The 72,089-nt window shown below is 37.3% G+C and overlaps 2 protein-coding genes and 1 pseudogene across 2 annotated transcripts; all 3 read left to right on the top strand.

Annotated features, from left to right (window-relative positions):
* Positions 1–7,077: 7,077 nt before the first annotated feature.
* Positions 7,078–7,946, top strand: LOC134662104 (uncharacterized). Its single transcript, XM_063518374.1, has 2 exons — positions 7,078–7,444; positions 7,678–7,946. Exons 1-2 carry the CDS (start codon positions 7,198–7,200, stop codon positions 7,929–7,931), a joined length of 501 nt encoding a protein of 166 aa, XP_063374444.1. The 5' UTR covers positions 7,078–7,197; the 3' UTR covers positions 7,932–7,946.
* Positions 7,947–34,706: 26,760 nt separating this feature from the next.
* LOC134655176 (kinesin light chain-like) lies at positions 34,707–37,840 on the top strand (annotated as a pseudogene).
* A 17,463-nt stretch (positions 37,841–55,303) lies between these two features.
* On the top strand, positions 55,304–62,894 carry LOC134655922 (uncharacterized). The gene is made up of 8 exons (XM_063511433.1): positions 55,304–55,836; positions 57,116–57,508; positions 58,243–58,337; positions 59,349–59,526; positions 61,039–61,211; positions 61,283–61,456; positions 61,510–61,672; positions 62,678–62,894. The coding sequence occupies exons 1-8, from the start codon at positions 55,770–55,772 to the stop codon at positions 62,878–62,880; spliced, it is 1,446 nt and encodes a 481-aa protein (XP_063367503.1). The 5' UTR covers positions 55,304–55,769; the 3' UTR covers positions 62,881–62,894.
* The last annotated feature ends 9,195 nt before the right edge of the window (positions 62,895–72,089 follow it).

Raw genomic sequence — 72,089 nt, 5'->3', positions numbered from 1 at the left:
ACATAAGTAACGCAAACGAGAACACTCGTCACGCTATTGAATGAAATGTACACTAAGGTTCTGTGTATTGACATTTTAGTAGTTACCTACTAAACTACTAACTACTACTATTTGCAAAGTTTTCAGACAAATAGTAAGTTACATTGTAGTTTGATTGTTAGTTGTTGATAAGGTTGTTTTCTAATTGAATCTGTATGGCAATTGCACCACATTGGAAATCGACAATAAGAGTGTCCTTTTGGTTGAAAACAATTTTATATCTTTATTGCTATATTTTATATTAATTTAGATTATATAATTTTTATATGCCCCACTCATGGATCTACCTCAAATGTATGAATAAAATGACTAAATGTTGTTGAATATAAGATTTAAAACAATAGAAGAAAATATGTTTTGAATACGAATAAAAATATAGAAAAAGAAAATAGTACATGCAATAAATAAGATCAGACTGATTTGTATTAATGTTTTTTCTTAAATATGATGACATAGTTTATGATTTTTATTAAATAAATTTAAACAATCGCGCTTTTTACTCCCTTTCCAATCACTAATCATCAATGAACTTCAAAATGAAAGGTACTTATTTTATTATCTGTGAAATAACTACATCCATTGTCGTACATATGATGTTTATATTAACGTTTTTAATCATTGACAGGTCAGGCAGTTCTCATCATGTCAAAAAAAAGTAAGCCGCTTCTGCTACACCGTCACTACAAATATTGGAAGCATCACGTAACGGTGAATAAGATTTGTTGGTATTGCTCGTCGACCAAATCCCAAATGTGCAAAGCTAGGGTGTATACTGACTTTTCTTATGCGTTTATGTACTCGAAATATCAACACACTCATCCACCCCGGAGATTTTGATACTAGAGCATTGTATTCTGTGACTATATAGCATTAATAATTTGTTCGTTGACTGAAAGTATTCATTTATTAATGTATACTTGCAGGTAAGTAGATCTCACGATGTAATTACAGGTATTAAATCGCTTAACTATAGGTAATTGACTTTTTCATTTGATATTTAGGAGGAATCGCAATTGCACTGATTTAAACTTTCACGATTTTTACACATTATTAAATTATACAACGGGACTTAATCGCGTTAAAACTTAGATAGACTTGTATAATTTAATAATGAATCGCAATTGATTTAATTTTAGTATTCATTTGAATGAACGTAACATGCAAATAAGGAAGGCTTCTGAGCCCCTAATTATTAAAGTGTGCCAAGGGTTTAAACTTAAGGGAATCAATCATCCACATACATCTTTGATGGGTGGGATGGTAATTTGACTCTATTGACGGTGATTTTCCTCTTCAGTTTACTCCTTTAATTAAATATGATCTGGATCAGCATATGTAATGGTTAAGTCTTCGCGCGTGGCATATCTCAAAATAATCGTGAATGCTTTTAATTTGTTCCATAGATAGATCTTGTACTTACTTGAGGGTACTTGCAACTTCCAGTGTCCGTGGTGACGGCGGTAGATGGCGCCACCCTCCTCATGCTGAACGGCTACTCGTTCTCCAACCCCTCCCCGTTGCCAGGAGGCGAACGCTGGTTCTGCTCAGGTAGGACTAAGTGGAAATGTTCTGTGTGTCTCCATGTCAACGACGATTATGAGTTGGTCAGGCTATCCAATGAACATACGCATTTGCCGCCGGTTTATGAAAAAACTAGTAAAGGACTTTTTGTTGCGACTGTGCATTAGAAATAGTACGCCAGAATTTTTTGACGACCAGTATATATGGTTGAAAACGACATCAGTAACGTGCCTATTTTGTAAGGTCAATGTGGAGACGACCGTCTACAAGTTCTTTCGTTGTTTCTAACTCTTGCGTTTGTACTGTACACTTACTCCACATACAGGAGGTCGGTACAGCAGAAGGAGCAAAGCTATTTTTTTGTAACTGGGTCTGAGCGAAGTACTTTTGAGTCCATGACGGTATTTCCCATCGAGAAACTGTATATCCGCTGGTCTTGTCCACATTGACCTTAATATTCAAAAGATCGATCTATGAATAGTTTTATAATAATAGCCTAAATTGATACGCTGGTAGAGTAACTAAAGAAAATCATTTTTTAAGATGATCTCTCTTTCTGTAGTCATTGTCTCTAAGCAATCTGTGGTTGTTCAAGGCAAGGTATATATTATTGCCTAGGTATATTTATTTAAAACTTATCTATTATGAACTAAATAAAAACAAGTTGGTTGTGTTGAAATAATGTGCAGGGTGTTCGTAAATTGGCCATTTATAGATTTAAGAAAATAAGTAGGTATTAATATAAGATATGTTTTAATTTTAAAGGTGCCACAAAGGTGCATAACTCTGTATCGTTCACAATATTTTGTTTCGTGTTTCATGTACATGGCATACAATTTACATACCAATAGAGGGCCTGCAGTATTTTTATTTTTGCTTTCATTTGAAATACTTTATCCCGACCTTGGACATGTTTTTAGCATTTTGTTTCTGTAAAGGTCACAGTTCTAACCTAACCCACTTTTCTGATAGCGGTTCGGTTTTGTGAGGATCGCAGTTCAAGGTTTGAACTTCAAACCTAACCTAACCCACCCAAATTACTATTATTATTTAAATTAAATTATTAATAAATAATTTAATTATTAATAAAATATTAGCCAATAAAAAACGTTTGCTAAATAAGTTTTTGTCCTAATAACATTTGACAAAGTAAAATCATGCCAAATGATAATTTGACCAAATAAATTATATGCGAAGTGTAACTTTGCTAAAGGTTCCTTTGGGAAATGAAACTATTGCGATAAGTTTGTTGGGAAGTGAAACTTGGCGAAAGGTATTTGGCCCAAACGAAAGTACACCGTCATCGTCATTTAGATTATTTGATAAGATTTTGATCTCGTTTAAGGAAGGAATAAAGTTAAAAAGTAATACATTCCATGTGTAAGAAAATATAGTTTTAGCAGTTACATTTATAGTTTGCACAATGGAATAAATTAAATTGTAAACGATTTTTTGCCTTCAGTATACAAAAGCAGCATTATTATTACATATTTCATATTATTGCCATGGATTATATCAATGTACATATGCGATACATGCAAAATAAATTATTAAAATTATTGGAGATTTACTATTAATTTAATGCACACATGCGTGGAATGCACTAGTAGGTTATATTATAACAAACAGAGGAAAGTGCTATTTTACCTAATACATGACTTAAAATTTCCGTACGTTACTATTCATATTATTATTAAAATAATGCAATCTTATAATATTGACAACATGAGATTGATAGTCTGTCGAATAATAATAATACATATTAAATAATATATTTTATCAAGGATTTACAATTCAGCACGTTGGTAATTATAAAAAAAAATCTAAACATTAAGATTTTTTTATTCTGATACATGTCCGTTATTTTAGGTCCAATAACATCAGCATGGAAGGTTGAAATAATGAGCGATGAACATGAATCTGAGCTCGACGCTTCAGATTATGAAGACCGAGACATCGAGCTTGATAGCGGCAGTGAAATGAGCTTAGTTGAGAGTGAAGATTGTAGCGCATTTAAATTTTCCGCGGGCGACCGCAGTCGGTCGCCTACTCGCCGCCGCAGTCGATTTTCTACCAGAAGCCACGGTAGCCGGGACCGATCGAGATCGGGAAGGCGAAGCCGTTCAGTTTACCCACAGCCATCTAATAAATTACGGAAATGGAGAATATCTTCCTATGATGATAAGGATCATTCCTGGTACCCATCTAATCCGGCTCTTGCTTGTCGCTCACCCTTTGAATATTTCCAAGAATACTTCGGTGATGAATTCTTTCAAACCTGCGCAGAATGTACCAATCTGCACTATAAACGCAAACACCGAGACAATGAGCTTAATACTACAGCGGCCGAAATCAAGAATCTCTTTGGAGTTCTACTTGTTATGGGGTGCATCAATTATCCCAGGACACATATGTATTGGCGCCAAAAGATGCAATTGCAGTTGATTTCCAATGTTATGTCCAGGGACCGCTTCTGTTTGCTGCGTGAGCATATTCAAATAGTACCCACTGAGAAGGCTCCATCGGGGAATAAAACTGCTCTTTGGAAAGTGCAACCGGCAATCGATGCCGTACGTAATGCTTGTAGGAAATTAGAAAGAATTCCATCATTTTATAGTGTGCATGAGCATATGATACGGTTGACTGGAAAACCCCACGATAATCCCTGCAGTAAATCCAAACCTATTTGTTTGAAAAATTACATTGTTACCACTGGTGAAGGGCTGATAGTTGATTTTGAAATAAATTGTTCAAAGAGCCTAGAATTGGACCGCTCTATAGGAGAAGGGCCAGGAGTAATTCTTTGCTTAGCTCAAGATATTCCGCGTGTAAGCTGTATATATTTCAACAAATATTTCAATACAATTCCGCTGTTGGATAGGTTAAGCGAGATGGGTCTACAGTCTACACGGTACTGGGACCATAGGTGCAAATAGAGTACCGAACGGCAAGGAATTGAACCTCTCCGAGAAGGAAGGTATGAAGAGTGGTGATATTCAGCAGTATGTTTCTGGAGAAATCGCGCTAGTTAAATGGGTCGATACTCGTAATAAAGCTGTTTTGATAGCGTCGAATTGCACAGGAGGTGATAACGTTAAAGCTATACAGAAATTAAACAAGAAAGGTAAAGAATGCATTCCAGTGAAAGTCCCTCATGTCGTTATGAACTATAATAAGAATATGGGCGGAGTGGATACTGTCCACCAGGCCTTTGAATATAACAAAACACTTCAAAGAACTAAGAAATGGACATTAAAAGTTTTGATTCATCTTTTGGATTTGGCGGTAGCAAATGCTTGGCGTCAGTATAGACTTGACCGTCAAGGACAAGGCCAGTCATCGAGAAAAGATAAAGACTTACTTTGATTTCGACTAGACGTGGCCGACTGTCTGACAAACTGCCCTGAAAGAGAAAGGCGAGAGGATGCCTCCGATACACCTGACAATGCATTATTAACTCTTGGCAAATACAAGCATACGGCACCGCCGTCCGTAGGAAAGCGGTATGATGGATATGACCACCTGCCGATTTTTGACGATTCGATACAATCGCCTCGTGGCTGTCGTCTTTAACAGTGCAATTCCAGGACAAAGATCATTTGCTCGAAGTGCGATGTCTACATATGCCTTTCAAGGGCCAATAATTGTTTTTTCGCATACCATAAGAAGTAAGTAAATAAAAGACTAATAAAAGATCTCGTATAACATGTACTTTTTTGTGTGATCCAAATAAAAACTTATTTTATTTATTTTTAAAAGCAGAAACGTCTGCGAACGATGCTACTTAGCTTAGAAAAGGATAAGGTCTCGGTGGCTCAGTTGGCAGAGCGCTGAAGTATCGATCCAAAGGCCGTGAGACGGCTCTCACCAAGGCAGTAATTTTTCCACTTATAATTCTTATTTTATTAACTGAAATTAATATACTAAGGTCAAAGTCAATGATAACGAGTGTCTTACCTCTTTTATTTTTTAATTTAGACATCTTGTGTTATAGCTGCAATTACATATTCTGTTCTAAATAATATAGGTAGGTACATGTATAATATGAATAAATTTCAAATATGACCGTTCGATTTTCCTTTCCAATGGGGAATATAATTGAGGCAAAAAATCTTACCAACATTTCATTCCAGCTCGAATAATTACATTCGGCAACGGCAAGACGGCGCTCATTTTCCAAGATTACACGTTCAGTAACCCAACAGCAGTCGCCCAGGGGACAAAATGGAGATGCTCTGGCCGAACCGCCTACTCTTGCAAGGCGTACATCCACGTCGACAAGAATCTGCAGCTCTGGAAATTTGCTAATGAACATACTCATTCAACCCCTCAATATGTCAGACACAAGACAGGAGTGTATACTAGGGTGTGTGCTGGAAAACAGTTGACGTAATTTTATGTATCTCCCAATACATGCTGGTAGTGACATGACAATGTATAAAGTACGAGTATACTGTCTCGATTACTAAGAACTAAATATTTATATTTTAAATGCTCGTGTCATGTGTTTGTATTGTTAATTTTTATCGCAAACGCTTACCTCTTTCATAAAGTCTAGTATGAACTTTTATGAGAATATGTGATGTTCTCAATCAAAAGGCACCACTTTGTCGCTTACCATTCTATTTCATTACCCTCGGACAGGTTATTCGTATAAAGATACAAGCAAATTTCATTTTTATGGTAAACGACCAAGTACATTTTTTAACCTTATATTAGCAATGGATTAAGGTGAAAAAATGTAATTGTATAAATATTTATGAACTCGACTGTACATAGCAAATCTGTAGAAATATACTATATAGTATTAGAAGTATAACATAAATAAAGTAGAGGTAGTTGTAGAAAGTAGTTAAGTAGAATGTAGAAAGTTGTTCAGTAGTCGGCTTAAAGCTCGAAACGCTTCGTAGATTTCAGTTCTTTTTTTTCTGTTGCGTGCAACGTGTTTTTTTTTTCTTCAGTTACAGTAGTTACATTGTCTACGGGTAGCACCCTACTTATCGTTAACGGGTACACTTTTAAGAAGGGGGTAAACTTCACTGGTGGATCGAGGTGGTGGTGTAACGAACCTAAACAACGTAATTGTGATGCATATGTTCACATCGACGACAAGTTTGAACTTATATTACACAATCAAAAGCACAATCATGATCCTGTACTTTGTAATGTGTTTCAAGAACGTATTATGTAAAAAAATCTCATGTTATAATTGAAATGTATGACTGTATCTTGATCAGGGTAGGAGAAGTTGTTATTTTGTTTTAGCGTTTCATTTTTTTAACTAGTTTTGTTCGTTGAAGAATTATTAAGTAAAAAGTTAATTATGTTTTTTACAATTTAGTCATCATTCAACAATGTGATCTCAAGTAATCTTAATTACCATTCGGAATGATTTTTACGTTTTATTAAATAAATGCATGATGTTATTTAGTTTCATTGGTATATTCTAAAATCCCATATTGTAAATATAATAAGTGCATGTTTTGTAGCATGAGTGTTACGATTACTTGAAAACTAACAATATTTTATTTGTTGACAGTTGAATTAGACTCCAATTTAGAACTGGAAGTACTTGCCCAATACGAAGAACATTTAGTGGAACAACTAGAAGAAGTGGAACCAGAAGAAATAGTAGAAATGGATGAAGAGGGCGAAGATGTCGCTCTATTCGTGCAATCTCGCAAAGGGCACACGATACTTCAATATGGCGGCCATAGATACAGAAAGGCGTATAGGTCCAAACATGGCATTAGATGGAACTGTTCCATAGACAAAGGATGCCCGGCGTTCCTGTATCTGAATGACAATGATGAAATCATCATGTCCAACAAGATTCACCGGCACAGTCTCCCGTTCAATGAGAATATTGACACGGATCAAACTGGTACGTATTATTCAACGTTATTTTAAGGTACATAATTTCAAATGTATCAAGATTTTGAAATTCCTTTTCAAAATATCTTTCTGATGAAACCTAGTTACTCAGTGAAAATATAAATTTCAATTCATACCAAAATCGATTAGAGTTTCTCCAATTAAATTTCATATAACATTATTGATTCTCAATATTGAAGAATTCACGGTATGAAAAGATGATTTCGAATACTTTATTCACAGACACTGCAGTCGTCATCACATCTCGTAAAGGCAAGGAGATGCTACTCTTCCGCCAATACACCTACCGTCGGCAATACACCAAACCCAACAGGACACGATGGGTCTGTTCCACGCTCAAGAACTGCAGGGCTTGTGTCTTCACAGATGACGATAACTTCATCACTTCAGCGTTTGAAGAGCACTGCCATAATCCCCCTAAATATTACCTTAAACCGGATCATGTTCTGGGAGCTATTAGGGAACTCCCTTGTTGATAGTTAGATTAGTAGTAATAGATCGTTGGCGCAGGATAGGGCAGAGTGGCGCTCTCTTGTGTCAGAGGCCAAGATCCTTTTTGGGTCACTGAGCCAGTGATGTATTTATGTGGATAGGTTAATTTTGTGAAATGTTTAATCTTTGGACGCCTGAAGTCATCGTGAGTAGTCGTGGTAATAGCGGAAAAAAAATCGATAAGCGTTATGACGTACCTACGCTGTTATTGTATGTAACCTTCATACCTTTAAGTAAAATTAATATTGACTCGCTTCATCCACTGCTGTGAGCGTGTGAGTAGCGGAGTAAGATGACGTAGGGCGTTTAAAGGACTAAGAACAATCTGTTTATTTACCGACTAAAAGAACTGTTGTATTTAATTCTCAACATATTCCCAAGGCGCGAATTATACTGAGACGGCGTACGGTAAAGGCGCGGAGCACCTGCACGGCACAGGCATGATGCGGCCTCAATACGTTTTCATACTAATTGTACGTCCGCTTGATTAACGTAAAATTGAATAAAACACGGCTCCTTCCTACATTTTGTATGTAAACGTTTTGAAGCGGCATCATGCCTGCGCCGCGCCTTCACCTTAGTACGTACGCGCCGTCCTTGTATAATTTTCGCCACATACCTATAATTCGAGGGCCGGGCGGTCAAACCCGATAAATCAAAATATTTTATTATTCAAATAAGAATGCGTAGAGCATGTCACATATAGTTCGAATTCCAAAAACCCTTTTAAATACAGGACTTATCGGGTTTTACCACCCACCCCTTAACATTTTGTCGAGTGGAGGTTACTCTACAAAATATAACTCTACGGCCCCATAGACTTACTTCAAAATGACATTGAGGTTTTAGTTTGTAGGTAAGAGACTCTATACAATTTGGTTACAAGTTCTATGGTGGCCTAGATTATTTGATAAATTTTACGTAACTTTATTTTATAGTTGTCTGCCGTGCTTGAAATGTTATATTCTTAATAATAATGTTATTTAAGTTGTTAATTTTATTTGTAATTTTTGTATGTTAGTTATTTTAAACTGTAAAATCTTATTACCTGATGTCATAGAGAAAAAAATACATAGATTGCTCACTCCATACATCAGTTTTAGTACCAAAAAGACTATTAGCATCTAGCTTAGAGTAGCGGAACTATCAGTACTGCTACTTGACAATAGATGTAGCACCAACCGGAAAGTCTTATGCTGTTGAGATAAGATTTTCCGGTCGGTGCTACATCTATTGTCAAGTAGCAGTACTGATAGTTCCGCTACTCGATGCTAGATGTAGACACTGAAATTAATAGTCTAACTGATGTATGGAGTGAGCACTTTTGTCTTACTATATTTCTCTATGCTGATGTGTAATATTTTACAATGTATGGATGGTGTTCGGTTTAATGTAAGGGGGCTTATGTATGAGGTTTACCTAAATGAATGTCTCTTTCGTGTAGTTTTTTACTAATGCAAAATTAAGTTATTTGTATCTTTTCTTTTTTAATAAAATGCAAAATGTTTACCGAATAGTTCTTAATTGTCTTAAATATCTTAATATAATTTACAACAGCCAAAAACGTCTTCTTTTCTTGTCTTGGCCTTTATTTTAAAGGGTGTAGCAGGATAAGCCTTCAAAAATTGCCCCCAAAGCTTTGAGTTCAAAACTACTACCAGTTGATGCCCCGTCAAATGAAAATAATCCACACCAATTTTTAACCCTCTACTGCCGCCTGGAACCCCGTGACATTCATTTAACCCTAAAAAGTTTTTATTTTTTTTCTCAAAAAGTATAAAACGGACAATTATGAAATTTTTCATAAATGTTGATGTCATCTATACAAACTATCAAAAAAAAACTAACTCTCTACTTACTTATTTTCCTAGAAAAAAACCTAAATAAAAAAATAAAACACCCTGTATATCAGTTCAAGCTCGTCGTACTATCACCATTTTTGTACTAATTATTAACCAACTACCTATCTACATAATATATAAGTTTCATGTAAATAACAAAGGTGGAACAGTGTGAAAATATAAGTATTGTTCAGTACGTACCATGTATGTAACACGCTTACCAAACGTTGACGACACTAGTAAAAGATATCGGCCCGCCAACCGGGAAGCCATCCGTAATCATTTTTTTTTTGTTAATTTGAAATGGAGGACAAATGAAACTCATTAATACTTATTCGAACAAGTGTTTCTGTTTATTTTACTTTATTGTTTTGTAAAAAGGTACTACGTAATTGAGTTACTTAGCATTTTATGTAAGTTCTTGAGTCCTGCAAGCGAAATAAATTAAAAAAAATGGCCCTCGGCCGTGTTCGATTTTCAAATATTTTTTTCGTAATTAACAAAAAAAAAATGATTACGGGTGGCTTCCCGGTTGGCGGGCCGATATCTTTTACTAGTGTCGTCAACGTTTGGTAAGCGTGTTACATACATGGTACGTACTGAACAATACTTATATTTTCACACTGTTCCACCTTTGTTATTTACATGAAACTTATATATTATGTAGATAGGTAGTTGGTTAATAATTAGTACAAAAATGGTGATAGTACGACGAGCTTGAACTGATATACAGGGTGTTTTATTTTTTTATTTAGGTTTTTTTCTAGGAAAATAAGTAAGTAGAGAGTTAGTTTTTTTTTTGATAGTTTGTATAGATGACATCAACATTTATGAAAAATTTCATAATTGTCCGTTTTATACTTTTTGAGAAAAAAAATAAAAACTTTTTAGGGTTAAATGAATGTCACGGGGTTCCAGGCGGCAGTAGAGGGTTAAAAATTGGTGTGGATTATTTTCATTTGACGGGGCATCAACTGGTAGTAGTTTTGAACTCAAAGCTTTGGGGGCAATTTTTGAAGGCTTATCCTGCTACACCCTTTGTACAATCAGCAAAACTATTAGCTTAGCAACCCTGTATACAAATGGTTGCAGGGATGACAAGCATTAGCTTTGCAAACTGTACGTAAAGTAAATATCAGTAAAGTTAAGGTAGGTTTATGACTTAAGGGGCCCACTGATGAACAATCCGCTGGACGATATCGGCCTGTCAGTTAAACGCAACAGCTGACAGCTCCGAACAACTGACAGGTCGATATCGTCTGGTGGACTGATCATCAGTGGGCCCCTTTATCCAGGCAATAAACAAAACTACGACTAAAATGTAATTTGGGAAACGGGATAACTTCGATTGGGTTTGACATTTATATTAACTGACATCCTTTTTTCAGGGCTAACTCAAGTAATGTCAAAACGTGGACGTCCGCTGCTGATCTACAAAGACTACACATATTCGAAGCATCCTTCCCCAATGAGGAATGGTTGGCGGTGGTACTGCTCCAAGGTCAAGGCCTGCCGGGCCTACATCTTCACGGATAAGGACAATAACTTGACGGCTGAGAAAGGGGTCCATCAGCATGAACCGTTTCCTCATAACCCGACGTGGCCAACGCCAGCGCAAGGATTAAAGAAAGAATGGCAGCCGGTATCGGAGCAATCTCAATACCGGGATTCAAATCCGATATAGCTCAGTCGAATAGTCTAATGAAAATGATCCGTTTGAAATATTTTTTACACATACCTAAGATACAATTTATTAACGTACCTAATCGTTACATTTTATGAATCAAAAGCTGTCTTCTATTTCACAGTTTTACTCATAATTTCATCATATAAAACAAAACGAAAGAAATCCAACATCGAAATTTCGATATTGAACTTTTTCAATTCCGGTATTGAAATATCGTCAAAATCGGTCTGATTTTCCGGTGGTTCGGGATTCCGGAATTCCGGTATTCATAATTTCATACCCAAACCAAGATCAAAACCGGCAAATAGCATATCGGGCTATGCTCAATATAGTGTTCCGTTAATTCCCATCCGTTTCAGTACGATGTACGTACTTAAAAGGGGGGTTTGTATAAAATATTATATGGACAAACCAAGCATTTTTGGCGGCATTTACTTATTAAGAAAGAAATACATTTTTACAAACATTCAAAAAACGGCTCAACAAATCATGTTGTTGAGCCGTCAAAATATATTTTAATGACAGTGCCTTTTCCTTAGTTTTAGTTAGTTTTTTTAGTTTTAATTTTTAGCTTAAATTTTTAAAATTTGTTTCATACTTTAGCACCATTGTTTTTTAGAATTAGTTGCTTATTGTTACGTGGGTAGGTATAATTCTTATTCTTGCATTTAAAAATAATTCTTGGCTATGATTAATTAAGTTCCTTAAAATTGTTTTAGTGTAGGTACAACAGATTCCGTCGAGTGGGGTTACAATAATTAATAATTATAGTAAGGTTAAGTTTAAGTATGTACTATGATATGATTCCTTGAAGTCAAAAACGCGAGGCCCCTTCGGCCTCGAGGCCTCCTGCCTCAAGGGGCTTGGTGCGCGAGTAGGGTTGCCAGATGGTCGGGATTCGGCGGGATTCTCCCGATTTTTAGCATGTGTTCCCGATTCCCGACAAAGTGAAGATTGTCCCGAAAAACAGCATCACGTTATAAAACAATAATTTCAAGTTCTGAACTGTCGTCGAGCGAACCAGCGACCCGCGTCGAGCCCGTCAGCGCGCGCGCGGGGCGCGCGTGGCGAGATTGGGCAGAGCAGCTGACGTAGTGCCAATACTGCCAATAATGTAAAATATCGTTGTTTTTAATACAATTAATTTAATTTGAATGGTTCATTTTCCCGACTTAAGGCCCAAAATCCCGAAAAATTTATATTTTTTCCCGATAACAGCGCCTTTCGATCTGGCAACCCTATGCGCGAGGCCGTGGGCGACGGCCCACTTCGCCCACGCTTAGCTACGCCATTGCAGGGGATACAGCGCTAACCTTATAGTTTTCCTGACTGTTCATAATAAAATTAAAACATGATGAATATGATGATGCAACATCTGTTGTTGTGTCCTGCCTTTCTAGTTTTAAAGGACTCTTAGTGTTTATTTTTAACTTACGTTCCTAATATTTCGCCATAGAGTTATAATTATATATATGTAGGTACCTACATAGACTACATACTATGAGGAAACAAACTATTATTAATGGAAATATATTAATAAGTGTTATTTCAAATAAAAACACTACTATAAAAACTGAAATAAATGTCATATACGAAAGAAAAAGTGACCAAGGCCTCCAGTGCCCAAGGCTTTCGTATATGACATTTATTAATATTACATATAAGTCAACGGTTTTAGCAATATCATAGAATTAGATAATTATAAATATGAATTCATTCTATTTTTATTACATTTATATTGATAACGATTATGTGTTTTATTTTCTTTAGTCCGTATATGATTCTCCTTCCGTGCGTTTTTTCTATAGGGACTGTGGTCAAGTTTAAAAAAAACAGATAAAAATAAACGCATCATGATATCCCATCAACTCCATCAAGCCTTGCTGTTTCGTTATTTTCAGATGTAAACATGGCTAGAAGAAAAACTCCTGCAGATAAGAGAGCTAAAGCAAGACTACGAAGAAGACAAAAATATGAAGAAATCAAAAATGATCCTCATAAATATGCTATAGAAAAAGAGAAGGAAAGATTAAGGTATTTAAGACGAAAAGGAGAAAAGAAACTCAAAAGTGTAGCTGATATGACTCCATGGGAGAAAAGGATTCAAAGGAAAAAATGGAGGGAGAGCTGCAAACGGCACAGAGAAAGACAGAAGATGCGAAAAAAGGAAGAAATACAGCAGATTATAATTGATAACACATATTCAAACAGTGACGACAACGATAATAAAGATGAAATCATTAAGATACTAACTGAATTGAATTGATATGAATTTAAACGCGAAAATTTTGCACTTATTTTTAAAATACACATACAATTGCTAGAACATACGTTCATATATCTAAACGAGATTAAAATTACATTAACGTGTAATGCATTTCAATTCAAAACCAACCACTGAACGTGTGAACGGAGCGGCATCCTTATTTCGTAAATCTGAATTTAATTAGATATTGAATTGACTCGCAGTGTATTCTTTTCGTTCAACAACTGTCTGCAGTATGGACCGCTCCACATTTGCAGCTTTCTTACGCTGCGTCTTCCATGCGAATTACTCTTGCTAACTATTTTGATAATCTTACCAACAATAGCCTTCTTATTACAAATTCAACATTTTCAATTTTCAGAAACAGCGATCAATGAAATTGTAATTCCAGTTACTCCATTCCACCAGGAAAGTACGAGTATACCTCCTGTTGTCGAGTCTGTCGGACCAAAAACTAAAAAGCCCAAACAACCTGCTACTAAAGTGTTGCCAGCTCGTCTTACAGACAGACATTTCCCATCAAAGATTCCATCTACTGGGCAGAAACGCATGCCTTGCAGAAGATGCCATGTCTGCAGTACTACTAAGACGTTTAATAAGACGAGAAGGCAAACTAGATACTGGTGTGACCAGTGCAACGTTGCTTTGTGTGTGGAACCTTGCTTTGAGATGTTTCACACTTGGGCTAAATATTGAGACGCGAAGATATATGTTTGAGGTACCTACGTGTCGCCTTTAACTCATACTTTTACGAGTAAGTCAGGTTCCTGCTGAAAACCAGCGCCACTGCTGCCGTATGGGGGATCCTATTGCGCGTCTTTTTTTTTTGTTTTTATGTCTAACTGAATTGACATGAATTTAAACGCGAAAATTTTGCACTTATCTTTAAAATACACATACAATTGCTAGAACATACGTTCATATATCTAAACGAGATTAAAATCACTTTAACATGTAATGCATTTTAATTCAAAACCAACCACTTACGGAGCGGCATCCTTATTTCGTAAATCTGAATTTAATTATATATTGAATTGACTCGCAGTGTATTCTTTTCGTTCAACAACTGTCTGCAATATTGACCGCTCCACATTTGCAGCTTTCTTACGCTGCGTCTTCCAGGCGAATTACTCTTGCTAACTATTTTGATAATCTTACCAACAATAGCCTTCTTATTACAAATTCAATGCCGTAATATTACATTTTCAATTTTCAGAAACAACTATCAATGAAATTGTAATTCCAGTTAATCCATTCCATCAGGAAAGTACGAGTATACCTCCTATTGTTGAGTCTGTCGAACCAATAACCAAAAAGCCCAAACAACGTGCTACTAAAGTGTTGCCAGCTCGTCTCACAGATAGACATTTCCCTTCAAGGATTCCAGCTACGGGGAAGAAACGCATGCCTTGCAGAAGATGCCATGTCTGCAGTACTACCAAGAAGTTCAATAAGACGAGAAGGGAAACTAGATACTGGTGTGACCAGTGCAACGTTGCTTTGTGTGTGGAACCTTGCTTTGAGATGTTTCACACTTGGGCTAAATATTGAGACGCAAAGGTATGTTCGAGGTACCTACGTGTCGCCTTTTAATTCATACTTTTACGAGTAAGTCAGGTTCCTGCTGAAAACCAGCGCCACTGCTGCCGTGGGGGGATACTATTGCGCGTCTTTTTTTTGTTTTTATGTCTAGTTCGACATAGAATTCAGTTGAATTAACATGCATTTAAACGCGTAAATTGTTCACTTATCTTTAAAATACACATACAATTAGTGATGAGTCGCTCACTCGTGAGGCACCTCATTTGTACCACTCATTTTGTTAATTTGTCGCAGTACTTCGTACCGCAAAAATGTCTTACTTCACTCCTCTATTCATTTTACTCATTTACTCGCGCGCATCACAAACACCTCTTGCCACACAAATCATTCACACACTTCAAATTTCAAAAAAACTCTTATCCGTTCAAATTCACTCGCGAGTCTCGCGACCCTCAAAACTCATACACTCCTCACAACTCGCAACAGAGTCCCTGGATCGCGCGAGGCGCTAGGTGTTCGCCTGCTCGCCGACACTCAAAACTCAAATGTCTCAAATGAAGAAACGAGTAATGATCCACACTGTCAACTGCCGAACTACAAATCTTATTGCAACGACAAAAGGTCCACCGAGAAATGCGTTGAGTTTGTACCACTCACCGCCTCTCTGTGACATGAACCCCTCAAAAATCCTTTCAAATGATGAAAAAATTAAACAATTAATTAGAAATACCCAAAGAGGGAGTGAGACCGACATGCGACGTACTTCAATATCGCTTCGCGTTACCACCGAAAATACGTTAACAATTAAACACGAAAGACAACAAGCGTAAGCGCTGCAAGCTTTCATACATCTTAAAAAAATTGTCGCTGTTGGAATTAATGGAATAGTTGACGCTGAAAATATCATAGTACCTTGTAACACCTCATTTTAGAAAATGAGGTACTCATACAAACTCATTTTAAATTGATGTCCTACCCATCACTACATACAATTGCTAGAACACACGTTCATATATCTGAAACGAGATTAAAATTACTTTAACATGTAATGCATTTTAATCCAAAACCAACAACTTACGGAGCGGCATCCTTATTTCAGTTATTTCGTAAATCTGACTTTAATTAGATATTGAATTGACTCGCAGTGTATTCTTTTCGTTCAACAACTGTCTGCAATATGGACCGCTCCACATTTGCAGCTTTCGTACGCTGCGTCTTCCAGGCGAATTACTCTTGCTAACTATTTTGATAATCTTACCAACAATAGCCTTCTTATTACAAATTCAATGCCGTAATATTACATTTTCCATTTTCAGAAACAACGATCAATGAAATTGTAATTCCAGTTACTCCATTCCACCATGAAAGTACGAGTATACCTCCTATTGTTGAGTCTGTCGAACCAAAAACCAAAAAGCCCAAACAATCTGCTACTAAAGTGTTGCCAGCTCGTCTCACAGACAGACATTTCCCATCAAAGATTCCATCTACTGGGCAGAAACGCATGCCTTGCAGAAGATGCCATGTCTGCAGTACTACTAAGACGTTTAATAAGACGAGAAGGCAAACTAGATACTGGTGTGACCAGTGCAACGTTGCTTTGTGTGTGGAACCTTGCTTTGAGATGTTTCACACTTGGGCTAAATATTGAGACGCGAAGATATGTTTGAGGTACCTACGTGTCGCCTTTAACTCATACTTTTACGAGTAAGTCAGGTTCCTGCTGAAAACCAGCGCCACTGCTGCCGTATGGGGGATCCTATTGCGCGTCTTTTTTGTTTTATGTCTGCATATAATTATTTCAATAGGTCACACTTGACGAATAAAACGCTATGATTGTATTTGTACAAATTATGTTTCATTAAGAAATATTATACATATAGTGCATAATTGTTTTCCTTCGTAATATTTTCTCGGAAACGTTCGTATTTGTCATTTTGGACGGAGACTGACTGAAATAGCAAGACACGTTCGTACGTTTCCGTGTAAATACGAAGGAAAACAATTACGAATATGCACACATCTGTATTTCGAAAAACGTATCTATAATGATTATTGAACTAGAAAAATGATAATAAATGTTCCATTTTAGGCTTCATCTTCGTTTCACCCACAAGTATGGAGTATAACCTGAGACTATTGCAAAGACAACGAAACACAGAAAAGGTGCGAAAATACAGAGAAGCTAGAAGAGCAGATCCCGAGAAGTATCAGGAATATCTCAGAAGACGTTCGGTTCGAGAAAAAGAGAATAGAAGAAGAGCTAAACTGGCCGCGTTGAAGCTCTGTAAGTTGCAGAAACTCTGAGCCCATGACGAAATTGGAATAAGGAGACAATCTGGGAATAATAGATGAAATGGTGTAAGGGGAGCCAGGACGCCCAGGAAAATTGTAATCATGGGCAGGCGTGGCTCACTCCGCGATTTCGACGCGTCGCTACATAATTCAAGAAGTCTAGAGCAAACTTTCGCCAGTCATAAAAAAGACTTCACCCATGGTGTAAGTGGCTCTAGGACCTCTAGGTCTAGAGTCTAGACACACTTCTTGTATTTTTAGAGTACCTATAGTTGAATATTTCTTTATATGTAGTTGCAATTGCCCTATTATTTGATAGTACCTAAGTAAAATGTACACAGAAGACAAAATAAGTAATAGTTAGGTAAATAAGATTTTTTTAATACAATTCTTTATTTTGTTATAAATGCGGACGCAGTTAGATTTGACGAAGCAAATTCTTGAGCTTAGAGTTAACAATTCACAAAATAATTCAAATAAAATTGGAATCAAACTTATTGCTTATATCTACATATACCCCAATCTGTTATAGGGAGGTACAGTCACGCTCCGTAATTGTTGAACCATTTAAGGTTCTAACTAAATTGGATATCCATAACGTAAGTATTGAACAGCCAATTTAGCTCACCACGGACCGTGACCGTACAATACATGTGTATTCTGTGGCCATTGAATCCAGTAGCCACTTAGTGCTTGTTCTTAGTCGATTATAAAACTATTTGTTTTTCTCCAGTGAAAATCATCCAATCAAAGCGAGGAAAACCTCTGTTAATGCTCCGAGAGTTCACCTACACGATGAGCGGTGGGACCAACTCGGGGTCCACCAGACGATGGGTCTGCTCTTCGAGTAGGTCTAAAAACTGCAAGGCCACGGTGTCCACCAGTCAGACAGGGGAAACTGTACATATTTTGAAGATGGCGGAGGAGCACAACCATCCACCGCCCGCGTTCTACGTCAGTTCCACCGGGCAGTACATTAGATTGTGATTTGTTGTATTACTTGTATTAACAGAGACTGTACCTTTTCTGAATATTTATCGTCTGACAGGCGCGGAGGAGCACAACCATCCACCGCCCGCGTTCTACGTCAGCTCCACCGGGCAGTACATTAGATTGTGATTTGTTGTATGACTTGTATTAACAGAGAATATACTTTTTCTGAATATTTATCGTCTTGACAGGCGGATTAAACAATCAGCTAGTATAATGGTCTATCACTTTTGAACCTTTTAGCGAAGTAATACTTCAAAATGTTGTCACAATTAAAAAAAAAACCCTATTTTGGTCGGTGAACTTGTAAGTAACCTTGAAATACGCTTGTGAACAAACTTTTACGTCGCTTGATTGTAATTTTATAATCGATTGCGTATAGGAGTGTCACATGCGCGTAACCAATTGTACTTACCTGCCTTTCTTAGTGTTCATTCCATAGCCGGAGCTCTCGTGACTTGAAATTCCACGCGCCGCTTTTACATATAAAATGCTCACGCCGCGCCCGGAAAACGCGCCTGTGTGACGAAGCCTTAATACACAGGCGCGTTTTCTGGGCGCGGCGTGAGCATTTTATATGTAAAAGCGGCGCGCCCCGCTCACGCCGCGCTCGGAAAACGCGCCTGTGTGACGAAGCCTTTATGGTTGCTTAGCGGACCCTGGGCTCCCGAATAGTCCGAAAGTGTCAATTTCTTGTTTTTTTTTACCTGAACCTGAAGTTATGTTAAATCAAAGAGGAAGTTAGTGAAATGTTGTTGGCGTCATCTATAAAAACTTCAGACTTGCCAACCCCATTGGATTTGCTTCCTGAGGCAATTTTATTTCCTATAATAGGCAAGCCTTTAAAAAATAACTCAATTAAGTAGGTCTATTCTAATAAGTTTATTCAAATCATAATCATAGCATAATTACCCAAAATAAGTACAAGTACAGACAACAATATCAGTCAAAATTAATTAAGGTCTACTATACGTTGGCAAGAACAGACAGACAGGCTGAGGGCCTACCACGAGCATCGAAATTGCCTCTCTATCGCTCTTGCATATTCGAGCGATAGTTAGGCAAATAGACGAACGAACGAAGTAGTTTCCGATACCCCTACTGCCGAGATTTTAACACAACATTTCGTCAATATCCTTAATCCTTATTTTCCATAATAAAATAATTTCATTGCTATTGAGCGTCAATAGATACACCTACTTACGGCTGCCATTCCACTGAGCGGAGATGAGAAGAATCAACCAACAGCATTGGTTTAGATCCACATCTTTTCTCTGTTCCGTTGGATTACAAGCAATGCGATGCTTTCTCTCATTTCCGCCTCAGTGGAAAGGCAGCCTAAAACTTAAAAATTAAAATTCAGATCTATTATTAACAACCTAATGATAACATACAATAAGAACTGGGCGCTTATCCTTACATTTGTGTAAATGTAAGGTAAGTAATATCTAAACATTATCTTTTATTAATTGGGTAATTCCGACTACTTTAAAATGTCCACTAATTCCATTATATTAGAGTCTATTTTTGGAATTATCCGACCTTCTGAACTTTTCGGTATCACCCGAAACTCCGAATACATCTTAACAAGGCTTTTGAGCAAGAAAAAGTACACAAGTCCATGTTATGACATAAATTGTTGTAAATCAAATACCTAGTAAAAATATGTAAATACCTATTATAAACTAAATTTACATAAACTAAAACTAAGCAGTGTTTGTAAAGGGTAAAATTATAGTTTTTATAACATTATTACAATGAAGGTATTAAGTAGGTACCTATTTATTGTTATTCCTATTTATTCAAATACATGACTGGGGGGGTGTGTATGTTACTATGTCAAAATTGACAAATACAATAAAATAAAGTAGTAACTGTGTTTTACAAAGCACTGCTAAATAAGAGGTATTAACTATTAAGTCTTAAAATCAGCCTTGTTATTTCATTTAGGTACATAAGTTAATTTACTTTACCTATATTAAAATGTCATAAAAACAATAAGTATTTTAAAGCTTTTATTAATATGCATATAAAATAAACTTTTCTTCTAATTCAAAAACATGAGGTAATAAGTTTCAAAATCAGTCTTTATATTTACATGAGCTCCTAGACTATAAAAATAAATACTGAATATAATCAAGTATAATAAGAGGTATATAGTCTTACATCAGTCTTTTTGTTACAAATACAGTCAAACAATTTTGAATGATCCATCATTCCGTCTGTAAAACCCAGGCGCAGGGTGGTTATGGCTGTTACGGACCCGCTGGATGGCATTACCGTTTCCGTGAACAATAGTGGTAACATCAACATGGCAGCCGGTCTTTGTGCGAGATATGCAGTACCACTGCTTCTTTCCGTACGCCAGTTTATTCTTCAGTCTGAATGCGTATCCTTGGTGGACCAAAAGTAAGCTTCCTTTCCTTGTGGGTACAAAGTTGGCCACTGAAATGGAGGTTGTGTATTAGTAAATGAGTCAAAAAATTTGTTACATGTACTGTCAGCAGAAGTTACTAAGCCGGTCAGGTGTTAGAAACAATCTTCACAAGACTTTATTGTTAAGAGAATATGAGTGAGTCAATGTAATTTTGAAAACCTCACCCGCTTAGCAACTTCTGCTGCTGACTGTACCTAATTATGAAAATAAATAGTAAAGTCTTGTGTCTCATTTATTTTGGGATCTGTTTGTAGCTATTTTGAAACGCCAAAATAAAAAAAAAAACCGTGATTCTCATTGAATGACAGTAAAATTGTATATGAAAAAAATTTTCCTATAGTTCGTTTTTTTTAGCATTAGAAAGAACTTGAAAGAAGGTAAGCGATTTTGACATGTCTTTTAATTGAAAAACACTTTTTAAAAATCAATAACTATTACTTATGAAAGCAGAAGACTATAAAAGATCGTATTAGATTCATAATTGTTACATATTTACAGTAACTTATTTTTAAAAATATGTTTTTCAATTAATAGACACATCAAGATTGTTTACTTTATTTCTAATGCTAAAAAAAACGAACTATAATCAATTTTACTGTCATAAAATAGGGTGTACATTTTAGACTTGTTCAATTTCCTGACGTTAAATTAGGGATTAACAGAAACAACATTCTTCTTCACAGGTTTATTTTTAAAACAAATACAACACCTCTCCGTTATTCTTTACAACACTGGCACAAAGTTTTCTTTTTATTTTACATTTTATTTCGAACTTTACTAGGTTTTATAAGCAAGTTTGAGCTCATCTAAAACTTTGTTTGATGTTCTAAATGGCATAACCTTGATTGGGGATATATTTAAACACCACAAATCACTCTATAAACAAAACACTACATTGACGTTACTACATTCTTATATTAATTTAGTTGTTGTAATAAAAATGAATAAATTTAAATACTTCAATAATCGATGTAACACTGAACTATTAACGCAACATTGTAACATCGCGTTGACAGTACTACGCGCAAGACGCGTCAAAAGGAATTTAAAAAAAAATATCGGTATATTTGAGACACATATAAAACCTAACGTATAGATCGCGATGATCTCAGTCAGTCAGAATTTTTAACCGACTTCCAAATCTAAAAAGAGGAGGTTACCAATTCGGTTGTATGTTTTATTAGGGAATGCTGCAGGGTCGCGTTTTGTAGAAGGGTTGTAACCTGTAATTGCTGTCTGTGTCTCTTTCTAATAAATCTGGTTGGAAAAAGAGGTAAACAGAGGCTACAGGCATTTTATAAAATGGACCATGGACGGTTCGATTAGTCTCCCTGGCAAACCTAGGTACTAAATATGTTTAATATTTAGTCAATAAAATCGTATAGGAAATTGGGATATATAATAAAATATGATTGTAGTGATTTTTAACCACATATATTGATATTAAAATCTATGTCGTAGTCGCGTAAAACGGAAATACATATCAGAATTGTCATTTCAAACAATGTAACATCATAATAATATTCATTGTTGTTTCTACGGAATCCCGATTATTAGGTACGTTTCACAAAGATAACATTATTACAATCTACGATATTAATACCATAATATAGATTACGCTAATGATAACGACTGATAAAAATGTTAGTGCAAAGTCCGTACCATAATCGAGTTTCAAAATCGAAACTTTGAAACTAGTCGAGTCGCGTTCCGTCAATCAGTACGGAGCTGTCAGTCTCAATTGTCAAACGTCAAAGCAAAGTGAATTGAATCTTGTTGACTTGTGTTTTGTAAGAAAGAAAGAATTCAATTCGAGAGATAATAATTTGGTTGCATATTTTTTTTAACTGAGCTTGTAAATATTTATTATAATGTCACGTACATATGACGATTTTTATGCCATTTTACAATGTCTAATAAAGAGGTGGTGTCCAAAAGGGATTACAGTGCTGTATGGAAGTGATATTAAGAACAATAATGAGTGAGAATAGTGTGACGGGTATGTAATGAAACCCGATTTAAGTGTCGATCAAGTCTATTAAGTGCAGTGCACGATTTCACGATAGTTTGCAGGTAAACAAATGTATGTAAAGTTGGAAGTGTACATGTAAATGTTGTGTTGCATTTTTTACAAGTTGCAATCATTTTATTAATTATAACTCTGTTTCGAAATATCTGTTATCGTTAAAATCACGGGTACTGTTTGGCAATTGAAGCTTTATCAATATAATTTACAGCTGTGTACCACATACCTAACCTTACTTTTATTATCTGCTATCATTACAAACAATAATCTGATACAACTACCACTAGTTTGTGGCTTTTTACTTTATATTGGATTTATTTCTAAGCTCTAGAAAGCCATATGTGGTTATATAAACACTTATAATGAAACAAAGTTCTTGAGTAATGTTAGATTTGCTTCATAAGAAAAGATATAACTTATAGCAATTACCACATGCATCCAGTATGCTACCCTTTTATGTCAAGTTCAGTAGCAAAAAGAAAGCCCTGGCCTTGTAAAGCCAGTGGAAGCATAGTCTAACTACAAGTTACATTTATTAATGGTAATTTAGTAAAACATCAACCAAAAATATCTAACTTTTGTTCTTGTAAACATTGACAATATGGTTGTGTAAATATATTGTTGCAACATTGGCTTGTAAAAATGTTGGTGAACTCGACCATACAATCTGTATAAAGAAAATGACTAGTTGCTAAGTAACATACAATGTGTAATTAAAAAAAAAAAAAAAAATGCATTTATTTCAGACTTATAAGTGTCCATAGTTTGTTAGTAACAACAAAACAAAACTAAAAAATACTTAAACAACTATATTAGTACCTAAACCTAAGTGAAGCGAGGACCAGTGCCTGATTAGGCCACTGTCCCACCTCTCCGCTACTACGCTCAGGAGGCTGTGGCGGCTGTCACGGACTCTGCGGAGCGTCGCGGCGCAACGCTTGCGCAGCGTCGCAGCGCTTGCGCAGCGTCGCATAAAAACCGTCAACGTGAGCGTCCGCGAACATGCCAGATGCGCTGCAATGCCGCGGCAGCCGCAACAGCACCCTGAACGCGTCATTATATTGCACCCGCAATTTATTGATCGAGCGCTGCGTATATCTAGCCCATGAGCTGCAGGTATACAGCGATGTACAGTACGCACGGAATAGTGTAATTTTAACTTGCGCTGTACACCGACTGAACCTGTGAGCTATCATGTTAGCTCTGATCGCCAGAGCTCTTCGCTCCCTCTCGATATCCGAATCGTCGCGCAAGTCATCGGTTACCAAGTGCCCAAGGTATTTAAACGAATTAACCCTCGTAAGCTGCTCGCCATTCAAGCGAATGGGTGGGACATGGGATGGGCACTTGGTTCCCGCCTTGAAAACCATATATTCGCTTTTCGACACATTATACTTAAAATTATGTTTTAAAGCATATGACTCACAAATATTGATGAGGGTTCGCAGTCCGCCAACCGATGGGCTCAACAGCACCATGTCATCTGCATGCTACTTCTGCTGTTGTTGAATGCTACCCTGTTCACGTGGCATCCGACATTTAATTATAAGCTTTTTGTGTAAGAATTTAAAAAAGGTTTTAATAATTTATTTGATTATGGAACAGAATCATGAATCAGTAATAAATTCATTTTACAATTACCAATTTCTAAAAGACAGTATTTATACCTAATTATTATTTTTGTTAATTTACAATATGTTAGGCAGAAATGTTAATGTATACCTTTAATTTTAAAAATAAAGTTTGGGGTCTACATTCAATAAAATTGACTTTAGTTTGGCCCTCATATCATGTGTGTACTTTGACCTTTGCTTGTTTTACAGAAATCATCTCTGAACTCATCCGCAGACTAATATAAAATTAAATCCTACAAAACATTATTTTGAATTATTTTCCTTCCTTCCCTATTATATGATTAAAATGAGAAATTAGTCATTTATTGCACAAGATTCTTAATAAATCCTAATTTGTTCCAGGTATATTCATAAATACGAGAGGAAATTCAAAGCTATTCATATACCAAAACCACACATTCAGGTTTATGTATAAGAAGGCGTATGGGAGTCAGCTGTGGTATTGCTGGTACTTCTTCAGCAGATGTTGTCCAGCAAAGCTCCGGATAAATGATGCGGGGAAGGTGACGGAGAGCATAGGCCGGCATAACCATGACCCTCCGACCTGCTGGATGACTCCCGATGGCAAGTCATACAACTTGCCACCGCTGCCCTGCAAGAACAACGACCGAAGAACGCCATAAGGCTTCTACAGACGTTGCTACAAATGGTATGCGATTTTAAATAATTGCTGGCTAAGTAGGAGCAACGATGCCGCAATGTATTTCAAATTGCATGTCGCAATCTGTGGCGTTTGCAGAGGCCTATTATATCATGTGATTAAAACATTTTTTTATTTGTTTCACTGCCCTGTAAATATGAGAACAAAGTTTATATTTAAGTAAATATAATTATGTTGAGATTCTATTTGCCTTTATATTTTTATTGTTATTATGAATTGTTTAACATTTTTAGATTAATTAGGCTTTAAGCATGGCATGTCCACAAATTATTCAAAGAATGAGATATTTGTTATTAATACATACAGATTATCTAAATTGATGTTTTATATGTACATGTTTTATTTTATTTGTCATAAAAAATATAAAAATGTCTGGTTTAATGCCCAGTGAGACTAATATCTCTGATAAATGTTTTTTTAAGTAAATTTATTAACTGGGTAATATTTGTGACGTTTTTAAACAAAAGGTATCATTTTTTTCTACTGCTACTATTAACGTTTTTTAACTGTAGGTAAACTGATATAGTGGTACCTTTTGGCTCAGAAAACCATGTTAGAATTAACTTCATGACAATTAAACAGTATTGTTTATATAAGTCATTAAACTCGTAGTTTTCTACTTTATAAAACGTACGTTTATAACCAAAGGAGTGCTTTTTGTATCAAGAAAGATCTAGTTTTCTCCAGTATCTTCCAACAATTCAATATCTAAACAAATTTAAAATGCAAAACATAGAGATTTTCGATGTATGTACGAGTGTTTGTAACCGCTGCTAAATTACTTCAAGTTTGTGATAAACGGATATTTTGATACATGGGCCGAATTTAATTTTTTTCGTTCGGTCCGGTATAGACGGACTGCAAGTTGTATGGGAACTGCAACTGAAGTCCGTCTGTATCGGCCATTAGTTTTTTATAAAATTTGGCCAATTTAAACTTAATTTTCCATTGAGTTACGAAAAACGTATGGTACCTACGTTTTCGTAACTCAGAGGAAGATTTTATTGGACATCTAAATAGGTACCTACTGAGAAATAGCGCATATATTGTACAGGAAGGGAGCTCTATCTATCCAACAAATTTTTGTTTTTTGTTGATCAAAATCGATAGGTAGCACGGCCCACATTTGAAGATGGATGGACACTGAAGATGATGATGAGTATCACATACACTTTATGATAGTTCTGCTAATAGAAAATCATAGATAAAAAAACTTTTCATCAAAGACCATGTGACAATCGACAATATTTGTCGATCTATATGGCTACCATGAGTTGACACTTGACGTTACGCTAGCGACTGCATAAACTCGATCGCAGTCCATCTCCCTCGCACTGATGTATTGTTACGATCGAGTTCACGCATTCGCTAGCGTAAATATCAAATGTCAACTCATGGTAGCCGTGCTGCGCATTTTTGTAAGATTTATTATTTGACAGATATAAAGTGATGTTAAAAGTCATGACAGCATTTGTTAAGACTCTAGTTCCTCAAACATGCATTATACATATATATTAAGAGCAAATGAATACTAATTTAAGTTTTAGTTAATTACATGCAATATTGTATATGTTATGTATATCCCGCAAAACTTCTATAGGTTTAGTTGGAATTGGAACCCGAACCGAACCAAGTAATTCGAAATGCAATCGTCACGGAAATCAACCTACAGGGTGTTTACACGTATGTTATGCCTGATTAAGTGATCATGAACTCTGAGGGGTGAATATGTAGATTATACTAAACAACTTTTATTATGGAACCAACACCGAAATCGCAAAAGAAAAATCAGCTGTCTCATACATATTGGCAAATCGTATGTCAGTAATTTCCCTGTGGGTCAGCGGTTTCTTTTTTTGCTATTTCGGAGTCGGCCCTATAGTAAACGATGTTCAGTATGATCTACTCGTACATATTTAATCCTCGAGCATGATCCGACATAACAAAAACACCCTGTATAACGAGAAACGCATTATTATATAATTGTACACTGGGTACGTTAAGTTTACAACTTGTTACTTAATAGGTAGTTTATATGATTGGAAATAATCCAAAATCTTTCATAGATAGTTAACCAATTTATAACGTACCTCTAATAGTAGAGAATTTAGGAAAATAAAAATTATATCGTGCCTTTCTAAATTGTTTATATCTATGTTTACCAAATATAAAAACTAAACTGTGATCACATTTGGTTTTTTTTTACCTTTACCTAACATATAAAGGAACTAAAGGAAAGCTATTAGCACATTATCCCAAAAATTGGCGTTTGAACTGTTTTTTACGAAAACTACTGCAATCTGAACTTCCATCCCAAAGTGGAAACTAGACTGGTAAGCCGGATTTTTGATAAAATGTAGAGGTGCGTAGGATCGCTCTCCTATACTAATTTTGAATTTTGCGACTTCTACTGATTACGTGTTGGCTTGCCAGAGTATACAGAGTGCTTCCTGTAACAGGAGCAATAAATTAAACTGTACGCTGTACTCCTCAAACTGACCAACATTTGTTCAGCAACTTTGGAATATAACTCATGGTTTGATTTTTATTACACTTTAAAGTTTATTCTAAGACGCAATGTATTGTAAATTTTGTTATGTTTAAAGCGTGACAAGCAACGTCAAACACACTGATGTCAGCGTACATTGAAGGCAATATTTATTTTGTATGAAAAAGAGGAAGTCTAAAGGATTCAAAATTTTTAAAAGTTACTGAACAAATATTGGTCAGTTTGAGGAGTACAGCCTTTAGTTTAATTTATTGCTCCTGTTACAGGAAGCACCCTGTATAGGACTTATTGGGGTTAGTCGGGTTTTCTCATGCTTTCCTCAATGGAAGAATAGTAGCACCTTTGCCCAGCAGTGCGACACAGGCTTATAAGAAATTCGTGACAGTTTATTAACGAATCTAACTCTTGATTGACTTAAGAACAATATTTAAAACAAGAGGCGTAGGTATACTATAAGTATACATAGTTATATACTCGTTAGTGTCCGACCGAAACATGTTTTTTTGCCGAAACCGAAACCGAATGTTCGGCTTTGGCTCTAGTTTCGGCCGAAACCGAAACCGAAACTTTTGAAGACTTGTTAAAATAGTTGAAAAAATGTCATAAAACCGCTTTTAAACTCATATTAAGGGGCTGTCAACACCCAATGTCCTTGAAATTGATATTACTTAAGGGGCTCCGCCACGCCAATGACCTTCGATCTGAATCCCTTAGTTTTCTTATGTTTTTTGTAGCATATCATATAACAGCAACGGATTTAAGCAATATAGTATTCCATATTTACTTAAAAGTTCATTAAATTGTCTTCGAGATATTTGGCATCAAAGTTGAACAATTTAAAGCCAAAAAACTGGTTTTCTGGCCATAACTTTTGTGTTAATTCGTTTAAAATTAAAACCCTAGACACTTTTTACGACACGTCAAAGATGAACCCAAATATGTAGATTTCGTATAAGTAATATCCTTCACAGTAATCGAAAAAAGTGTTCTTTTAGACAATGTTTAAAAAAATCATAAAATAGTATCAATTTCTTTCAAAATCCCGTAGACAATAATGGAGATAAAGATTGAAGAACCGATAGCCGTTTGTCTTATAAAAATCTATCTGTAGTGCAAAAGTAGGAGATACGATTCAAAACTTGTCAAAAATCGATGAAAACCGCAGGTAGCCCCTTTTAAGAAAAACTATTTGATTTAGTAAAGCAAAAAATATATTTATACCTATGTTAATATTTATTATATTTTAAGACCGTGGCCGGCGTGGCCGCACTCGATACATGATTGAACGACATCGGCTCGATAGAAAATAATTGTAAAGACTGGTCTTAAAATCACCATTAAACGGTTCTAATGTCTTTATTTCTTGACTTATGTGTCTGAAATTAAAATCAATTTGTCAAAACATTTACTTATACCTAAACCGCTAACGAGTAATATTACACAAATAATCCACATTTATTTTTATTTCAATAGTTTTCTTATTATTCCCTTGAGCGCTGGTGGCCTAGCGGTGAGTAAGAGCGTGCGACTTTCAATCCAAAGGTCGCATTAGTGGAACTGTGTTTAATAATAAACTGATTAATTTCTGTATACATAAATCAGTATATGTATTAATATTGTTGTCCTACTTGTTCCACAACGTTTGGTCTTTGTCACATAGTTTAGTTTCATAGAACGAAGTACCATTGCGTATGTTTCGACCCGGCCGAAAGATTCGGCCGTTTTTTGGCCGAAACCGAAACTACGGCCGAAACTGGCCGAAACCGAAACCGAACCTTCGGTCGGACACTAATACTTGTATGTACTTATATGGCAATACTTCCTATAAATATTTTATGCCAAATCCCACATACCAAAATATACCAAGCAAGAGAAAGGCAGTTGTGATGTGTCTGGAAATATGGAATGGACAAGTTATTTTTTTATTTAGTCCTCTGGGCGGCTAGGCTTCGTCCAGAAAGCAAAGGTTTTTTTTTAATTGTATGGCAACCACTTTGCCTATTAAATACGCTGCCATTTCATTCATATTTCGGAAAAGAACATTGAGTTATTTATTAGCCTAATATATATGGACGGTACCTATACTCCGTTTTTTAGGGTTCCGTAGTCAACTAGTTTCGCCTTATCCGTTTGTCTGTCCGTCCCAGTCTTTGCTCCCTGATCGTTAATGCTAGAAAGCTGTTTCAAGAATAAGTACCTACTGGGCTATAACCGCCAAAATCGAAGTTCACAAATTGCGGGCATTTTTAGGGTTCCGTAGCCAAATGGCAAAAAACGGAACCCTTATGGATTCGTCATGTCTGTCTGTCCGTCCGTATGTCACAGCCACTTTTTTCCGAAACTATAAGAACTATACTGTTGAAACTTGGTAAGTAGATGTATTCTGTGAACCGCATTAAGATTTTCACACAAAAATAGAAAAAAAAAACAATAAATTTTGGGGGTTCCCCATACTTAAAAGTTACAACTGAAACTCAAAAAATTTTTTTTCATCAAACCCATACGTGTGGAGTATCTATGGATAGGTCTTCAAAAATGATATTGAGGTTTCTAATATAATTTTTTTCTAAACTGAGTAAAAGAGAAAAATCCCCGCAATTTGCGAATTTTGGTTTTCGCGGTAGCCCGTCTATAGTCCCTCGAGAAAACCTGGGCAGCTCATTTCACAGCCAAAGCGTTCACGGGAGGAAATACCTCCTAAACTGTAAAATGCGAGATCGTTAAGGTTCCAAGATGTAAGGGTGAACGGGGCACTACGGTGCGGTGGTAATAAACAATTCTCCAACGGACTAAATCCATTCGGCTCTCAAAAGGAGTGTTATATGTCCCCAGGATAGCCCGCAGACCGCGGCGACGCGATCTATTGGCTTTGCCAGCGGGACGCCCCGTGTCACGACTGAACTCTCAGCTGATCCGTGCCCTCACAAAGTTGAATGCACTCTTGACATCAGCACCCGAGTGCGACCTGTTGCGTGGCATTGGGTGTCTGTGAGAAATGAATGCCTGAGATTCTGTGAGGTGATGGATGCGAGGCCTACATCCGCGAAAGTGTAATTCTATAATCACATCTATATGTGATGTTTTATTTAACTCAAAACGTAATACTTTTTTTAAGGTCGCTCAAGAAAGCAACGTCAAAGTCGCAAAGGAGCTACACCAAGGGCCTATAAATATGAACCCTATTCTTCTGAAACTCTAGCCAAAGCCGTACTAGCAGTGAAAACCAAGGAAATGTCCCCATATAAAGCTGAGAAAAAATATAAAGTTCCCAGGCGAACTATAGTAGACAAATTGCATCAAAAACACCTTAGACCAAATGGAGGGCCAACGAAAATGTCTGCTGAAATGGAAACCAAAATCGTGAACTACATTATGACCAGAGACTGCAAAATATCTTCTAAAGCGGACATTAGACGCAGAGTTGCTGAGTATGATCTGAATAACGGCAAACATATGTTTGGTGGAAAGCTTTCGGGTCATCGGTGGTTGCAAAACTTTCTGCGACGCCATAACGATAAGTTAGGTTTCTTCGAAAGAGTAAAGCGTGCAAAAAATGCCTGTTAGAATATTTTTAGACTTACACGTCTCAATGTAAGTAAATTATTTCTTTGGGTTATTCCCACTAGTTACCACCAAGTTGTTACCAGTTACCAATTTTTTCCCACCTTTTACCACTGGTAACTACTGGGAAAAATTATTCCCAGTAGTTACCACCAACTCGGTTTGGTGGTAACTACTGGGAATTTTTATTCCCAGTAGTTACCACCAAAACTTTGTTAAAGTTAAATACTAATAAAAACAGTATAAATAGTATAGTATAAATATCGAGTGATTTAATAAATAATTGTTAGTCGATTAGTGTTTCAGTAAAGCCTTAAAAGTGACCAAAAATATAGTTAAACAGTTTAACCGGTACTAGTACAAAAACTATAATATATGTAAGAATAAATTTAATAATCCATTTAGATTATTTTTTAAGTGATTTTATTAGGTAATTCAAAATCACTCTGTATTTATACTCTTACTATTTATACTGTTTTTATTAGTATTTAACTCTAACAAAATTTTGGTGGTAACTACTGGGAATAATTTTTCCCAGTAGTTACCAGTGGTAAAAGGTGGGGAAAAAATTCCCAGTAGTTACCACTGGTAACAACTTGGTGGTAACTAGTGGGAATAACCCATTTCTTTGTTAAGCGAATTCATGATAAGATAAGTATTGAAGAAGCGAGACATTAAGTACCTATTATTATTTTTCTTATAGGATTACATTTACTAGGTCATCATTGGCCACAGCATCTGTTGTAGATGTTTGTTGCGGCGCTTGTGGGTTTACGGGGTTACGCAACGCCGTCGATGGCTATAGAGTCCTATAGCCGCGCGGCATTTCTTGCCACATCGATCGCACACAAAACGCGAGTCCGCTGGAGGTGGTAGAGCACGACGAAGACTTTTCTGCTTCAGGCTTTCAAGCCAGTCGTCGTCATGTTTTGAAGTTCCGACTTTAATGTCGTGACGCCATTCGGGTCTCATCTCGGCGCGTTTCTCCCAACCGTCGGCTCGAATACCAAAACTGTTCATGTCCCGCTTACAGGAGTCCTTAAATCGTAGAGTTGGACGCCCAACTGGTCTCCTTATGCCCGCTATCTGACCCAGCAGTACCTTTCGTGGTAGTCTCTCAGGGTCCATGCGATATACGTGTCCGAGCCAGCGGAGCCTTCTCTGCTTTAACATAGCAGTTAAGCTGCAGCAATGCGTTCTTGAAAGTACCACCTCGTTACTAATCCTATCCTGCCAAGTGACTCCAAGTATAGTCCTCAGGCAGCGCATGTGGAAAGCGTTGAGCTTGCGTTCTTGTTTCGCGTATGTAGTCCATGTTTCCGATGCATACAGTAATACGCTTAGGACGCAGGACTGGTATACAAGGACTTTGGTGTATGTAGTGAGCATACGGTTTCTCCGTAGGTACATAGTAAATAGGTAGGTTTGTAGTTTATATAGTTTCATACATTGATTTAAATTACAAAATTAAAGACCAGATGCGTAAGCTGTTGTTGTATGGATCACTGATTACTGAACACGGTTCCTAGTTAAGGTGATTTAGAAATCTGATTAGAAATTGATTATTTTGTTATAGTGCGTAAAATAAACAAATTATGCCACAGCTGTTTAAAAAAAATACTATCATAAAAAAATCCCTATCAACCTGAATATATTTATATTTAATTTAGCCGTCCTTTTTTTATTTAGTCATAAATACAGATATATAAATGTCAATCATCAATAGGTACGTAGCAATAAACGTAACTATAACTAAAACTAGACCTAAACTAACCTACTAAAACAATTCGATCAACCCCGCATCGGTTCCGACGCAAAGGTGCCCATCTTGCTTACATTTAGCATTCGGTAAGTTGGATTCGGCTGATTTTCCTGTGTTTTCAGACATTACATTACAACCTGGCAGGCGGTCCCGAACGTATAGATCCTATTCGCCAGAAACTCTAGCTATAGCTTTAAAGGCTCTGAGATGCAAGGAGCTAACAGTGTCCGAAGCGGTGGCCCTTTATAAGATCCCAAGAAGAACTTTACTTGATAAATTGGCTCATAAACACACTAACATGCCTGGACGACCACCGAAACTATCCCCTAACGTAGAAACCAAAATAGTTAATTACATCATCATGGCGCAAGACTGTGGAGACATTACATCTACATCCGACTTACGTCAAAAAGTTGTCGACTATTGTATACGCATGTTTGATTGTGAAACATTTTTCGGCGGTAAACCGCCGGGAAAAAAATGGTTCAAACATTTTTTGACCCGCCACGAGGACAAGTTAAAGCAGTGTTTAGAAACCTTAAAAAATTATAGAGGCAGGAAAATGAAGGAAGAAAAACTACCGACATATAATATTAACTTAGATAACTTTGGGTAGTGTATGGATCAATTCCTGAACAGGATCCTAGTTAAGATTAGAGATACTTTGAATATATTTTGTGTGTTAAGTATATTGATAAAAATACTAACATAAATAAATGTGTTTAAAATTATGTTTATGTTAGGCAAAATGATTTCCAGAACCCGTAGCTGTTGTTTTCATAATTAAACAATAAATTAAGTAGGTGATTTATTTTCAGTCGGTACACATCGAGTTAGCACGCATTGCACAGTTAGGAATTACAGGGCATATTCTTCTGAAACATTAGCTAGAGCTTTAGCAGCAATAATAAATAAAGAGATGACCCAAAGAGACGCCGAGAAACGGTTTAAGATAGTGATGGGTAGGACATCAATTTAAAATGAGTTTGTATGAGTACCTCATTTACTAAAATGAGGTGTTACAATGTCTTACTTCAAATGAGGTGAGGTACTAGCATATTTTCAGCGTCGACTATTCCATTAATTCCAACGGCGACAAAAATATTTAATGTATATACATATTTATGTATTCATCACTTCCTTTATAAATAAATAAATAGTAACATTTAATTGGAGTGCAATTCTGGAGGTTAAGAATAGAACTTTTAGGAGAAAGATAATTTTAGAATCAAGTAAAATGAATAGAGGAGTGAAGTAAGACATTTTTGCGGTACGAAGTACTGCGACAAATTAACAAAATGAGTGGTACAAATGAGGTGCCTCACGAGTGAGCGACTCAACACTAGTTTAAGATTCCAAGAAGCACGTTAAAAAACAAACTATCGCAAAAGCAGCAGAATTCGCCTGGACGACCCACCACACTGTCTGCTGGCGTAGAAAACAGGATTGTTGACACCATCAACATGGCGTGGGATTCTGGTAAAATACGCTCGAAAGCAGAAATATACCGCAATGTTCTGGAGTATTTAAGCCTCCATGTTGACGAAAATGGCTTTGGAGACAAACCTCCCGGAAAAGACTGGCTGGATGGCTTTTTACATCGCCATAGAGACAAGTTAAGTCTGTGCTTGGAAGTCATAAAATATAATAGTAGTTTATGCAACAGTGATATAATAAGGGTTCTTAAAATTCAAGGGTCGAAGTTACAAAACGAGACGTAGTCGAGTTATTATTAAAAAAAAAGAGTTATTATTTAAAAAAAATTGAGTTATTATTTTAAAAAAAAGAGTTATTATTTAAAAAAAAAGAGTTATTATTTAAAAAAAAAAGAGTTATTATTGTAAATGAAAACATACCTCTTTCAATCAAGATGATCGGAACTTGTATCTTTAAAAAAAATAAAGCAGTTGTATTATACTCATAAGATGACTGCTAGCAGTCATCTTATGAGCCTATAGACAAAGCATTCAAATGACATTGCTTTAGATATCACTGTCAGTCATTTAATTGACACATTTAAGTGCTGGCGTAGAAAAACTAATAATAAGTGTATCCTCAGTTTTTCATTATATCAGGGTTCTAATTAAGTAATATATTTTCAGGCCTTAAAATTACTCGTTGTCGCAAGGGACGTCCAGCTAGAACTTACAAAGCCTATTCTCCTGAAACATTATCCAGAGCTCTAGCAGCAATAAAAAGCAATGAGATGACGCAAATAGAAGCCGTGAAGCTATTTAAGATACCACGAAGAACTTTATCCAGGGCCGGATCTAGGGTAGAGCGAGTGGAGCGCCGCTCTAGGCGCCAAATGGTAGGGGGGCGCCAAAATGGCAAATACTGTGAGAACAAAGATCTTGAAAAAACGGACGGGTAATTACGGAACCTATAATACTGAGCATGGAGCGCCAAAACTTAATCTCGCTCTACCCTGATCGAGTACTCGGGCCGGCGCTGACTTTATCAAACAAATTGTGGCAAAAGCACACTCATTCGCCTGGGTGTCGGACCAAACTCCCCGCTACTTAGCGTAGAAGATAGGATTGTTGACGCCATCATCACGGCTTGGGACGACGGCGAAATTCACTCAAAACTAGACATGCACCACAAAGTTCAAGGATATCTAATTCTCAATACGTGTGAAAAGGCTTTTGGAGAACAAGTACTCAGTCGCGCATGGCTGGAAAGCTTTTTACAGCGACATACAGACAGGTTAAGTCTTTGCTTGAAACTTTTATTCAATGTGAACGTAACTTAAATATAAAGATTGAAACTTGGTGTTTGTTTGAAAATAAAAAAAAAGTTTTCTCTTGAAGTCTAGTTTTTAGTTTTTACTCTAAAAAGCAACGCCTTCTTCATGAAACTTAGAACACCTTTGTCAAATGTTGTTTCTTTCTATGAAACTGTAATTTCAAAATGTCTGAAGGCCTACCGCGAAACACGAAATTCAAATTCATTATATTTAAGCTGTCGCTCAAATGCAAGAGTTATTGAGAGGCAGATAACCAATCAATGTTCATGTTTCGCGGTAGACTCTTAGCGCCACTTGCGTCATCCCACTAACCAGGTTAAACCGTTAACCCAGTGTCAAATTGTACTGGTAACCATGGTAACTCCAGGTTTAACCGGTTAACTGCGCAGTGGGATGGTGCAAGTGGCACTTATAGACAAACGATTATCAACGGCTTGTTAGAGATGACAGATAAGATGTTTATAAATAACGCCATATCCCCTTATGGCTCCATAGCCATAGCCTATATCCATAGTAAAATTATGTTTTACCCCTTTCTCACAAACGATTATAACGGTTTGTAGCGCGTTTATGAATAAGGGGGTAAGTCTTTATTTAGACAAGAGACTAAGTATTAATACCGTATCGTATCATGCATTAATCTATCGCTGCACTTTGGACCTAACTACGTAGATTAATTATCAATCGTTAATCTTCAGATAGACCGATTAAAACATCGGTAAATAGAAGATATATAAAATCCTTCCTATATCGAAGGACATTGTGGCATTTGTAAGTGACTTATTTGTAATTGTGGAACTCTATTCGTTTACCTCCTATGTGACTATTTCTATCGTTTCATTTTATATTCAGCGAATTTTTTATAGTTACGGTTATTAGAACAGTCACAACTAATTGTTACTTTACATTCAGGGCAAGGGGTCGCACAACTCGAGGAAGAAAACGAGGATTTGGACCTCATAATATTTAAATACGAAAGCGACGACGACGAGACAGAACAGTTAGAGATCAGCCGCAGCGGCCAATCAGAGAGCAACCACGATTACCCCGTGGTCGATTTGTTGCCGGATGACGACCACGATAACAATCTCAACGACAAGTCGATGTCCCCAACCCCGCCATCGCAATTCACGGCCGGCTGCGAAATCCCGGCGCGTCTCGTCACTCTTTACAAGCTCATCAACCAATGCACCTCGCAGGGGCGGTACGAGGTCGCCATGCCTCTGTGCAAGCAGGCGTTAGAGGACTTGGAGGAGACCTACGGACATGACCACCCGGATGTGGCCACCATGATGAACTTATTGGCGGCGATCTACAGGGGCCAAAACAAGTACAAGGAGGCTGCGCACCTATTGATCGATGCACTTTCCATCCGTAAGAAGACGCTCGGTGAGAACCATCCCGCCGTTGCCGCTACACTTAACAATCTGGCTGTTCTTTACGGAAAAGGAGGAAAGTACCGTGAGGGTGAACTTCTGTGCAAACGTGCACTCCGCATCTGCGAGACCGTGCTGGGCCGCGACCACGTCGACATCGCCAAGCAGCTCAACTATGTTGCTCTACTTTGCCAGAAACAGAAAAAATATGAAGAAGCGGAACAGTGTTACCAGCGCGCTTTGAAGATATACGGTAGCGAACTCGACCCCGATGACCCTAACTTCGCCAAGACTAAGAACAACCTCGCTTCATGCTATCTCGAACAGGGCAAATACAGAGAGACGGAGGCGTTATAAAAGCAAGTGCGGACGCGAGCGCACGAACTGGAATTCGGAACCAGATGGATGGCGGAGGAGCGTGAGGACAACAAACGCCTCCAGGATAAAGCTGCCAAGATATTCCACTCGCCGACTATAAAACCATCCTGAAGAACCCGGGCGCGCTGTACCGCCACCGGGCCAAGTACGAGGCCCCCGAGATGCTCGTAGACTGCTGATAGTGCTGATATTGTATCGTAGACGTAAATTTGTTAAAAATTATGTAATTTACTAAAGCAGCATTATAAACAAACGTGTTTTTATATTTAAATAAAAATATGTTTTTTATCCTATATATTTAATCTTAAAATAAGATTAACATAAAAAAAATAACGGCAGATATAGCTAAAACGCGACGGGAACACCGTGAGCATCGTGGACAACGCGGGTCGCAGTGGGACTTCGCCTGCCAAGCGCGCTATGCGGTGCGGTATTCAAGGTGCGGATAACTATGACTTATTTAAGTCAGGGATCGGATACCGGTATTTTTTGTATGGGAACGGAAACGGTATTTTTTAATACGAAGTCGTAACCTAAAAACACAACTGAGTCCTACATTTCGAGTATAAAATAATTCGAAAAATATGGTTATTTCTAAGTTTTTGCAAAAAACCGGTTCCGATCCCTGATTTAAGTACGGTTCCACTAAACTTACCAAAATTTTTAATTTATAGGGATTTGTCAAAAACGTGACTTAGCTATGAATAGACTTAATGAAGGCCATATTTGCGTCTACATGTTCGAATTAACTGTTAAAATATATTAACAGTGCCATTTACGCTAATTACAACAGGTAATAGTGGTAAATGGTGTTGTCACATTACCACTAATTGTGTTGCTTTTTTAAAACAAAAGGGATGTCCGTGCTAATTTTCTCGCTTTACTGGTTTAATAGTGCATTCGTTCTTGAACATGCAACTTTATGCAGAATAGATAAGTGATAACTAGTTAATCGTATATATTATAATATGAGATTCGGCTATTGCATATACCTATTACACAAACCGCCGCAACCAGATACAGCCCCTTATTTAGCTTTACAAAATCTACATAACAATTCGGCCCACATATACTTTGGCCAAATTTTTCATCGCAGCATATTGTTGGGTTTGAGTAAACGTATTTTTGGGCTAATCTGTAGGTACCTATACTTGGTCAACCAGATCTTGCCACTAGAAAAAGGCGGTAAATTTGAAAAATATAAGGCGCGAAGGGATATCGTCCCATAGAAAATTTGAATTTCGCGCCTTTTTTTACTGACAAGATTTGGTTGACCAGCTATACTTACAATCTACAGTACAGACCACACCTCCGCAGTTAGGTATGTTTATGTACCTATTATTACAGTCAATAAGGTAACTAAACAGGAAAACCAGTTAGGTACAAATACAAATACACTTTGGACCTGAAAGATAATATTTTGTTTTAGTCAATTACCATAACAATAAATACCTATGTCGATTCTATGGTATTCGTAGGTAGGTACATAACATTAATCTTTAACTCGTATAGTTAAATAAAAATAGTTTTATGTATGTACACATATATTATTTGCACTTTGGGTATTTAAACTACTCTACTACATATTCAGGAAATAATGTTGGATACCTATTGCGTATTATTATAAAAATCTATGGGAGCCACGTAAATTATAGTAACTATATGTTATAAAAAGTTAGTAGACCGCTACTGGCAGATTGCCCTTTGTAAAGTTGACGTTCGATTGGCAACTGCAGCTGCGTTACTGTTGCGACATTACTACTGCGGCCTTGCCGCGGGCGCTGTATCTGTCAATTTGCTGGTGCAATTATACTCGTAATTATAACGTTAAATCCGTCACTCTTTTTATCACGGAAATTGACAGAAACAGCGATGGCATCAACGCCGCAGAGTAATGTCGCAACAGTAATGCAGCGGCAGTTGACATCCGAATGTCACCGTAATTCTAGATACAAGTAATATTTTACTGTACGACGTAGTTATTAAGCTGTTCGAGCCTTGTGTATTAAACCTAGTTTGAACTACATATACCTATATAAGTAGTATAAGAAATTATGTAGTCTACTCTCTTAAAATAAATTTTAGTATAATATTCATTGAGCTCGAAACAATCGTTTTTTTACTCTCTCTAAACTTACCTTTTTATACTTTATGGACAAAAGTATTGGCGCACTTTAATGTATGTCACTCAGAAAGCTTCTTTTCAAAACTGCAGACGTGTAGTGTGACAACAGAGCGTCGTACTCTTACAACCCCCTGAACTGAACCCCTCTACAATAGTCCATAGATCTTTAAAAATAAATGTAAGTACTTGTTACATTTGCAGATCACATGAAAACGCGTAGGCGAACTTTTACTTCGATTCCTGAAGAAAGTGAAAATGAACAGCTGTCCGATGATGATGATGATGACTATAAATTACCTTCTAGAACTGAAATCGAAGTTGAAGACCCCGATTATGAACTTACTGATGAAGATGAAAATGCTTTTGAAGGTATATATTTGGAAGAGGAAGCGGAAACTGATGATAATTGCGGAGCTGAAGCACAGAACTCAAAAGAAAGAGAACCTAAAAGCGCAGCAAAAAAAACGCAGAAGACTAAATTGATTTGGGCTGAAAAGTCAATTTTCTATGATAGCCAAAATGTTGCGTTTTTGGGCTGTGAAGATTTGCCAGAGGAAATTATGTTACTAGAAACACCAATGGATTTTTTCAAATTTCTTTTTCCACCATCAGCATTGAACCTATTAGAAGCAGAAAGCAACTTATATGCAGAACAAATCCAGCCTGAAAAAGCCAATATGATTTCTAGAGACGATATTCGCAAATTTCTAGGAATTATTATTTATATGTCTGTAGTGCAACTACCGTCGACGCGGCTTTACTGGAAGAAAGGGACATATATCGAAAAAGTGGCATCATCTTTAACATGTAACAAATTTGAAGAAATTAAAAGATTTTTGCACTGTTTTTGTAAAACTAAGGAACTCGAAGCTGAAGATACAAATTACGACAAACTCCAAAAAATAAGACCGCTAATAGAAATACTAAAACATCGTCTACGAAAACTGCCTAAAGGAGAGTATATGTCAGTCGATGAACAGACGCCCACCAAAGATAAAACATCAGGTCGCATTTTCTTTCATCTGATTGATATGACGTGTGTAAACAGCTGGATATTATGGCGTCGAAAGATGAAACAGAAAAACGATCAGACTTACATGCCATTACTAGATTTTAAATTGTATATCGCTGATGTGCTAATGCAAAAATCGTCCCAAATTTTGACACTATCAACTATAAGGGCAACTGTTTCTGATATGCCAATCGAAAATGTAAAAAAACCTAGAAGACGGCAACTAGACATGCCTCCAAAAGAAGTGGCAGAAGATGGCGTAGGCCATTGGCCAGTTTGGGGTAACGACAGGCAAAGGTGCAAACATTGTAGCCTGAAGTCGCATATATATTGCCGAAAATGCCTTTGTTATTTTTGCCTAAACAAAGACCGCAACTGTTTCCAGGCTTTTCATTTAAAATGATTTATTTATGATGATGTAGTTTGTCTTATTATAATAGTTATTTTCGATACAAGTGCGAAAAAGAGGAAATTCGAAACGAGTGGCGATAAATTGATCTAAGACCCATTCGTCAGATTCCTTTTTCGTCAGGATAAATTATAGCCTGTCTTTTTTCGGACGAAAACGGAAATAGTCTTTGGACAGAAAAAACTTAACTTTAATGTGGAAGATTTGGAATTATCCTGTGATACTTTCATCTCTTAATATGTTCCACCAGTGGATCGAACAATTTAAACATTTCCTTCACAACTTAAGCAGACGGAGCCCCGTTTCGCGGGGCTCCTATTTTTGGACGCTTTGCCCTTCGGGCATCTGAAGCTACCTAACGAACCTAACCTACCTACCTATTGATTTAGTATGACGTTCGTGAAAACATTACACTGGGGAGACAAGCGTAGGTAGGTAGGTAGGTTAGGTTCGTTAGGTAGCTTCAGACGCCCGAAGGGCAAACCGCCCAAAAATAGGATGCCAAGCCCGTCTGGTAAGTTGTGAAGGAAATGTTTTTGGAACAGAAAATTCTGACAAATGCGGAATCTGACCAAAAGTCCGTTTCCGTCCGAAAAAAAATAGGCTATAATTTATTCTGACGAAAAAGGAATCTGACGAATGTGTCTTAGATCAATAAATTAAAACACGACCGAAGGGAGTGTTTTAAATCGACACGAGTTGCGAATTACCTATTCGCACGTGTATCGAACAACGTTTTACAGTACATATGGCACTTTAAAGTTTCGACAAACGCACGAAAAGTGCTATTTTACGCACTAGTGCGGAAAAGTTCGTACTGTAAAAGAATTTTTGTAGGTATTTATAGTATTTTTTAAACTCGATGGGTATGGTGACAGGTGTATCTCCATATAACCTAAAAACGCCATATATTAACTTATCGGCGTGGCCTTCCTGTTTGAAAAATTCTGGAGTCCAAATTTTTTTTCTTAAATCATGAGACCCTAATTTTTGTTTTACTTTTCTCATGATTTAGATAAATCTATCAAAATATTAAAAAAAATATAATATTTGCCATAGCAAATGATGTTTTTTGTAACCTATGTATGTACATTTCCATACGTATTACTGCAAACTGTTCCAAATTTGACCAGGTAAATAACCGGGCTCCACGGAGCCACTAATACATAAGTACGATTTTTACTAATACCTATTTTTAAATCGTTCGAATTAAAAAAATCATATTATTTTAATGTGCGTTTTATTACAATGTTTAATTCGTACAGAATAGAAAATCTATATGCGGTAAAGGGTTAACCAGACTGCTGTTTGAACCAATGAATTTCTAGGAACTCATTTGAGGTTTATTCATAATTCATATGAGTTATATTCATTGGTACTTGTACCAAGTGAGGTTACTCATAGTGTTATAGCAATGTTTATTACTTGTTACAACAATAGTTATTATGCTTGTGAGTCACATACCACGACAAGGGTAAGTATTAGGTAGTTGACGATTTTATGTCCGATTTGGGTTTAAAGCCATTGCAATTAATTATAGAGATCGACCAAGTAGAAATATAAGCAGAGTTTATACTATGAAGCCTAGCCTCCTAGGCTTCATAGTATAAACTATACATAATTGTAATACAATACATATTTAAGCAAAAGACTCAGACGCACAGAAAATGTTAGTGGTAGTGGCTCAAAAAGTATTCGGGTAGACGTATGTACCACCACCACCTTGTTTATATTAATAGATAAATTAAAATTCAATGCCCGTAGGTAATTTTAAAACTACGTCGGGAGCGGTGAACTTCTTAAATTAATTCTAGCTAATCAGTTAATTTTAGTAAAAAATGTTTTATCCAAGAAAATGCTTGTAATTATTTTTGTTTTTTTTTTATTTTAACTAAATTCTAACTTCAATATTTATTCAGCAAATAGGCCACAAGGCAAAGAGTAGTATAATATATGTGCCACAAGGGCACTTTTACACGTCAACATTGAATTTACATACAAGCAAAAAATAGTTATTTTCGATACAAGTGCGAAAAAGAGGAAATTCGAAACGAGTGGCGATAAATTAAAACACGACCGAAGGGAGTGTTTTAAATCGTCACGAGTTGCGAATTACATATTCGCACGTGTATCGAACAACGTTTTACAGTACATATGGCACTTTAAAGTTTCGACATACGCACGAAAAGTGCTATTTTACGCACTAGTGCGGAAAAGTAGTCCCATATGTACTGTAAAAATACAATCATAAAATACAACTGCAACTACCAAATCAAACTGACGTATAAAATGATTATGTTTAAATTTTAAAGTTACTCGCCAAATCGCTTTTGCATACTTAACCAGTTTTCTGTGCGGGAAACCCAAAGTTATTAATAACCAATTTCCTCGTGGAACATGAATATCGTTCAATAACGATAAGATACTATTATGACAGGGTTTTATTGATGACACAGACGGTACGGCCAGACCGAACAAATGCTTAATTGAAAGTATTGGCCACGGCCGGGATCGAACTTGCGACCTTTGACTTCGTGAGCAGACGTATCAAGATTAATGATCAGTCTGTTCTGTAGCTGTAGCAAACAAATGCATAGTTTTATGATGACGCCATAGACTAGGAATCCTCTAGACGGAGTTTAGAGCAATTATTTCATGAAACCGATGCTGCCAAAAATACTGGGGTGCGGGGGACGAGGTGAGCGAGTCTCGTGCCATGATTGGTCCGTTCCAAGACACGGACGTCACACAAAGACACTTTGACTCAAAAATGGAGTAATAGAGCCCGTCTAAGAATACAGAATTGACAACAAAGTGAGTGTCATTATAAACGTCATATTTTAATAGAAATTTGAATTTAATGACCTAACTGTCAGCAACCTAGCCGCCGTCATACAACCGAAGTTAGGTACTACGCTCTCATTTTAAAACGACTCGCTGAAATGATATGAAACTTGGCATAGACATACAAGTAGGTAACATGTCACTAGTTTATGTTGCTAGGAATTAAAAAAAGTTATTAAGTAGGCACTGTAAGTGTACTTTATTGTGTAGGTATCTACCTCATAAAGACATACTTAGAATAGGTATTAGAATAGAATATAATAGTTTTTATTCGTAAACACACAGACAATAGACAGATAGACACCTACATAAAAAGAACATAGTTAAAATAAAGTGTCACGAAATGGCCCCAACTTGCTGGCGACTTCCAGCGCTGATCTTCCGATGATATTAATACATATCGGATGCGTGACGGGATACCGCTTGCGAAATGTGAGCGTGTAATACGGCTCTAACATACTACGCGCACTTGCAGGTCTACGCACACTTAGCCGGTGTGCACTGGCCTTTAATATGTTCCAAACCAAAATTATATAATTATGTACTTATTAATTTACAGATGACTTAAAAAATGATCACACATTCGAAAAGAAAGGTAAAAAAAGCGGCCAAGTGCGAGTCGGACTCGCCCATGAAGGGTTCCGTATTTAGGGGATTTATGATGTTTTAAAAAAAATCTACTTACTAGATCTCGTTCAAACCAATTTTCGGTGGAAGTTTGCATGATGATGTACATCATATATTTTTTTTAATTTTATCATTCTCTTATTTTAGAAGTTACAGGGGGGGACACACATTTTACCACTTTGGAAGTGTCTCTCGCACAAACTATTCAGTTTAGAAAAAAATGATATTAGAAACCTCAATATCATTTTTGAAGACCTATCCATAGATACCCCACACGTATATGAAATGAAGTATGGGTTTGATGAAAAATAATTTTTTGAGTTTCAGTTCTAAGTATGGGAACCCCCAAAAATTTTTTTTTTCTATTTTTGTGTGAAAATCTTAATGCGGTTCACAGAATACATCTACTTACCAAGTTTCAATAGTATAGTTCTTATAGTTTCGGAAAAAAGTGGCTGTGACATACGGACGGACAGACAGACGGACAGACGGACGGACAGACAGACAGACAGACATGACGAATCCGTTTTTTGCCATTTGGCTACGGAACCCTAAAAACGTAGACCTTGCGCATGGTGTTACAAAAGGCTTCGTTCTACGTTCAGAAGTAGGGAGGCTTGCAACAAAGTTCCCAAAACCAAGTCTTACTGCGTAGAATGCGATAAAGGGATACGGTCTCAAGTGTTTCTGTGAGAGTCATTCGATCAAACAGTTTATCATCATCTTCCTCGCGTTGTCCCGGCATTTTGCCACGGCTCATGGTAGCCTGGGGTCCGCTTGGCGATCAAACAGTTTATCTTGTAAACATATAAGCCTAAAGACGTTTATTATTCTCAATAAAAAGCCTGCACACACACGAGATGTTTTTTGTAGCTTATCATATTAACAGCAGGCTTTAATAAGGCCTTTAAGCAATATAGTATCCCATATTTACTTCAATGTTCATAGTCATCGAGATATTTGGCATTAAATTTGAACAATTTTAATAAATATTTGTAGATTTCGTTTCGATCCTTTACAGCAATCTAGTTTAGGGTTGCCATATGTGTGGGGACTCAGACCGGGACATTTAAAGAAAACCGGCCAAGTGCGAGTCGGACTCGCGTTCTAACACTACGGCTTACGTAGGCGAACAACGCGCGAACGCGGCGCGGCGCGGCGCGGCGGTGGAGCGGCGCGGCGCGGCGCGGCGAGGATGAAACAAACCGTTGATACGTATAGGTATGTCCTACTTGTACGTGAGCGATTTAGACGCGAAGCGGCGCAGCGGCCGCGCCGCGTTCGCGCGTTGTTCGCCTACGTAAGACGTAGCGTAAGGGTTCCGTACATTACACAATTTTTAACACTGTATTTTTTCATGTGAAACGTGAGTGAAATGTCTATAAAAAACCCGTAGGGATAGCATCAAAAACTAAGTAATTAAGTCCGACTCACGCTTGACTGCACATTTCTAATAGGTTTTCCTGTCATCGATAGGTAAAGTAGGCATTTTGTGTTTTTTTTTGTTTTTCAAAATTTTAGCACAGTAGTTTCGGAGATAAATTTTCCATGTTTTAAATGACTATTCATTGACCAGTCAAGCTATCATGTAGATTCACAGGGTCAACCAGCAAAAAACGCGAGCGCAGCGAGCGCGAAATTTTTTGTGACAAAATTGTAAAAGCGTGTTAAAAAGGCCGGGCCGGGCCTAAAAATCCGAAGTTCCCCAGTGAGGCGAGCTTTCATGCGAGGTCGAAGCCGTGCTTCAGGATAAGCTCAGCTAGAGCATAGACGCCAACCAATGTCCATTGTATTAAAAAGCGAGACCGCAGGCCGAGCTTGGCGCAGCGAGGTCAAAGGCTAAGCTGAAGAAGAGGAGATTTGCAAGACAAACCAAAAATTTAGGTAAAAAGTGAGGCTGAAGGTCGAGCTCAGAAATCTTCACATTAGGTACTTAATAAGCCCGAAGCGTAACCAGCGCGGTGAGCTTTCATGCGAGGCAAATGCCAAGCTTCTGAAACAAATGTTTATAAATATTTGTTTAAAATTAAGTGACGTCGAAGGTCGAGCTGTAAGAAAGCAGCGCTCTAACACGAACCAATCGTCAAATGTTACTCAACAATAATATGTGTCATATGTACAAGAGTTACTCGGAGGGCCTAAGTTCCATTGATGAGGTTTTAGGCCCTCGGGAGCCTGAAATTCGAGCTCTACATTACAGAATTTAAAAGCTATAAAATAACATAATTTACATAATCATCTAATGATTGTGTGTCTGAGAAACTGATATTGGACATTAGGTAAAAGTAGGTACCATAAAACATTTTTTTTTAAATTTTGGCCATTCGAAACGTAGAAATGTAGGTATATTATTATTTACCAAGTGCAGCCCCCTACTAAATAACTATGATTTTTAAACCGGGACAATTTCCTTATCGGCCGGGACGCCGGGACACCGTACTTCAAACCGGGACATGTCCCGGCGAACCGGGACGTATGGCAACCCTAATCTAGTTACGAAATAAGTGTTTGTTTAGAACTTTAGACAATGTTTAAAAAAATCGTAAAAACAGAAGTAGTCATTTCTTTCAAAATCCGGCAGGTAGACTAAAATGGAGATAAAAGATTGAAGAACCGATAGCCGTTTGTCTTATAAATCTAACCGTAGACTGTAGTGTAAATACCTGTAGGAGATACAATACAAAACTTGTCAAAAATCGACAAAACCGCAGGTAGCCCCTTAATTTAATTTTTTAATTAAATGTTGACTGCTGACTCTACATATAATGGCGTCATCCGCTTGAAACTTTAACTTCCGTTAATATACTCTAATTTTGAGTTTGCGGTGAACTAGTTCGGAGTCTAATACTGAAACCCATTATCTAAGTCCAGTCCTAATTATCACTTCTATTTAACTCTTGGCCAGGCGTATTTAAAAATCAATAAAGAGCTATTACCATAGTGTCTGCACTAATTCCTTAACCACACAGTAATTTACTTTGTCATGACCAAAGTCCGTTCATGTTGACTTCTTCATTTATTCATAACTTTTAATAACTTTACATGGAACTTAATGACTTAACTAGGGTGACTGCTATAGCTATTGGTTATTGGTATAGTTGTTATAGTAATGGTCCTCTCTTAACAATAAGACTTCTATTGCCTTGTTCCTTTCTGTCTTTTATGGATTGGGTACTTTCCTCTACTTAAAATAAATTATTTTACACCGTGCAAGAAATAAAGCACCAGATAATTCTTAGAAAAACATAGATAGAAGTTATTTTTAAACACAATTTCTATTTAATAAATCAAATAGAAATATAAAAAGTAGTAGTGATGGGTAGGACATCAATTTAAAATGAGTTTGTATGAGTACCTCATTTTCTAAAATGAGGTGTTACAATGTCTTACTTCAAATGAGGTGAGGTACTATGATATTTTCAGCGTCAACTATTCCATTAATTCCAACAGCGACAATTTTTTTAAGATGTATGAAAGCTTGCAGCGCTTACGCTTGTTGTCTTTCGTGTTTAATTGTTAACGTATTTTCGGTGGTAACGCGAAGCGATATTGAAGTACGTCGCGTGTCGGTCTCTTTGGGTATTGGGTATTTCTAATTAATTGTTTCATTTTTTCATCATTTGAAAGGATTTTTGAGGGATTCATGTCACAGAGAGGCGGTGAGTGGTACAAACTCAACGCATTTCTCGATGGACCTTTTGTCGTTGCAATAAGGTTTGTAGTTCGGCAGTTGACAGTGTGGATCATTACTCGTTTCTTCATTTGAGACATTTGAGTTTTGAGTGTCGGCGAGCAGGCGAGCGCCTCGCGCGATCCAGGGACTCTGTTGCGAGTTGTGAGGAGTGTATGAGTTTTGAGGGTCGCGAGACTCGCGAGTGAATTTGAACGGATAAGAGTTTTTTTGAAATTTGAAGTGTGTGAATGATTTGTGTGGCAAGAGGTGTTTGTGATGCGCGCGAGTAAATGAGTAAAATGAATAGAGGAGTGAAGTAAGACATTTTTGCGGTACGAAGTACTGCGACAAATTAACAAAATGAGTGGTACAAATGAGGTGCCTCACGAGTGAGCGACTCAACACTAAAAAGTAGGCCAGTTGATCGTGACGTCACTATTGTTTTATAGCTCCCGATATTTCGATGCAGTTACACGTCCCGGTCGATATAAGTCTAGTGAAACTAACCGTGAATCATTCAAAACTGTTACCTAATGATTGTAATTAACTAGTTAACAAAGTATTTATTTGGCAGTAGGACAACACGCAATTTACGAGTAGGTACATACCTAGTTAGGTACATTCACGATAAAAGAAACGGTAGGTACTGTATGTTGACGTAGGTTGTTGATATGATAACCTTCCAAAAATAGCCTAGTGGTCTAAAGTTCGCCATACTAATTACGGATAACGGCTAATGTAATTATTAATTACACAAATTAAAATGTCTGGGGAAAACGATGAGAATATTTTTTTCTTAGTCTCTTTACAAGACGGTACTAGGGCTCGCGGTCGCGTCCAGGTTTCGTGCACCCGTTGCCGGGGCCCCGTTCTCGTGCTACACGAAACCGGATTTGTGGCCCGTTCGGAACGGGTAATTAGGGTCCGTGTAATTAAAGTCCGTGTACCCGTGTTACCCGTGTGTCCGGATCCACGGATATTAATTACACGCGGGTCCGGCCCGTTCTCGACGTACAGTGATGATCAGACGCGTTCTTTATAAGAGCGAAGAACGAAAATTAGTCTCAAGAACGAAAAATAAATATTTAATATAAACCTCATTGACAAATTTAGAGGCACGCAAAAAAAAAGGTTTAAATTACAGCATCTAAAGTAATTCATTTATTTATTTTTAAACTTTATTGCACATAAAAAAGAAAAAAGAGTAGGTACAACAGGCTGACATAATGCCGCTAATGGACCTAATTTCAAAATTAGTAATTAAACTACTACAAGAATACTGTAGGTACTAGTTTTGTATTCAATAACGCCCTTACTCGAATATAATCATTATAAATTTAGCCGATGCAAAAAATATAACTCGACATTGATTCATATATATTTAAGTACCTAAGTACCCCTATTCGTACGCATAATTTTTAACATTTTATAATGAATTAATGATAGGTACTTATTTCTTTCAACTCAAACCGGCACACGTGGGTCGGTCCACTCGGTCCGTCGGCGCCGTGTATTGAATACCCGAACGGAGCCGAGATCCGGATCCGAACGCACTACACGGGGGAACGGATTACACGGGAACGGACTTCGACGGGTTCGGGTAGTTCGGACGCTTAGCACCGCCGGGGCTAAGAACACGGACGCACGGGTTGGCGGGTAGCACGGATATCGGGAGCCCTAGACGGTACGTACATATAAATAAGTCTAGTATACCAAACTGGCTAGAAAACTGTTTTCCCTAAGGTTTTCAACGACATCATTTTTTGCACATATTTATATGTGTTTAGCCTCGTGCCGCCCGCCATACAAAATTATAGCCAAGGAAGTTAGAATCTTGTTGTATTTTCAATTAGGTTGAATTTAATTTGTTCGGAAATTTTACGAGACAAATGAAATGCTCCTACTTCGTTTTTAGGGTTCCGTACCCAAAGGGTAAAAAACGGGACCCTATTACTAAGACTTCGCTGTCTGTCCGTCCGTCCGTCTGTCACCAGGCTGTATCTCATGAACCGCGATAGCTAGACAGTTGAAATTTTCACAAATGTATCTCTGTTGCCGCTAATATAACAACAAATACTAAAAATAAAATAAATATTTAAGGGCCCTCCCATACAACAAACACGATTTTTTTGCTCTATTTTTTGTTGATGGTGCGGAACCCTCCGTGCGCGAGTCCGATTCGCACTTGGCCGCTTTTTAATTAATGTTGACATTCCATCGAAACTGAGTGTACATCCTAATGTACATTGGGCGGCACGAGGTTAATTTTGTAAACGTGAACGCACCTGAAATAAGCAATGTCGCTCCCACAAGGCCGACTTAAACTATGCTGGAGCCTTGTGTGCCCTTATGGTAAAGACGGTATTGGCTCCCATACCACAGAATAAATAACAGTACTTAGGTACAGAAGACTCACTCTTTAACAAAACACGTCTGTTACGATCAGGACAGATATGGCCGTTAGGTGGCGACAGCGCCACGCGCGGCTTATGGTGTGGAACGGATGTACTTAGCTACAATAGCTACCTGTTGCAAAGCGACGAAATCGCGGAGTGAGCCACGCCTGCCCATACTAAATTAGTACAAAAGCGTCTATCAAAATTCTATTTTGCGTTCAATGGAATAAAAGTAGGTATTTATTGCCTACACCATATTCTGCAAATGGCCTTACTATATTTATATCCACATTTTAAGATAACGGGCAGATAACGGCGATTTATTGTCTACGTAAGTAGGATCGAAAGAATGAGCTCATTGATTTGCACCGACACGTGGAAGCAATACACTTTACGAGTAATAATATTGTTTGTTCAAGTGTCTATACTTGGATATTCATAATCATTATTACCTATCATTTTATTCGTAAAGCCAATTACATGTTAATGTAAATGCTTAAACAAAAACATAAAAGTTGCTGTTAACTGAGTTGAGGTTCAACTCAGTTAACAGCAACTTTTATGTTTTTGTTTAACCATTTACATTAAGAGCAGCTAGAAAACCGCTCCCATACAATCGTTAGTTACCCTCTCATTTTAAAACGACATGCTTACATTACATGAAATTTGGCATAAATATTTATGTACGGACAAAAAGGTTTAATAATTGGTTAACAGCACCTAAAGTAATTTAAAATAAGTAATTAAACTTTTTTTTTGCGTTCCTCTAAATTTGCCCATGTATGTAAAACATCTACTTGCTCTAATTTCTTTGGCCTTAGATAGATAGATAATTATTTATTTGACAGCTGCAAAAACACACTATTTAAATTTACAAACACCATAAGTAAGTATAAAAAAAAAACAAAACAGCTATTACACTAACAAAGACAATTAAATTACAAAGAACATAGAACAAAAATGAGTATAAAAGTAAAAAGTAGAGATGCCCCGAATAGTGGTTTTGGCCGAATACCGAATATTCGGCATGACAAGCGAACATTTTGAGTCACAATTATTATGAAAACTGATCGCCAACAAAGCTCAACATTAGATGACGTTAGCTAAGATATATTTTTGTTGAACAAAATTAATGAATAGAGTCAAACAAATCAGACTCATGATAAAAATAAAATGTTTTTAACCAACAAATGCTCAAAAAATGGTCTTCGTATTTAACAACTTTCCAAGAACACATTCTACTTAAATATACCTACCTACATAGTTTTTGGTTATTTTTATTCTGCAATTTTTCCTTTGAAGTATGTAGATGCAACAGATATTCGGTATTCGGCCGAATAGTAGGCAACATTCGGCCGAATACCGAATATTCGGCAAAGTGGCCGAATAGGCCGAATACCGAATAGTTGCCGAATATTCTTGGCATCTCTAGTAAAAAGTTATGAAATTGACTCTTAATTTGTGATTTACACCGAATTTTAATTCTCGAATACTTGTACGTACTTTTCCATTATAATTAGGAACATCTTTCATGCTGCTTAAGTAATAACTATAAATTTACATCTACTTAGGTATCTGGCTTGACAACCTAATTCCTGTCTATGACATCATAAATTTCCGTAATTTTCCCGTACCAAAGTGTCATTCTAACATTTTTCCAGGGACATTTATAACGACCAACCTAGGCACAACCCTATTCCAGCACAACGGCTACACCTACTGGAAGACTAACTACGTGAACCAACGGAACCGGGTACGTTGGTACTGCTCGTCACGGAAACGGTACGGATGTCCCGCCGTACTAACCTGCTGTCATACTCGGATCGTCGGCAAGAACGGAACACACAACCATGGCGTGCCTACGATGCAGGTTGATAGCTATGGGAGGTATTATAAAGTGAGGACAGCTGTAATAGATACATGAAAGAATATCCACATTAAAAAGACTATATTTTGTGAATGATTTCTGAAAGAACGCGTTATAGTAAGACCAAGTTATAGAAGATGCAGTTGGGTAGGTGGGAGGAATCATAAAGTGAGCAGTGAAAACAAAGTAATAGAAAAATAGTTTCACTTGCCTTTACCTACCCAAACCTTCCTCATTCCTCAAGAATCACTCTGTTGATAGGTGAAAACCGCATGAAAATCCGTTCAGTAGTTTTTGAGTTTATCGCGAACATACATACACACAAACAGACGGACGCGGCGGAGGACTTTGTTTTTAACGTGTAGTGATCTAATTATTTCAACAATCTTAAACGAACATTTTGATAATTTTTGCAACCACTAGCGCCATCTGTTGAGCTACGCGAACAATATAGATACTTTTCTTTATTTTGTTTTGGCTTGCATTTTCGATTTCAGTAGAGTCGGTCCAAGTTAACACTGCAGCGTGTTTGATAGATAGCACAGACTGTGGAAGTGTTATTTTACTTATTTTAAACGTCATAATAAGTATCATAGATATTTGACGTTTATGATTACTCTTCAACACTGTGCTATCAAATTTTCTGCAGAGTTAGCGTGGTCTAACTAGGTACATGAAATAATAGAACAATTAAGAAGAGCGACATGAAAATGTATACTTATTACTTTATTGAACATTAAACGGTAACAAATATTATCTTTATATTTAATTATATTTTTCTCGTCATTTTATTATATATCTCTTATGCGAATTATTCCACATTTGAATAATCTTAAATCTTAAATCAACACTTCGTAGTTTTTGCCAGGGATGTTGCGAACATCCGCATCCGCATCCGCAACCGCGGAACTTCCGCATTATTTTCAACATCCGCATCCGCATCCGCATCCGCATAAAATCGATGCGGAGCTTATGCGGATGCGGATGTCGAACAAGTCGGTATAGGAACGTCTTAGCGGCGGCGTAAGTGCTAGGTAATTTCGTCATTACCTATAAGGAAATCGTCTAGCTAGATCCAGAAAAGTCGGCGAAGTTGCTGTTTATCTATCTATCTAATACCTTTAAACGAGCAATTCTTGTTTATTTATATATACATTTCGGGGATCTCGGAAACGGCTCTAACGATTTCGATGAAATTTGCTATATGGGGGTTTTCGGGGGCGAAAAATCGATCTAGCTAGGTCTTATCTCAGGGAAAACGCGCATTTTCGAGTTTTTATATGTTTTCCGAGCGAAGCTCGGTCACCCAGATATTTAAATATAACGCACCTGAGCGTTTTCCAAAAAAAGTGGACATTTCATTCATGTCTTCAAAATATTGACTTCTTGGGCTCATTTTACTCAGAATCATTTGTACATTCACGCCTCATACATAAAAAAATGTGTCCAAAAATTTCCTTTCCTGATCGTCACATTCTTGTATGAAATTGTTTTTATTTGTATGAACGTGACGTACTGGAAAAAATTTTTTTCATACAACATTTTGGGACACTTTTTTTCATGTATGAGGCGTGAATGTACAAATGATTCTGAGTAAAATGAGCCCAAGAAGTCAATATTTTGAAGACATGAATGACATGTACACTTTTTTTGGAAAACGCTCACCTATATTCTTGCTCAAATACTAAACGTTTCGGTTTTTTTAATTAAAAAATACTAAAAATGTAATATTTGACGTTTTCTAAGTACCTAATCTTGACATCCGCATCCGCATCCGCATCCGCGGATGTGAGCCTTTAAATATCCGCATCCGCATCCGCATCCGCGGATGTCAAAAAATCTGCATCCGCAACATCCCTGGTTTTTGCAACCACTAGCGCCATCTGTTGAGCTTCGTTGATATGTGCCCGTATTAAAGGCACCATACAGCCCACGACCGCTACATAAATTTGCTGTGCTGTTGCAGCTTGCAGTTTGCAGTCCCTTGCGGACTGCGGCTTCACATAAGAATTAATAGGAAAATACATGCTTGTGTACAGTAGTAAATTAAAATAGTTATGGCCGTAAACATAGTGACCGTGATTATAAAATAAACTGTACGCTAAGTGTGTATCACACTAATAATTAATAAAAAGACAGTGTACTTAACTTGCATTGTATAAAATAAATACTTTCAGAACCTGAATTCGGGATTTCTCAAAAGGGAAATCAGCTTATTAAAATGGGCGACTACACATTTTACAGGCAACGTTCTCAAGGGGGCAAGGTCAGATGGTGGTGTCAGAAGGTCACGCATGGATGCAAGGCGGCTATTTACACCATAGATAACACTATAGTGAGACGCGTAGGAGACCATAATCATGTAGCTAACGTTAAAACGACCAAAAATTAGCATGTGCAAGCAAAGTAATGTGAATTAAGGTCCATTAAAACTTAGTAGTAGGTTGTAGACGGTAAGGTATTTTTAGTATTAAAAAGTGAATAAAAAGCTTGTGTTTTATTATTAGGTAATTCTGTACTAGTTGAAAATCGTATCCCATACAATTCAAAAATTTGGCTAATAACGCCATCTATTGGCGCATGAGTGAAACATGAGACGCTATCATCTCGAACGACTCGAACTCGTCAAACCTGTGAAACGGAACGCAATGCATTTGCTAACCTCCTAACGTCAACCTGACAGGTTCTGTTGCGTCACATACGCATTTATTTTTGTGTTTTCTTTTTTCCCTCCTATTTTGTTTATTATCATGACAAATTATTCCTAAAACGTAACGTCGGTGAATGATAATGCAATACTACTCCGCGTGTAAAATAGCAAAAAATGTACCTAACCTTGAGGCGATTGTGTCAACTCAAATCAACTGTTTACAATTCCAACATTCGAAAACATTGAATATTTCCTAGTTTTTGCCTTGATTTTAAATAAACTAGTGCTCGTTTCTACTCAGTTTAGTTGTCCTTTCTGCGAATTTCATTCGCATAATTGTTTGATCGTTCCAGGCGAAGATTTGGTGCAATGCGTCCCCACAAGGAAAGGTCATCAGATTCTCTATAAAGGTTACACTTACGTGTTCAAGAGTAGACTGCAGTGCGGGGCAGAGCAGTGGTGCTGCTCGTACCGACAGAAAACAGGTTGTATATCCGTGATAAACATGCAAGTGTGCGGTGTTGAAGTTGTCCGAGATTTCCACAACCATAAGAAGCCTATGTTCTCCGATGGTATGTAGGATAGATTAAAAATGGACAGTGGAATCATTTGATGTTGTGTTGCTATGTACAATTTAGAGAGGCTATATTACAAGTTCAATGCTTTATATTTGTGCATTATTGTTTAGGCTTCGGTGTCTCAACTGCTGTACTTTTATGTAACTTATTACATATATACAAAGTGTATAGAACATGATGTTTTGCATCTTGTGCAGTTCTTAAACATGTGGCAAATCTCTTTGGTAGGAAAGTAAACATACTTTCCTACCATCTGAGAATGCCGGCCACTAAGATAACATATTATTTGTGTCAGACTAACTTGTTTTTATTGCGTCTTAACCTGTCTTATGTACAATAAGTTTTTAAATACATACATAGTTATACATGCTATTATTTGAATTTATGAATGACATATATGACATGTAGTCCGACAACTTGTTCTGTTAATTAGATAAAATTATGGCAGTTGACAGTCCATAGCACAGCTCTATTAGATCAATTTTATTTACATTCTTGCTTAAATCAGAAGCAGTAGAGATTTTATTGAAGTCACAGGCTAAGTTTTATGTGCATTTTCTCTTGACATTCTAAACTAAAGTGCAACACAGAGCTGCCATCATACTCGTATATTGTGAACTAACACTGTTCCAATTGCTTTAGTTAGTAACAAGATAGTGCCTATTACATGTACATGTTCGCCGGACACTGTTTGTAGGGAGGCCAACCGTCTTCCTACAAAACATGCCCGGCAACCGTGTACATGTAATAGGCACTATCTTGTTACTAACTAAAGCAATTGGAACAGTGTTAGTTAACAATATACGAGTATGATGGCAGCTCTGTGTTGCAGTAGCAATAACATGTTTTAGTTAACTAAACTAAACCTTCGCTAAGTTTAGTATCTAGATTCTCCTAAGATTCCACAAAAGGTGGTTGACTCTAGAATAGTTTGCCTTGCCCTATCCAAATGAGACAATGAGGCTTTAAAATAATTGGAAATATTTTTAGTCCATCCAGAATAGTAGAAATCATGTTGCAAACTGCATTTTAAAATCAGTATTTTGTGTTATGATTTTTAAACATCGGTAGCTTTATTCATTTTAAGTCTTTCTTTGATCTGAAACTAATTATTTCTCTGTAAAAATGTAACTTATTTGAATTTATATATTAAAAGAAGTTTATAAATGAAAATGCCTTTTATTTATTCATCCTTTTATTTCGTTATTATAATGTTGTTTAATTACCACAGTAGTACACTTACACGAAAATTAATATATAATGATGATTCCAGCAATGCAGAATCCAGAAGAACTGCCAGAATGGGTGTCAATATATTTTCTGAAGAAGGATGACAATACCCAACGATGCAACATATGCGAGAATGTGGTCCAAGCTTCAGAGAAGTCCCTAGATCTCCTAGGTCATTTAAAAACAAGTCATGCAGAAGTCATAGAGTTACACAAGAACCCGGATTCGACGGTGGGGTTTCGCATCGAGTTCCTTCAATTGAATGTTCTCAATGAAGATGGTGCGGAGAAAACACAGCCGGTGCTCTTGGGCGAGGTCTGCGAAGGGCCTACGGAGGAGGTTGTCAGCGAAAAGACCATCGCCCAGACGGACTGTGAGCTGTCTAATGTTCAGTATGTTCTGATTCCGAGGAAAAGGAAATACAAACGGGAACATGGTAAGTGTTACAAATTTACAATTTTATTAAATTACTAGCTTCTGCCCGCAACTTCGTCCATACAACCTAAAATAAATAATTTAAAGATAAGATAAAGATAAAAGATAGTTTATTCAAGTAGGCATAATTACAATGCGCTTATGAACGTCAAATAAAGCTAGGTAGACCGGCTCCAACCCTACACCTCTGCCCCGAGAAGATTTAAATCCCCCCTCAATTGGAGGAGGGTATCCCAATATGGGACCGGCAACAAACCTGGCGGGACACATCTTTTCAAAAATAATTACATCTTATAATTAACATGCATTACGAGAAAATAAGGGAAAAAATACAATTTAAATTACTATAGAATTCATGCAATTATACACATAAGGTGTAATAGAAATTTGATTTAGAAAATATACATATGTACATGGAATCATACAAATTCGTAGCTCTTTCAGAAAACATATCAAATTCTTACAAAAGGAAAAGAAAATAAAGTTATTAAAAGAAATGGGAAAACATATTATATAAATCTGATTGATTATTAATTTGACCTATACCCTTGACGGCGGCGAGTTGTGATTGGTAAATTTCATTATAGTTGACTAAACCGTTTCGAAATGAATATTACAGCTGAGTTGGGAGCCCATACATTAAAAGTACCCAATTGCAGTTTGGTATACGAAATTTTAATTCAAGAATTACAGCCGACGAGTAGAAAAAATGATAATGAATGTTGCATGTTCCAGAGACTCGGAAACGCAGCTGGGTGTGGAAATACTTCGACAAGCTGAGCACCATCATCTTCCGGTGCAACATATGCAATGTCGTGCTGTCTATCAAGGTTAGCTTTGAATTCGTACACACGAACCCGCCGACAAAAAAGGTTAACACATTCAGTGCCAAAAAACCCGATTAAATTACACAGGTTGTTTTTTTATATGTTTTCAACAATATAAAATCCTATCGATGACACAAATGCTTCATATAATATCTTCTTCCTCGCGTTCTACCGGCATTTTGCCACGGCTCCCAAGAATTGACGTAGGCACAACTTTTTACGAAAGCGACTGCCACCTGGCCTTCCAACCCAGAGGGGAAGCTAGGCCTTATTGGGATTAGTCCGGTTTCCTCACGATGTTTTCCTTCACCGAAAAGCAACTGGTAAATATCAAATGATATTTCGTACATAAGTTCCGAAAAACTCATTGGTACAAGCCGGGGTTTGAACCCGCGACCTCTGGATTCTTGCATCATATAATAGGTAGTGAGGACACTAAGTACGAAGAATTCCGTACACTGACCAACCATTTCCTATTTTTATCGCACGCGGGTAACAATACTGCTTTCTCGCTCGCACAGTGGCATTGACCGCTGGCATCATCAGCGGGACAGCAATATGGTAATTCGCGAGCGACAGAGATAGGAACAGGTCACTCGATGTACGAAATTATTCGTGGTTACCGTTCTTACTTTATGAAATATACTTGCTCAAGCAAATCTTGTCAGTAGAAAAGCCGGCAAATTTGAAAATGCGTGGGCAACACTACGTTTGAATTGTTCGAAAATCGCGTGTTAATTTATAGCTGGTCAAGCAAATCCTGTCAGTAAAAAAAGGCGCGAAATTAAAATTTTCTGGGGGACAATATCCCTTCGCGCCTACATTTTTCAAATTTGCCGCCTTTTTCTACTGACAAGATCTGCTTGACCAATTATCTGTGGAACTGTTTTCTTTACATTTCATCGTTGTTCGATGTACATTGCTGCTTTTTGTTCGTTTTCTAGGGATACCATACTTTAGTTTGCTTTACATTGCTACTGACATATCCGGCTTGACAGAAGTATTATCTCACAGGGCTGCAACACCAACAATATGAACCGCCACGTCCGCACTCGCCACCCGAACGTCTACCAAGTCGAAGTGGGGGGCAAGGGTGAGGCGGACTCTATCCTGGACCTTCAGGAAGTGGAGACACCCTATGCTGTGAAAACAGAGGAAATAACCGACAAGGACTATGATGATCGGAGCGTTGGTGAGTTGGTCACCCTACTTATTTACTGCCGGCCTAGTCAAGGTGACAATCGACATCGCTACGACAACGAAACGCTTTGTGTGTCTCTATCACACTTCCATATTAGCGCGACAGGGACAGTTGCGTTTCGATCGCTACGGAGCGTAAGCGATTGACATGTTGGCTACGCGGCCTGGCGGCCTAGCCAAGGTGACAATCGCTTGCGCATCGCCATCGAATCGATTCGTCTATCTCTATCACTCTTCCATATTAGCGCGACAGTGATAGTTGCGTTTTGATCGCTACGGAGCGTAAGCGATTGGCATGTTGGCTACGCGGCCTGTACGGATATCATGGTCGTATATAGATAAATGACGGTGGTCCTTCAATCGCGTGATGTTAAAAAGTGACACTTATTTTATCACGTGAATAAATAAAGCCATCTTCAAGTCGTCATAATACGCCTGGAGGTCGGATTTCCCAACCGATTTAAATTTTGTGAGCAGATTCGATAATTATACAGGTAGGCTAGAAAATAACTGCATTCCCGTTGCCAGGGAGGTTTTGGGATTATACTGAGCAACTTTTACTGTGGGACCAACCCCGAAATCGCGAAAATAAAATTTGTCTGTTTCATACGTCCATTTTCTTTGTGACGGTAATTATTTTTTCGCGTTTCGGGATTGGTCCCATAGTAAAAATTGCTCAGTATAATCCCAGAACCTCCCTGGCAACGCGAATGCAGTTTTTTAGCCATCGTGTATAGAACTAGCGTTATTCCGCTAAATCGTCATCGTAGGATGATGATAATGATTGTTAGAATTATCCTATGCCCTACCTCGAGCTTCAGACTATCTCCATACCATATTCATCTAAATCGATTCAGCGGTGTAAAAGTGAAGAAGTAACAGATTGATAGTTTTACTTTCGCATTTATAATATTAGTAGGGATTGGTGGCTTTATACTCGTATATATATATATTTTTTTCAATTGCGGGGCCATATAGACTCGGTGTCGACAGCTCACAGAGCCACTGATGTACAGTCAGCAGCAGAAGTTGCTAAGCGGGCGAGGTGTTCAAAATTATCATGACGCGACTTTATTGTTAAGAGAATAAGAGCGTGTCAATGTAATTTTGAACACCTCGCCCGCTTAGCAACTTCTGCTGCTAACTGTATTTATTGTCAGCTAGTTTCTAAACTAACTCTGATTCTAACTCTGAACTTTCACGATTTTTACACATTATTAAATTGTACAACGGGACTTAATCGAGTATCTAAGTTTTAAGATTTACCTCCGACGTTTCGAGGACGGCGTTGTCCCCGTGGTCTTCTCCGAGACCCCCGTTGAACAATTTAATAATATAGCTGGTCAATCAGATCTTGTCAGTAGAAAAAGGCGGGACATTTGAAAAATGTATGCGCGAAGGGATATCGTCCCATAGAAAATTTGAATTTCGCGCCTTTTTTACTGACAAGATTTGCTTGACCAGCTATAGTTTCTAAATTTTCTAACTTACCTTTTTCTTACAGTAGAGAGCCCCGACAAGAAGGCCCACCGAAGCTGGGTGTGGTCCTACTTCAAGAAGCTGAGCGGAACCCAGGCCCAGTGCAAGCTGTGCAACCGGAACATCTCCCACGGCGGCAACGCCACCGGCAACATGAACAGACACATCAAGATGATACACAAGGAGGTGTACACCAAGGTTGCAGGTGGGTTAGCTGTATATTGCTGTTACTTTTAGGCCAAGTCACAGACCACCTCAACCATCACTAGAAGGCCCACCGAAGCTGGGTGTGGTCCTACTTCAAGAAGCTGAGCGGAACCCAGGTCCAATGCAAGCTGTGCAACCGGAACATTTCCCACGGCGGCAACGCCACCGGCAACATGAACAGACACATCAAGATGATACACAAGGAGGTGTACACCAAGGTTGCAGGTGGGTTAGCTGTATATTGCTGTTACTGTTAGGCCAAGTCACAGACCACTTCATCCATCACTAGAAGGCCCACCGAAGCTGGGTATGGTCCTACTTCAAGAAGCTGAGCGGAACCCAGGTCCAATGCAAGCTGTGCAACCGGAACATTTCCCACGGCGGCAACGCCACCGGCAACATGAACAGACACATCAAGATGATACACAAGGAGGTGTACACCAAGGTTGCAGGTGAGTTAGCTGCATATTGCTGTTACTGTTAGGCCAAGTCACAGACCACTTCATCCATCACTAGAAGGCCCACTGAAGCTGGGCGTGGTCCTACTTCAAGAAGCTGAGCGGAACACAGGCGCAATGCAAGCTGTGCAACCGGAACATCTCCCACGGCGGCAACGCCACCGGCAACATGAACAGACACATCAAGATGATACACAAGGAGGTGTACACCAAGGTTGCAGGTGAGTTAGCTGCATATTGCTGTTACTGTTACTGTTAGGCCAAGTCACTGACCACATTACTAGACGGAGCAGATAGGGCAATCAAGGTCACCACACATGAGGGTATTTTCTGTGTACCATTAACGGCCGATTAAATAGCAATCGTCACAAAACTGACGGTCAATGTCGAACCCTATACACTTTCTCAGGAATGTCGCGCGTTAAAGTACAAGTTAAAATGAAAAGGCCCACAAGCGCTCCCGTTCTAATTTAGTGTGGTAGCGATTTTCCTTTTTATTCCAATACTAGCGTTTGTTCGCGACTTCATCTACTTGGGATTATGATGATGATTGATAAAAACTATCATATTTCTTTCCTCGGCCCTAAAACTATCTCCAAACCAAATTTCATTTAAATCGGTTCAGCAGTTTTGGCGTGAAGAAGTAACAGACAGACAGACTTATTTTCGCATTTATAATATTAATAGGGATTGTCCCATAATATTAGTCTGACAAACTTCATCAACATACCTTCTTTAAATCTCTTACCTTGTATCCTGAACCAGGCGTGGCTCCCTCCTCGATTTCGTCGCTACAAGTACTTACAAGTACATGCGGCCCACACCATTATTGGTGTCTAGCCATAGTAGTTGCCGCGCACCGCTACGGAACGGACGCCTGCTCGCGCTTGCGCCACCCACGGTCATATCTTTCGTAATAGACGCGTTTTGTTAGAGAGTGAATCTTCTGTACCCAGTACTATTATTTATTCTGTGCCTGAACCCTATTTTTTTCCACAGACGAAAACAGCTGGGTGTGGAAAGTTTTCGAAAGCGACGAAGACGACTTCTACTCCTGCAAGATCTGCCAGTTCAAGTGCAACAAATACGCCAACATAGACAAGTCTGTGCTCTGCATACTCAAGCATCTGAAAGCGGACCACGGGGTGGTGTCTGGCGACCAGATTATCACTAGTGTGGACTGTGACACCGAGCCGCATTGATTGTGGACTTTATTTGCAGTTGCGTAAGGTTTGATTTCATACGAATCTAGACGCAAGCCTTCTACACGGACATTCTTTTTTAAATTCTATTTGTGTGGGGTTAAAGTTCGATTTTGTTTGCAAACACAATATTTATTACGAATTTGATTAAAGTCATTTACAAAAGAGTTCTCTGCATCTTCAAGCATTTGAAGGCGGACCACGGGGTGGTGTCTGGCGACCAGATTATCACTAGTGTGGACTGTGACACCGAGCCGCATTGATTGTGGACTTTATTTGCAGTTGCGTAAGGTTTGATTTCATACGAATCTAGACGCAAGCCTTCTACACGGACATTCTTTTTTTTTAAATTCTTTTTGTGTGGGGTTAAAGTTCGATTTTGTTTGCAAACACAATATTTATTACGAATTTGATTAAAGTCATTTACAAAAGAGTTCTCTGCATCCTCAAGCATTTGAAGGCGGACCACGGGGTGGTGTCTGGCGACCAAATTATTAGTGTGGATTGTGACACCGAGCCGCATTGATTGTGGACTTTATTTGCAGTTGCGTAAGGTTTGATTTCATACGAATCTAGACGCAAGCCGTCTACACGGACATTCTTTTTTAAATTTTATTTGTGTGGGGTTAAAGTTCGATTTTGTTTGCAAACACAATATTTATTACCAATTTGATTAAAGTCATTGACAAGAGAGTTCTCTGCATCGTCAAGCATTTGAAGGCGGACCACGGGGTGGTGTCTGGCGACCAGAGGGTCTACCGCGAACCACATTCGACGTGTTGTTTCCCTGTCACACCTACGTACGAATTTACAAGAGGGACAGAGAGGCAACACGTCGAAAGTGGTTCGCGGACTTCGCGGTAGGCCCTCAGATTATTAAATACTAATGTGGATTGTGCCACCGAGCCACATTGATTGTGGACTTTATTTGCAGTTGCGTAAGGTTTGGTTTAATGTGAAACAACACAGCAAGGTCTAAGCTTTAGTGAAAACATGGTTTTAAATTCCTTTTGTATAGGGCTAAAGTTCAAATTTGTTTGCAAACGTAATATTAACCTTACGCCAACGAAGTGGCGTAAGGTTAGTTTTGTAATGTAAATATCGGGCGCCTTGACGGCAAGTATGATTTTAGATTATTTTGTATTGAAGACTGTGTCCTAACTTCGTCAAGGTAGAAGTTAAGATGTACCTACTTGAATTGATGTCTATTAACCAGATCATCAAAAACGTCAGTGTGACACTAAGCTATATTGATTTTGACATCTAATTGCAGCGACTAAGGGTTTCATTTTCAATCGTTTTAAAATGTTAATCATTTGTACGAAAATAATTAATTTCATGTCTATTGGTATGGATTCAAGAACTTTATTGCAAACTTAACTGAGGAATTTAATTTAATAGGCATGCACTCGTAAGTAACTTTGATGTGTAAAGTTAGCAAAGCACAAAATTTTGATTACATTTTAGACTTAACATCGGTTTTTGAGTGCATTCTGCAAAATAAAGACGGTACCGTAGGCTGCATTTGTCTTAACTGTAAATTACAAAACGTTAATATTTTATTAATAGTTTAAATTAATAATATTTATTTACTACAGAACGTTAGCGAGTTTTAGTTTTCTTCTTAGCAAGTATTTATATTTATAACTTAAACACTTTTAAATAATAGTATAATTCAGTAGGCTATTTTTTTTGTACGATATACGATTTTAGTAATATTGTATAGGGTTAAAGGTCAGCTTTCTTTTATCTGAATAAGTTGTATATTTTACAGAATATTAATAAAACTCTATTGCTAGACTTTTGTTGTTAAATTATGCCTTTCATCAATAACTTACTATAACAAGTTTTTTACTTTTTATTTTTTTAAATACAGGCTTAGATGAACTTACATGGTGTCACTTTTGCCAGTATGGAAAGGGAATGGTAATACGTGAAAAGTCATTGGCAAATTATCCTGATGAGATGGTAAGTATTCCTTATTATATTACAAAATAAATATTATAAAATAGCATACTTACCTTATAATATTTGCTTTGTAATACAATTACATGATTGATAATAGGTATTCTCTTATTTGCCTTTTTATTAGTATAGTATCTCTTTCCTTAGAGTGAAGGTAAGAACTGTGATACAAATAAAACGGCTGAGTTAGTTCTATAATATACTTAATTATGATACCACTACCTACTTCATTTGTGCAGCAATGTAGGATTATATTAAAATGTCATCAAGTGGACGAAAACTAGAGGCGGACGAAAACTGACGCACCTAGCCTACCTACCTACGACATTTCAGGAACAAAGTATTCCTTTTCTCCAATATGCTCGGAAATGTTCACCTTATTGTAGCAAAAATAGTACAGGAAGTTCTACGTTATTGTCAAACTCTAATTTAAAAAAATCAAACTATTGCTGTCCTGTTCTAGCGGACGGGAATGAAAAAACACTACAGTAATAACTTATTACTGTAGTGTTTTTACTTTTTAAAAATAAAAAACGCAAACAGCCAATTATTAAAGCCGCGAGCCGCGTCTACACGACCCGATCAGCTATCATTTCAAGCTATAGGATAGAGTGAGATAGTAAGATAAACGACCTTACTTGTCTCGTTCTTACAAGACCGTTGTGCTCGTGTATGATCGTGCGAATACTGCTTATAAAATCAAAGATTATTTTTATATTTTTTTAAGGATCTCATCCGTGTACAACTGTACATAAAGTTTATATAGTTTGTCAAAGGACTTTCTCATTTCAAACATAGACAGAGAGAATCATACTATCTTTGTCTTACACTAGTACTAGTACCCAAAAGAAAAGGATGGGTATAGTTTTCCTGGTTCTTACTGACTGACAAATTGGTTTGACCAACTATATTGCACAATTATATTGAATGAACGAATATTGAATGGTACTGAATGGCAGAATAACTTTGTGCCCTTAACTTTTAAAAATTAATTTTAGAGGGAAATTGTTTTTGACATTTTTGATGTGAAGGTTCGATTTGAGTCATGCTTGATGCTTAAATAATTATTATTTTACCTTATTTCCTCGCATGTTTGGAGAAAAGCACTATATATGCCTCGGCAGGAATAGCAATTCGTGGATTCGTCTTCTTTGTCGGACTCCGCTTCGCGTCGTCCGACAAAATCGAAACTCATCCACGAATTGCCCTTTCCCGGCCTCTGCAATAATGTACTATTATTATACGGCATATAAGGAGTTATTTTAAAACACATCTAAGCCTTCATTTTTACCCAATGCATCTACTAGCTCAGCTTTTGATAGCGTGTAAAATTTCCTCTGTTAAAGACAAACTATCCAAATTTGGTAATTGTTTAAATTTCCTTGTTCTACATAGGTCGGGGACGTCGGGGTATACCAGTACCGGATGCAGTGCGGACACAAATAATATTGAGTAGCAATAAAGGCAAGTCTTCATATAAAATATCGCAAGACCTTCATCTAGCAAGAACGACGGTACAAAGTATCATCCAACATTACAAAAAGACAGGAAAAATAACGGTTTCGAATAAAACCGGTCGTTCTCGAATAACAACGGCAGTAGATAACGTAATGCTTAAAACGGTTATTGAGCAGAATCCACACGCTTCACTTAAGAAACTGGCTAGGCTGTGGGGTGACTTGATTGACAGGCGTGTTTCTGTCGATACTTGCAGACGGGTTAAGAAGAGGATTGGGTACTGATTTAACGTGACAGGACTTTAAACTCTTGTTATACTTCCTAGATACATACAGGGGGGTCCAAACCTCGACGTCCAAAATTTTTTTTTTTTTGGATCCTCACATCGTGGGCTATCAGAATATACTCCATGTATGTTAGCCGATTTTTCGTAGTTTTCGAGTTATGAATTTTTGAACTTTTAAGTTTTGTTAAGAAATTCCGGGGTGAACTAATTATTTTATTTAAATAAAACGAACGAACTTTTTTGAATTTTTCTTATACTGGACATCAACGGGGCCGTCCCTGATATAGAACTGAATGAAAAAGTAGCTCGCAGCGTAGTTATTTCTTCATAAATTGCTATTAAAGTCTCCTAATATATATCTACGAATTAAACATGTCCATTACATTTATGTTTGTATGTATAAAATTAAAACTGATTGAATAAAAATTGGGGTATCAAGACTTTCGCGTTTTGAACACATATTAACTCACATTTATAGACGGGTCTATCGCGAAATTGATTTATTACCTTTATTTACCGACCACGACCAGCCGGGCTAGCCCATGATTGGCGCGACACTATCGCGCGGCAAGATAGACTACCCGTCCCTCTTTAATTAACATAGAAAAGGAAGGGGTCTATTACCTAGGTACATTTTGGTCTTTTTTTCACAAATTTTATGAAAGGGATATGAATCAAAACAACACAAAACATTTATGACTAGTTAGGTTTATTTTATAGAAACATCAAGTCACACGTTGAAAGTTTTCTACATAAGTATTCGGCAAATATCACTATAACATGCGTTAAACATCACTATTCCTAATTTTATTACTAGTTACACAACCATACATAATATACATGTACATATTTTTGAGAGGTAGATGTTACTATATTTTTTTTATAAAAATATCTTAATGCATTTAACATATTTAGATATCGAACAAGGTTGATTGGGTTATTCCCAGCTGTTATAGTTTGTAGCTTTCTAATAGAGCCCGAAGGCTAATCCTATTGTCTATTGTTAAGTAAAACCGCTCGTGCCACGTGCCACAACCACCTGCATAAAAAAGCGGCCAAGTGCGAGTCGGACTCGCCCATGAAGGGTTCCGTATTTAGGCGATTTATGACGTATAAAAAAAAACTACTTACTAGATCTCGTTCAAACCAATTTTCGGTGGAAGTTTACATGGTAATGTACATCATATATTTTTTTTAGTTTTATCATTCTCTTATTTTAGAAGTTACAGGGGGGGGGACACACATTTTACCACTTTGGACGTGTCTCTCGCGCAAACTATTCAGTTTAGAAAAAAATGATATTAGAAACCTCAATATCATTTTTGAAGACCTATCCATAGATACCCCACACGTAAGGGTTTGATGCAAAAAAAAATTTTGAGTTTCAGTTCGAAGTATGGGGAACCCCAAAAATTTTTTGTTTTTTTTTTATTTTTGTGTGAAAATCTTAATGCGGTTCACAGAATACATCTACTTACCAAGTTTCAACAGTATAGTTATTATAGTTTCGGAGAAAAGTGGCTGTGACATACGGACGGACAGACAGACGGACAGACAGACAGACAGACATGACGAATCTATAAGGGTTCCGTTTTTTGCCATTTGGCTACGGAACCCTAAAAATCGGTACTTCGGTTACTGAGTGCCGGCGAGTCGAACGCTACAGAACCAGTCTAAAATGTGTCATCGAAATGCGTAACAAAGGCGCGTTATCGGAGAGCGCACCTACACTGGTTTTTTGAGCGTTGGACTAGCCCGCGCTCAGGTGCCAAATAGAATAATTAGGAGCCTTTTTTGCAGTTAAGTAGCACGTGCGGTTTTACTGAACAATAGACAATAGGATAAGCCTTCGGGCTCTACTAGAAAGCTACAAACTATACCACAAATTTTATGGTTGGTTGAATTTTTTTCTCACCTGGGGACTTACCCAAGACAACAATCGTTGATAGAAAACGTCAATCGAAACTTAATTGTCACGTGACTTTTCGTAGGATCTGTTATCCCGATACATTTGTCTAGAGTTAGACCAAGAAAAGTCTGCAGCGATTTTGCTAGCCTACGCAGTGAAAATGCTATTTACACGTTATAAATTCATAGAAGTTTGACGTTTAAAATGACACTTGCACTGCGTGGGCTATCAAAATCGCTGCACTTTTCTCGGTCTGACTCTATGTGTTTATCGATGTATGATTGCCATCTTGGCCCCCAAACACTTGAGAAAAAGGTCCCAGTATTTTTTTTTCTCAGTAGACCACTGCTATAACCAAAGTGGACTAGTGTTATAGCCTGACCAGTAATATATGATAATTGTCAAGAGGGCGCTGTTACTCTCATGTATAGGGTGACAATTCAGTGTAGTATGAAAAAATTAGTTCCAGTGAAATTCCGCAACATGGCGCACCCTCAATAGATCCTGGTTCACCTATACCCATAGGGAATTTTTCTCAGTTGTTACCAGTGGAATATCCAACTGGCGCGAAGTGGCACAGAATAGGGTAGAGTGGCGCTCTCTTGTGTCAGAGGCCAAGATCCTCTTTAGGTCTCTGAGCCAGTATTTATTTAGTCGTAGCCAGTGATGTATGTATGTATGTATGTTACCAGTGGTAACGTCTTGGCGGTAACTGGAAATAACTCATTACTAATTGCTTTAGCTTCTTTTACCACTTTACAATTACTCTAAATCTGTCTGATATTAACATTTATAGGAAGAATTTAGTTTGGCAATTCGAAAGTGATATTATAAATAATAATACCTTTGATAATACAATTGCTTATAAGTAACACCCTGTATTTGATCCTAATAAAGTTGAATATTCTTGTCATATCATTTTAACAAAAAATAATAAAAACATACAATAAGTACATGTTTAACAAATACACAAAACATTTTAAGAGCATGGTAATCGGCAGTTGATATATACGTGAGTTGACCTAATATTAAAAAAATACGTAAACAGGGAGTTATAATCAAGTAAGCTGATACAACACCAATATATTATATCTTATTTAGATATGATATATTTACTTTTCGATTCCAATAGATACACTATACCTATGAGGTACACAACATTTTACATTAAGTCTAATTATTGTTGAGAACATCAATTTATTGCTTATGGAATAAATACTAAATTGGTATAATTAAGACTTGGTTTTTTAGGACGGGCTACTCTTTTTCGTGACCTTTTCAACTCCTATTTTGATAATGAGAAACTCTTACATTATGAGCGTTATTCAGATTTTAAAGGGTATAGCCGGGTAAGCATAGCCAAACTGCCCTTAGCGAAAAAAACAATTTCCTTTTACTGGATTATTAACCTATGTATATGTAGTGCTTTCACCAAATATTAAGCCTCAAATGCTTCAGATTTAAAAAAAAAATGCAAAAAAAGAAAAATCATTTTTATTTTATTACAGCCAAAGTACTAATCCGATTTCTTTGTAATTTGGGTATGTTGTATATACAATTAAGGTCGCTTTCTGAAAAAAATAATATTGAATTATCTCTTAAAATAATAGTAAAAAATTGAGATGAAAATTTTCAGAAAAATAAAAAAAATACATGCGAGATAGCGACAGTTACCAAATTTACATATTTTATGTAGAATTTAATAATGTTTAACATATATTTTTTTCAAAAATTAAAATCGGGATTAACAGTGTGAAAAACTCGAATTTGTAACATCCCATAATACTCTCTCTTCATACAAGCAAAGCTAAGTAGTCATAAACGAATGAAGTATATTGTGAACGCAGTCTTTACGAATTTGAATTTAGAATGTGACGTATTTTATTCATCAAAGGAACAGACATTTTTCAATCATTAACGCTCTGTATAAAATTCGTGCCTATTTTCCTGTTCCCGCGCTTTTTTTAGGGTTCCGTAGCCAAATGGCAAAAACCGGAACCCTTATAGATTCGTCATGTCTGTCTGTCTGTCCGTCTGTCTGTCCGTCCGTATGTCACAGCCACTTTTCTCCGAAACTATAAGAACTATACTGTTGAAACTTGGTAAGTAGATGTATTCTGTGAACCGCATTAAGATTTTCACACAAAAATAGAAAAAAAACAATAAATTTTTGGGGTTCCCCATACTTCGAACTGAAACTCAAAAATTTTTTTTTCATCAAACCCATACGTGTGGGGTATCTATGGATAGGTCTTCAAAAATGATATTGAGGTTTCTAATATCATTTTTTTCTAAACTGAATAGTTTGCGCGAGAGACACTTCCAAAGTGGTAAAATGTGTCCCCCCCCCCCCCCCTGTATCTTCTAAAATAAGAGAATGATAAAACTAAAAAAAATATATGATGTACATTACCATGCAAACTTCCACCGAAAATTGGTTTGAACGAGATCTAGTAAGTAGTTTTTTTTATACGTCATAAATCGCCTAAATACGGAACCGTTCATGGGCGAGTCCGACTCGCACTTGGCCGCTTTTTAAATCTCTGAATGCCGTTCGCCCTAGCCGCATACAGCCACGGAGTTTAAGGTCCGCGCTCAGCGAAATAAGTCGCGTTCTAAATTCAAATTGCGTTGGGAATATAACTTTCTAGTATAACGTACAAGTTATTTTGTATGAAGAGAAGGTATTATGGGATGTTACAAATTCGAGTTTTTAACACTGTTAATCCCGATTTTAATTTTTGAAAAAAATATATGTTAAACATTATTAAATTCTACATGAAATATGTAAATTTGATAACTGTCGCTATCTCGCATGTATTTTTTTTATTTTTCTGAAAATTTTCATCTAAAATTTTTACTATTATTTTAAGAGATAATTCAATATTAATTTTTTCAGAAAGCGACCTTAATTGTATATACAACATACCCAAATTACAAAGAAATCGGATTAGTACTTTGGCTGTAATAAAATAAAAATGATTTTTCTTTTTTTGCATTTTTTTTTTTAATCTGAAGCATTTGAGGCTTAATATTTGGTGAAAGCACTACATATACATAGGTTAATAATCCAGTAAAAGGAAATTGTTTTTTTCGCTAAGGGCAGTTTGGCCATGCTTACCCGGCTATACCCTTTTGTTATGGTTCTGATCAGGGATGTTGCGAACATCCGCATCCGCATCCGCAACCGCGGAACATCCGCATTATTTTCAACATCCGCATCCGCATCCGCATCCGCATAAAATCGATGCGGAGCTTATGCGGATGCGGATGTCGAACAAGTCGGTACAGGAACGTCTTAGCGGCGGCGTAAGTGCTAGGTAATTTCGTCATTACCTATAACGAAATCGTCTAGATCCAGAAAAGTCGGCGAAGTTACTGTTTATTAAATAGAACGCACCTATATTCTTGCTCAAATACTAAACGTTTGGTTTTTTTTAATAAAAAAATACTAAAAATTTAATATTTGACGTTTTCTAAGTACCTAATCTTGACATCCGCATCCGCATCCGCATCCGCGGATGTGAGCCTTTAAAAATCCGCATCCGCATCCGCATCCGCGGATGTCAAAAAATCTGCATCCGCAACATC

This window comes from Cydia amplana, chromosome 2 (assembly GCF_948474715.1).
Source record: "Cydia amplana chromosome 2, ilCydAmpl1.1, whole genome shotgun sequence".
Lineage (NCBI taxonomy): Eukaryota > Metazoa > Arthropoda > Insecta > Lepidoptera > Tortricidae > Cydia > Cydia amplana.
Note: the sequence above shows the minus strand (reverse complement) of the source record. Positions and strands in the feature narration are given on the sequence as shown.

Bases quoted from the DNA above. Each gene is read 5' to 3' on its own strand.
- LOC134662104 (XM_063518374.1), top strand. From the start codon at position 7,198: ATGGATGAAGAGGGCGAAGATGTCGCTCTATTCGTGCAATCTCGCAAA. The intron at 7,445-7,677 runs GTACGTATTATT...CTTTATTCACAG, and splicing joins TATTGACACGGATCAAACTG to ACACTGCAGTCGTCATCACA.
- LOC134655922 (XM_063511433.1), top strand. From the start codon at position 55,770: ATGCAAGTGTGCGGTGTTGAAGTTGTCCGAGATTTCCACAACCATAAG. The intron at 61,212-61,282 runs GTTGCAGGTGGG...AACCATCACTAG, and splicing joins ACAAGGAGGTGTACACCAAG to AAGGCCCACCGAAGCTGGGT. The intron at 61,673-62,677 runs GTGAGTTAGCTG...TTTTTTCCACAG, and splicing joins GGTGTACACCAAGGTTGCAG to ACGAAAACAGCTGGGTGTGG.